Source organism: Malurus melanocephalus, unplaced genomic scaffold, assembly GCF_030028575.1.
Source record: "Malurus melanocephalus ecotype Western Australia unplaced genomic scaffold, MMel_1.1 scaffold_108, whole genome shotgun sequence".
Taxonomy (NCBI): Eukaryota; Metazoa; Chordata; class Aves; order Passeriformes; family Maluridae; genus Malurus; species Malurus melanocephalus.
In genome coordinates, this window is record NW_026623340.1 from 2,117,530 (window position 1) to 2,189,618 (window position 72,089).

Here is a 72,089-nt window from a genome sequence, read left to right on the forward strand (position 1 = left end):
TGATTTAACATATTGGCTGCTGAGCACAATGGGTTGAAGTTGGAAAAATATCTGTAAAAATCCCAACTGTGCAGCTCCAATATATGGAGGATTCTGTGTCAAAATATTTGTTGAATTTGGTGTCGCATACAGAGGGTCTGAGTGTGAGATTTGTGCCCCCATCAAGTGTCAGTGGTGTGAGATGTGTGTGTAACTGGGTGTATGGAGGGGGTGTTTGTGCTGCAGGAACAGCAGTGGCCTARTAGGAGATTTTTCTTTCTTTGAGCTTCTAAAAAAGGGCTCTGGTTGTTATTAAGGGAGAGCTGCATCACAATTTTCAGTGTTCTCTAACCACAGTACCTGTTGCTGGTTCCTGTTTTAGTCAGGCAGAGTTTTCTCCCTCCTTTGCAGCTTTCGAGAGAGCATTGGATTCAAGAGAAAGGCTTGTGATAATAGCGTAGCACCACTATTTTTTAAAATTAATTTTTATTTTAGAGGTGAAACTCTTTGCCCCTAGCTGATAACAGATTTTCASACTCTGTGGTGGTGTCTCACCTGCACTTTGGCTGTATGTGTTCATGCTGACTACATAMCTGGAGTGCTTTAGGGAAAGGGACAATCAGGAATAGTCCACTTTTGGTTTTAAGTGCATGCTCTACTTATTTGAAAAATCTGGTTAAAAATCTTCTCTAATAGAATATTGCTTCTTAATGAATAGACCCCCTTGTCATGGGACAACTTAGTGCTGTTAACATTTTTCTGTCTTGTTTGCCTTTATTAGGTGCTATCTCCCATGGCTATCTSTAAAGCCAATTAGTGGAGAAAATAACAGCCATATTAATCTCCCAGAGCAGTGCAAGAAAAAGAGTCATAATATCATAGGGAAATTGTTCTAAGTGTGAAAAATTACCCACTTTGTCTATTTCATTTTTCTCAAACTCCAAAATTAATGACTTTCTAAAAAAAAAATAAATGTATTTATCTCTGTGCAAAGGGAGAGATTTGATGAATGCTAAAGAGAAACCAATAGAGCTTTAATAAAAATGTATATGTCCATAATCCTATAAAATCCTATGAATCCTATTCCAGTGTGTTAAACTGCTGATTTGTATCTGTGTCAAATATAATTACAGGCAAACAGGAGCTCTGCTGTAATATCTATTAATCAAGATTATAATTAGGATTTTAAGAAGCTGCTTGCTCGAGTTGGGAAATGCAGMAAGGAAGTGCCAGAGCTGTGGAGCCTTTGGGTTTGGCACCATTTTTTSAGTGTTGGGAGTGAGATTTGGGGGTTCTGCTGCCCAGAACCCCATGAGAGCTGGCTCTGCTGAGGTCAGGAGGGGGTTCAGCCTATATTGYATCCCATATTTGGGGATGTGAATGGGAAAAGCAGTCTCTGGTTGARCAGATCTGGCTGTTCATGCCAAGCCAGCAAGTTCTTGATTTTTAGGGGTTTTCATGGCATTTGGGTGAGTCCCCTTTGGTAGAGTTGGGACCTGACCAAGGGACATCATGGCTTAGTCCCTGTTCCCAGCACGGGCAGTGAGGAGCTGTGCACCAGCTGTCAGGAATATTTTTGGGCACTTAGGAACCTTCTGATCTCTCTTAGTGTTAATCCAACAAAATGGGGTTTGGAAAAAGGATGGGATGGATGGGCTTTGCTGTTGGCACAAGAGAAGGAACTGATAAAGGTGGGCTCAGAAAGCCAAACCCACTGGAAAATCAGCTGATGTTGGGATTTTTTGGCTCTCAAAACAGTAATCTTAAATGAGATTTTTTTTTGTTTAAAAAAGGCTGCCTGATTTTCCTGAGTTTGGCAAATTTGGATAATCTCCTTTGTCTGCTTTCTCTCCCATATTTTTTTTCTCACTTTTTTTGTTCTCCATGCGTATCTGCCTCAACTTCTACCAAGCCTAGTCATAACAAGCTGAACATGGTGTGAATGTTCCCAGCCTCATTTTAACTAAATTAACTACATTTACAACCTCGGTGTCAGAGYTCTGAACAATGAAAGCTTGCCACCRAACACATGAAACAAAAATGAAATTAGCCAGTGGTAGGAAAGTACAAACAGCTGAGGCATTCAATTGTTAGCCATTTGAAGGATTAACTTCTAAATCATGTAGAGCTCCCTTGGTAGTTTAACTAGTTGGGCACTCAAGGGTATATAAAAAACACACTTTAAAGTAGAAATGTATTTCTTTACCTATAAAAAGGAGATTTACTGGCAAGTTGTGATATTATTAATACTGGAWTTTTTTGCCATCTTCTGTAGTATTTAATCTTGCTTTCTTGTACTTCCTGCATGCACTTTTGTGTGGGGTTCCCAATGAGAGACAGTGTTGATGAACTTGGTGTTGGGAGACAGATGACACTATTACCTAGAAATACACTTAACCAACTTAAGCTGGTAAAATCTGCCTCCTGTATGCAGCTCCTGCACATGAATAACTTCCTTCTGTGGCTATTTTACCATTAAATGCATAAAGTATCCCTCTGGTCTTAAATATTTTTATCCAGTTGTTACTATACCAATAATTATGGAGAAATCTCTGTATATTCTCACTCTATGAAAGCTGAGATAAACCAGGAAATTTTTTTTTTTGTTTGTTTTTTTCTTTTTTTGGTAAAATATATATTTAGTTAGTGCATTGCAAAGAGTTGCTAAGGGCTTAATCAAGACAAGAAAGGGAACTCTACTAATTATGGTCATATGTTTATTTGAATTCACTCTTTCCCCTGTCACCTGAGAGCACTGTCAGGGACCTATGGAGCTTCATAAGGGAAACATTCTCCAACTCTTTTCTTAATGTGTCTTTCAAACAAGACCCTGAAGTCTTCAGACAACTATTTATTCAATCAAAATCCTTCAGATTGCACAATTAAGATTGATGAATTTTATAGCAGTTCTTTTTGCTTTTAAATGAATAGTACTAAACAGAGGTGACTTCCTCTCCTAGCACAGACTTGATAATGAAGCCACTGAATTTATTTATAATATAAATATATTATAAGAGAGCACTTTTCAGTGGAAGTGCAAAATAAGGTGCTCATTGGGAGGGGAAAAAGAAATAACAGCAGGAACACAAACACAGAGCTGAAATAAAGGGGAAAATGTAGAATCACAAAGAAAACCTAAACAAATAAAGTGCAAACAGAGAGTGACAAGCGCACTCAGCCCCTGGATTGGTTATGGATGAGTCGACAAGTATATGATGAAATTAATGACCCTCTGTCAACTTTTTAGATCTCACTTTTAAAGAGAATGGACCAAAAATCAATAGCCCCCAAACCACTAGTACTCCAGTGAACCAGTTTATCATTTATCTTACTGCTGGCACTCATATAGAAAGTGCAGCCAAGCACAGCACAGGACTTTCATTGGTAGTCATCATTACATGCAATGTTTGAGCACTCCAGTTAAAGGTCAAAGGTGTGCAGAACAGCTCCTCTGAGAAGTACCTATTTGAAATTACCAATATCTCTCTATGGCTTATCCATGCTCTACAATATTATTCTGTTTTTTTTCCCCACCCCCATGTGTATTTTCCTGTTCTGAGCCTCACCTGCTGAGGCAATAGGGCTGCAGCCCAGCCCAGTGGTGTCTCCACACCCAGGGTCAGGGCTGAGCTGATGTTTCCATTATTCATTATTCATTCTGATTCTCAAAACATTGCATCTCTCTCTTCTAGTGGCATCAAGCTGAAATCACTGTGTGAGCTAACACCTCTAAAGAATCACATTTAATATCTGTGTTTGAGATGTTTACTCTAAGTCCAAAGCAGACTCAGCTTTTTCAATTCTGTGTCTTGTAAATGGTTTTCTGGTAGCTAATCATAAATTTGGAGGGCTAGCAAGATCAATTAAAAATATTAAAAATTATGGGAGGTGGAAAATGTTAAGGTTATAATTTTTTCATTGCTGATAAGCCAGTGGTATGACTGCAGTGAGATCAGGATGGGCTGTACAGGTTACTCCATATACATAGCAGCTGTTGCCTTGGAATGTTCGCAGTCTAAGGTAAAAAATTGGGATAAAATAGGGCAATTCATATTATCMTCTTCCATGGATGGGAAATGAGGCACCAAGCAGGCAGAAGTCTGTTTTTGAAAGCAGCTGAATTAGGAACTACCTGCTCCTGTGGGAAAATTACTGAAGTAGAGACACAAATCCAGGTTTTCTGATCCACCTTGCAGTGTGCTGACCAAGGATCCCTCTGTCTGCTGATGTTTGATGTTCAAACCCCATAAGAAGGGATTTGAGCTGTGCCTGTGCCAGGCTGGGGATGCACCTCAGTGTTTTGCTCCTTATAAATCAGGCTAATCTGAAACAGAGGCCAGACAAAGTTAAGAGAATGAGAATAGACAACTTTAATCCAGGCCTAACAGTCCCACTGGTACATTAGGGCAGACAAAGCCTCCTCCTGAGGCTACACCCAAAATGGACACCAGGTCATGAGATCTTCACCTTTTATAAGTTCTGGGTCTTAATTCTCCAATGATCTTTTTAGGTGATGATGTCAACCACCTCAAACTTGTTTCCCCCAGCTTGCTGTCATTTCCATATTTTGGTGCTCTGAGGAAGCGAGGTGTCCTTGGATTCAGGCTCAGAGAGGGATTGTTTTGTCTGAAGATGGGAGAACGGTAGTTTTAATGTTTGTACTAGAGAACTATGAGAATATAGATGCATGAAAATATAGAAACTAAAAATCCTAAGGCATCAGTGCATCAGCTCTTTGCAGGGACCTTCCTGTGCTCACCCAGTGTGTGCAGCCAGGGAGGTGCTGGTCACACTGGGATGGAGGTGAGTGTGCAAGCAGGGCACTGACCCTGGGTGTGAATCTCTTTGTGTCTCTTCCTTGTGCCCGTGCCAAAGGCAGGGTCAAAAACTGCTTTCACGGAGCTGAGGCACTCTGAAAATGTTGGCAAAGCCACAGGAGGATAAAACATTTCCTGCCACAGCACTGTGGGGAGGATGGCAGCTGCCCTGCAGGCTGTGAGGTTTGATGATCCCACAGCAGAGAGATTTTTCCTTGGATTTCTGCAGGTGTGGGCACTGTCCTGGTCTGCAGGAGGGGAAGCTCTGTGGCCACACTTCACAGGTGTCAGTGGGACAGCACAGTGCTGGCCATGGGGAGGCAGATCTCCCGAAATACACCCTCTCCTCCATGGGTGTAAGTTTGTGCTGCATGTGCCAAGGAGGCAGATTGAGGTTTTGAAAAACTTGTGAGAAAAGTTGTGACTTATTAGAAGGCTTTCCCTTAGCAAAGAAGTCTGTTAGAGACAAGGAAGGTGTAGAGATTCCTGAACGTGTGTGTCCTTAACACTACTGTGGTGGTTACATGCAACCGGGGAATAGTGTTAAAATAAAAACCAAAATAAACCCTGCAAACAAAATATTCTAATATATTAAAAATGTTTAAGGAGAAGAGTAGCTCTAGACATAATGTAAGGCATAGGTGAGATGAAATTTAAGGCCAAGAGCACCTGTATGACTTAGAAAGGATCTGATGTGTATTCAGCATCGCTGTCTGGATGCTTTTGCAGGTGTGAGATGCCCTGGTGGCTCAGTGCCTCTCCACCTCTGACCAGTGGGGTCCTTTGTCCTTTAAACAGTGGTGCTTTGGTGCAGAGGAAATCCTCCATTTCTGGCCTCCTGTCACTTTGTTCTGCCATTCAAAAAGCCTCGTGCAGTTTTGCACAAATCTCAGCAATTCCCTCTAAGTCTCCCCATTTGCCTCTTCATTTGAGTGTGAGCACAGTCAGGTGATGGGAGGCACAACAACTGACTGTGACTGAATTTTGTGTGAGGTGTGCACACAGCAAAGCTCAGGCTCCTTGGAAGGTCTGCTGGACATTTGCAATGTCACAGGATCCTCCTGAGTGAGGAAATGCATTTGATGCTGGGCAGGATTTTGAGTGAAGGGGCTGGAGCTGGAAGTACAACATTGGTACRTTCACTTGAAGGTGGAATCTCAAAAGAGCAAAGGTTTAATTTAATTTTATGCCCAGAATTAATTATTTTGGTGGATAAATGTTGGAACACTCCACAGAGGGAAGGGAGTTTGCATGTGCAGGTCACTGGGTAAATTGTTGAGTTCAACCTCAACATCAGTGGAAAAACTGCTGTAGTTGTGAAAGTGGGAGCTGGATCTGCTGTGACTCTGTCCCAGAGCTGCAGAGTCAGTAGATAAAACTAAAATTATCACCAATGCCTACGAACAAACGAGCAATCTTTTCAATATCCATTTGACCTTTTTTTTCTTTTCCCCCAGAGTATCAAACCCATATTTTATCCGTTAGAGTGAATAGGGACAATTACTGGAGTCACACCTATCATATCCTGTTTGCTTGTACAGTGAGTGCCCGATAGCAGAACAGGGAGCTCACACTGTGTGTTCCTCTCAAACAGAAAAGGCAAGTTGCTTCAAGCAGAACAATCCCTGTACTAATTGCAGCCATTTCAAGTCTGCTGCCCCAGRCTGGTTTCCCTGAAGGAACACGCCAATATGTTAAGACTTGTAATACCTTAAGACATTTAATATTTTCTTTKTAGTTGTTCTTTTTTGTTTTACAACTAGACCAGAGACTTTTCAGGGGAAGAAACKAGGAAAGTCTTGTTTACTTTGAAATAATTCTGYGTTGGAGGTGACAATAGCTTAGCCYCAGGGGATACTTGATAAGGTGTGGGGGGCAGAAAGGAATGATCTCGGATACAAGTTGATTCCTGGTTTCCTGCAGAAGTGCTTGAACTAGTTTGCTACTGCATCTCTCCTTGCAGAGGGACAAGCACCAGTGCACTTGCATTTCAAACCTTTGATCCAGGCTGTTGATTTTAAATCCCTGGAAAAAGGTGTGTGTTCCATGCCCGCCTCTGTGWGCAGTACCAGCACCTCACTATTGTGTTTGCTAATCTGTGGTTTTGTGCTCTGTGTTCCTAATTAATTCTAAAGTGAATGCTGAAATCTAGGTCAGGACAATGAAAGGTGATTTAATGAGCAGATCTTGGAGCTGCTCTCTGGAGCACCTTTKGGAGCACAAATATCCCTGGTGTGGKTGGTGGGTCTGGTGTGKGTCCCTGCTGSCATCATCCCCCTTCCATAGCAAAGGAGATCCCTGAGCTGCTCTGAGATTGCCCAGGATCTGTAATTAATCAGTGTCTGGATGCCTAAAGGGTGTGGCATGGCAAAAGAAAAGAAAAGGCTTCCCATATGTTAACTCAGAAGGGCCGTGGATACTCCTGTGCATATTAACAAGAAATATTTCTCTTTAAATTTGAGTATTGGATGTGYTGTGCACATTGTAACTTAAAAGCTTCAGCTGACCTGCATTTTTGAGAGTTGTATTCATTCTGGAACTGTACCACAATTCATCATATTAAACTTCATTTATTGGAAGCCTTGCCCTGGAATATGGGCTCRGTCTCAGAGGAAGTGCTTCATTTCTGTATTCTTTACCAATAACAGCACACGGCACTGTCTTTTTATTACTCTGTGGCTAGCACCATTCATATAGTGCATTTCTACATCAGGGCTGGAGAGACCCCYATCCTGCTGAAAAATTTAGATGGCTACAGCAGTAATCAGAAATACCAATAAAGTGTCCCTGGTTCTAGGTGGTGATGTGGGATGGAGGGAGAAAAAGATATAAAAATGAATCATGATGTGAGACAGCATTGCTCTGGCAACTGCTTCAAAACCTGAGTGCAGTGAGACCRTATAAAGGCTTGAGAATATTCCTATGATCCTAAAGAGACCTGCAAAGACATTGCAAACTCATCAGGCAGCCGGTGCTGCAAGGGGGAGAAATGGTGTTTTGAGTCATTCATCCCCAAACAACAGACGTGCCTCAGCCTGGAAACAGGTAATATGGCTTCCAAGTGAGGTGAGCTGCTYTGGATAAACCTGGCTTAAAAACAGCCAGACATTTAATGCAGGAAGCTGCTGAAGGTGTAAAGAATGGCTAAGTAAGTGAGTGGGACACCATTAATCTTGGTTTGTTTCAGCACTACATCTTTAGCTGTTGAAGGGAAAAAAAAACCCTTGCTCCTAGCTCATAACCCAAGTGTTAAAACTGATGTCCTCCCCATTAGGGCCTGTAAGCTCATTAGCACATGGCAATTTATCCTCTTTTATTTCTTCTCAATTATCCTATCATCCATTGTATCTGGATCTGATTACCCTTTCCCAGAGTCAAACATTATCTTGTAAATCATTTGCTTTAAGTCTAAGCCTGCCATTGCATTGCCCAGGATTTGCTTAGGCAGGTAATAAATCAATTAGCATTAAACTTGTGGCATCATCAATTTTCTTTCCTTGTGACTGAAAAAAGGAGTACCTGAACTTTACAAAGCTGTATCAAATTTCCTTATGCCATCCACATTGAGGTTTCCCCCTTCTCCCCTTCCCTTCCTTTCCCCCATACCCCAAATCAATATCAATATACTTYGTACTGAACTGGAGACAAAAGACGTGAGGGAAACTGCTGTGAGCCCAGATGGAAAGTCTGTGGAATGAGATTTGGTGACTTGAGATCTTTTGCATCAAGTCCTGGGGGAGACCACTGCAGCCAAAGGATAGCTGGGTTCTGCTGTTTGAGCCTGCAACCTCAGGAATGTGAAAATAATGGGATATTCCTGCCCTTTTCCCATGCTAGGAGGGATGTGCCAGAGCTCTGCCAGCCCCAGGACTGCCTGTGCTGGTCACCTCCAGTGTTCCCTGGGCTGGCAGAGGGATGGGCTGTGCTCTCAGGATTCTCCTTGGCTGAGGGAATTGGTGTGTCCAAGGTGTCTCTGCCCAAAGCGGTGTTTTGGCACGAGTGCTCTTCAGAGCTGGGGTGGACACCAGGAGCACAATTGGCTTCATTTGCTCCTGCAGGTTCCTCCTSTGGACTTGCTCCCATGGTTTTTTGGCGGATCCCCAGGATCTGCTCTGACAGCTACAGCAGCATTTATTAGCTGTAGTCCGGGCAAATGATGCAAAGGGAAATGTTTCTTACACCCTCTGCATACAACTTATTGCTGAATCAGCTCTCTTGTGCTTGGGTTTGGATGTGTGCAGCCCCTACAGTGCTGTGCCCGTGTTTATCACATCAGGTATTCAAAATGGGAGAAGAAAAAATGTTAGCAATGTTGATTTGCCATGTCCCAGCCACAATATGTGTATGAGACCTKTGCAGAGACCTATGCAGTGGAACACTTGAGATTAGGCTGGTCCAGTTTCCTTGCTTCTCATGAGACACGTGTTAAAACTCTAAAGAATTGACTTAAAATACATTAAAACAAAAATCAACTTGTTTAGACATGGACTTGCATATTTGGGCTTTGAGAGTTTATTTGATTGATTGCTGCTCTGCTTTGTTTTGGTTGCTTCACAATCATTTCCATCATCTCTTGTTTTAAAAGTGTAGTAGGAAATGAGCTACATACTGGGGATATAAGTTATTCATTCTGRAGTGAGCTTGTTAGAGGTGCCTGGCAGTCAGTATTGAGGATTGGGATTTGTTTTTTGTAGATGTTAGAGGCTTCCCTATGAATTCCAGTTGTTGAGTTCAATAGCCAACCCAGATGAAGGTTTCCAGAGGAGATTCCTGAGATGTTGGTGCTCTGTCCCTCATCTTTGTCCTTCCTTTACCAACACCTGGAGAAGTTGCCTACATCTCCCTTCTTTCTGCTGCGTGCTTGGTTTTGCTTTCTGCAAATAATGGAAACTTTTCTTTGCATTTAATCACATATAAATGGACCAGTGCAATTCCTGCAACTTTTTCAAATGTTTTATGCTTGGGAGCTTTTTCTGAGCCACAGGTTACAAATTCTTTTGTGTTGATCATCTGGCCTGCCACAAGTAGAGGTGTTATAGCATCTGAGCTGCAGAATGATATTGTGTGGTGCATTCCTGGGGAAAAAAAAATCCATAGTGGAAGGCTTGTCTAAGATGAGTGATACTGTATTTTACAGATAATTTTCTAACTGGGGAAGCTGAGACAATTGGTAATGAAATTGCAAGGTCATGCAGAAACTCTTTGGTAGAGATAAGAACCAAGAAGCCCTAATTCTTGACCATGTGGTGTAACAGCCAAGACTATTTGTTTATATCTCATTCTCTTTATTTATATGCTCCCTATATAAAGCAGCCAAGAATAAAAGAGACAGCAGTTCTCATCCTGAAAGTTAGAATATGAAATGTAAACTTTTTTGAAAGTTTTTGTCAAAATCTCTGGGGAATGCCAGATATCCCATTTCCTGGGACTCTTAAAGGTCATTTGTTGAACAGTTTCTTCTAAGCATATATGACAAATTATTCCCTTGGCACAATAAACAGGACTTCAGCCCTTTAATTATAATATAGCACTCAATATCTTTAGACATTTCAACATTTCCTGTGTATCCTACACATTTCATTACAAGGAAAGGTTGAACAGAATTAAAAGGGTGACAGTACCCAAAGATTGATAGTTTACCTGTCCAAAAGGGAAGGTTGTGGTGCAAGAGAGCACAAAGGAAAGAAGGATCCAAACCAAGTTTTGATTGCAGAGGAGACCCGGATAAGAGAGTTTTTATTATCCTCAGCTTTTAGCCTTATTTACCATCAGGCTATCTTGCCACAAGCATGCTTTTTAGTTCTGACAGCTCTGAATTATGACCATTGTGGGATCCTATCTCATTAACTGAAATGGGAGAATAAAACATCAAACAATCATAAAAATAATTTGGCACTGTGAAACCACTTAGGAGCAGCTGTCAAACAGGTTGGAAGATAAAGTTCTAAATAAAAAGAATAGAAAGCGCTGCAATGTCCTGCCATATGCTTCCTCTGCATTATAGACTCCTTAATAATATGAAGTGCCTGTGTTTATGCAGAATAGGCCAGACACTCCATATATGATATTGATTATGCCTTAACCCCAATTTAGTAAAGACATACTCCTCCTTTTCCTAATCAGATATTGCAGRAGCAGTTTTCTGAAAACGTCCCTAATGCCAAGACATATTTTATCTCCGAAGGCTGTGGCAGGAGATAGGGCTTTGTCTTGCCTGTTGTCATGGCTTAGAGCCCAGTTTTAGGACAGCAAGGCCCCTGTGGGGCTCTTCTCCAGCAGTTTTCATCCAGCAATTCAAAAACATACATCTTTATCAAGCTGTTGTTGTCAGACAACATTAGATAATTAATAGGCCATTTGTCAGCCTGCACAAAACATGTTAAAATCCCAAACGCAATCAGGATAAATATAGTTGCCCGCTCTCTGAAGGCTTTTTGTTCTGACACGCAGGCATTGCAGGCAGATATTTACTATTAAACAAGACTCATTATTAATCACATCTAATGTTAATTAATTAACTGCCTCTGTGCATTGAGGGGGCTCTGTGACTTTCAATTGTTTTAAGGAGCTAATTGGTAACTTAGCAGTTTGCATGGAAGCTGTTTCTTGTTCTGTGCACATCAACTTTTTCAGCTTAATAGAATAACCATGYTCATTAAAAAGCAAGAAGAAAAGGGGATATTTTAACAGCACAAATTAAGATTGTGCTAAGCCCACATCTGAGGTTTGTAGGGAAGGTGCAGAGATTTTTAGACCCAGCGCTGCTGTTGGTGTTGCTGAGTTAGGGCAGGTGTGCAGGTACAGGGCTCTCTGGGGGCTGGAGGTCAATTAGGTGGGACATGGATGACATTTTACCAGCCTTCCATCACCCAGCAGAGCTGCTGGCTGATGCTGTCCACCTGGATGCACCACAACAGCCTTCTTGAGCTGCCTCAGAGCTGCTGAGGAGAGATTTGGAGAGTAATTGGAGAGATTTCTTTGAAAACCCTGATGCCTTTACAGTTTGGTCCTAATTCTCCTTAGCCTTATACCTGGCTCATCACTGAGCAGTGAAGAATGAGTGTCATTCCTGCTGCTGAAGTGCCCCTGAGTGTCATTCCTGCTGTGCCCTCTCAGCCTTTTCTCAGGTATGTTTGCCTGAGGAAAGGAGCTGTTGAGAAGCAGAACCTTTCCACTTAAAGGTGTCCTTATTCTCTCATTCTAAATCCTGTTTATTCCTTGTGAAAGGAGAAGAGAGGCAGGATTTTCCRCAGAGGTCAGATTCATGTGGCAGCCAACAAGGTGACAGAACCCTCGAGCAGTGGCTTGGGCAGCAGAATTCCCAAACTAAACCAGAGGGCTGTGGCCTTACAGGGTGTGGGGTTTGGCCCCAGATCTCCACCGAGGTGTCTGTGCCACTTGATAGCACTGAAAATAAGTGACTTTTTTTTTTTCTATGTGTTCTCAACCTGCCCATTCCATCCTGTGGTGGTGACTCTGTCTCATATAAGAAGAGTTAAATTGTGTGACTATAAARCCATTGTGCAGAAAGAGAAGGGGTGGGGGAGAGCATTCCTTAATTACCTGTTCCTAGAAATTCTGCTCCTGCAAAACTTCCATGGAAATCAGCAGGGGGCTGGCATTTAGAGTGCTCACCACATTAATCCCAAATATAACTTGTGAAAACTGCCTTTCCTTCACGTTCCCATTATATAACTTGGGGGCATAAGTGTCTGGGCTACAAAAACTATAAATCTTTTAAAATAGTTGCTGATTTCATCACCCACTAAAYACAGATGACATTTTTGTGAAATATTTTGTATTCAGACTGTCTGTCCAGCCATGCTTTGCACTCCCTCCTCTTTGCTGTGTCAATATTTGCATTACCAACCCTATTTTGGAGGGTTTCTAACTTGATTTTACATTTATTTTGGCGAAGAATGTGGAACACAGCTTGTTACTCTGAGAGAGAATTTGTTTTAAGAGAGGATGATGATGGATTTTGACTTGGAGAGGTGCTGGACTCCTTGAGGGAAGTGGGCTGGGAGGGGTTGGTGGAGCCTGGCTGGGAGTGCTGTCCCAGTGCCCAGTGGCTCTGAGATAAAGGTGGTCCATGGAGCATCACCTCCCTGCCAAACCTAGAGGTTAGGTCAGGGGGAATGGCTCATGGAGGGGAACTGTTTTTTTTTCTTAGCACATTTGAGGTTGAAAACTGCATTGTGCCTCATTCTATTGAGCTCTCATTTAGAACTTCCCTAATTAATTAGAGAAATGGACTTTTGGGGGCCTTGGATGCAAATATAGTCATTAAGTACTTTTAGATTGTGTCTATAACTTTGTGTTGTAGCCATTTATTTGCATTCACATAAAAAGAAAAAACAACCTTAGCTTAGAAATATGTTCCCATAGATGTGTATGTTCATAAGCACATAGGTAGGTAGATATATTAAATTTCGTTGCATCTACAATGTGTGTAGCAAGCATTTCCTTGCACAGATATGCCCAAACAGCTCTCACACATGGGAACTGCAGGGCTTGGATTGTTTTATTCCTGCTGAAGTGTTGACATCAAGTTGTATGAAAGGAGGAAATTCAGCCCAGAGTGAAAAATGTCCTTTAGCTAACGAAGCYTGGTGCTGGGATTACACTTAAATCAGTGTTAGCATTGCTGAGGAAGGCTCATTGACTAAAGCTGTGCTGAGTGATGCTGCAGTGTATTCTCTCATCATAAACCCAACAATATCTTCAATAAAACAGTCACAGGCACTTATCCTGAGAGCAAGAAGCTGCTGCTGTTGGAAAGYTTGGTTTTTGCAGCTGCAGATCCAAGCACAGGATTTTTGGGTACCTCACCCACTGTTCCTTCTGGGTGCATTATCAGGCCTGAGCTCCAGGGAGATGCTCAGAATGTCCCTGTCACCTCCCTGGGATGGCAATCCCATTGGGATGGGTTTGGTGCATGAGAAAACAAAATAGCCTCTCCCAGCATCCTGCTCATCACAGCCTGCATTCATTGCCTGCTGCCATGGGCTTGCTCTGCCCTTCCTGGGGTAGCTCTTTTGTCTTGCCATGCATCTTTTGTGCCCACAGCATACCTGGCCAGCAATGGAACCCATAGCTGCATCTTGGTGGCACATGCTCAAAAATCTAAAATATTGTGTATTTCCAACAGGGGCTTCAGGAGATGCAGAATTAAGTTAAGTAGGTTTAGGCTTGTGTTTCAAGCAAAGTGCTTGCTTGAGGAATAATATTTGTATTGGCTCTGTGCTGGCAAATACACAATCAAGAGACAAAGCAGAAATTTTGCTTTCAGGCTGTGACAATGTTTTGGGGTGGGAGATATGTTTAATTCCCTGGCTAGAGGAGGAAGCTTTGCTCACCCAAACTCTGAGCTGTGAAATGCTATTTCAGGCAGAGAAACCCCCTTAAATTAATGGAAATATTTTTCAACAGTGACATTCAACTCTCCCCAGGAGGAGATGAAAAGCGTGGCAGTGTCTRTGGAGAATGCTGCATTCTGGCATCACTTTGCATTTTCCCAACTTGWTCTGGACTGAAGGCTTGCAGCTTTTCTCAGTCTGGGTTACAACTATCAAAACCACAATAAGAGGTCCTTAACACAAAAGGCAATTTATTGAATTCTGTAACAATTGCCAAGTGGTCTCTAAGGCTGACCAACAAGATTACACCCTAGACTTCCTCATGGACTTTTGGCAAGCTTGGCTGGGGTTGGATAAGAAGAAATTTAAGATTACCTCCATTCTAAAAATGCAAAGCCATTTCAAAGCAAGAAATAATTCTAAAGAGAATTTGTATATGCTTGATTGATTATCTTATTTTAATCCATATTAAAGCTTTAAGTCTTTAGGTGTGGCTCTTTAGTTCTAACATCTCATAAATTATGGCTATAATGAAGCAGTCATTTATCCAGGGCTGATGATAAATGGCTTGCCCTAGGAGGAACTAAAGAATAGGCAAGTAGATCATTTTCATATTTGGTGAAAACAATATTAAGTACCCAGACCTCAGTGATTGCCCTAATAAATGAATAATCTGAGGTGAGGGGCTTGGCAGTCAGCGTAAAAAATAACCTGAGCTTTGGCTGTCATTTGTCAGGCTTTGCTATGACAGCATGCATTATGGGTAAATGAGCAATCAGCAGGAACTATGTTATGGCTGGGATGTTTTTGAGAAATTTATCATATGCATTGCTTGGTACCTTTAAGACCTTAAGGCTTAATGGCTATAGTGCATGACTGCAAGCGAACACAGTTCTTATTTACCATCCCATGCTTCATTTGCACTGGATCCCCTTTTCTCCATGTATTAGGGGAATGAGCCTCTGTTAGTTTTGTTTCCCAGACTCTCACTTGCACAGGATATTCMAGCCTRCTCCATGTTKCTTCTGAGGCACGATGAYATTTAAGGGATTTTGAGGATACTCMGCTCAGCATAGTGGAGATGTCAATTTATATTTAATGAGCTAAGTCAGTAACACACGGATCGGATGTGTAGGAACAAAACCCAGGGGAAATGCAAGGAAACACAATAAAGCACTCCTCCAAACACCTGAAGTGYAGTGGGAAATTAGGTGCTGTTACCTCTTAATTAGCCATGAAAAATTCAGGTACGGAGTGGGGACCACAGTGTTAGCAGGTGTCTTGGCACAATATAAACCTATTTTTCCAGACTGCTTCCCATGGGAATGCAGCACCAGAGCTGTGCTCCATGATGTAGTGCCTGATGGCTGAGGGGCTGGTGGCAATATTCACAAAATGTGCCCCAATTGTTCCTTTCTGCTGCTGAGATTTAGAACTTTCATCTGACAACGCTTCCCCAGCTCGCTTCAGATGTAACTTATGGGAACTGGAGACACAAAAGCAGTGAAATTCTTGTTTTATATCTCCTGTGTAGTTATTTAATGGAAACAGAAGAAGACATTTAATGATGGAGCAGAGCTGGGGGAGCCAGGTGAGCTGAGGCTGCACATGTGGAAKGGGAGTCCCACACWGTGGCCACTTCTGGAAATGTTGACACAAGTGATATCATCAAGTGGGCACAGGTGTTGAAATGCAGGGCCTGGATTTCTGAGAGACTCCTTAGCTGTGACCAAAATGGATAGGAATTTCTTTCTGCCTAAACAAACACAGATTAGCAGGAGAAGTATTTGGGTGAAGGAATGAGCAATGAAATGTGCTCTTTTGAGAGGCTTGTGAAACAAAGCTTGTCCTGGCATCACACCTGCCCCTTCATGGGATTCATGTTGTATCAGACAGCTTTTCTCTTAGTATTCTTCAAGTTTTTGAAGGAAGAATGATACGGGACATGACAATTTTTTAAAATACCTGGAAAGGAAAACTAAACAAGCCAAGCCATGTTGTTTTCCACTAGCAGAAAATACTWTCACATGAAGCTTTTAGGGGAGTTTTTAACTACAACTTTTATGCTCCAAAGGCCTCACCTTGTGAGGTGTTGAGGACACTACAAGACTGTTTTTGCTCACTTTTGAAGCCGAACACTCTCTTTGAGAAATGTGATCTCAGATGAATGTGTTTCAATGGTACATTGGGGCAGGTTTTGCAGTATACCCTAGGACAAAGCCCACATTCTCTTCTGCCCAGCTCAAAGTTTGCCTTTCTGCTGATGTGCCATCTTGCCAGCAAAAAAATTTGGGGGTTTATGGCTTTTGTAATTTTTTTTCCTTTTTTTTTTTTTTTTTACTATCATAGAAGAAAGGCATGTTAGAAAATGCTCTGATCTAGCTTCTCTTAAAATTTAAATGCTAGTCTGCCAGAGCTTTCAATATCTCTTTACCTGCTGCCACTTATACCTTTCACTTCTCATTAAGGAAACGAACYCAGAAGATTAAAGCACTCCCAATTTAGCTTTCTAAATGGGAAGTGAAAGTTGAAAGCAGACCAGCTGAGAATAAGCGCCACTGAGATCTGCAGCTGGGCTGATGCTATTAGAAAAAAGAGGCCACTTCTTGCTTCTGATCTGTCATTTGAGGAAGCTTGTTTATGTATGGGTCTGACACCAGATGAATATGTAGTGCCCTTTCTCATTGAGATGAAAGTTCTGCTTTAGACCGATCAGATATCACATCACTAAATACCCAGAGTTTTATGAAAAGTAGGGCAACAATCCCGTCTAAGAACAAGTTCATCTTTGTGGAGTCCAGTTTTATCCCAGGGATCTGTGTGGGATTGGAGCCTGAGATCGGAACAAGAGATTTTAAACCCTCTTGAATGGATTCTGGGAGAGCGAATTTGTCCAATTTGTAGGCTCAGAGGGTGGAGGGAAAGGAGGGCAGAGAAAGGTRGAAAGTTCCTGATTTTCCTTAAATTCCTTTTTAATACCTGACTGCTGTGCTCATTGCAGATGTTTCCCTGCACCTCAGTGTCCATTCAGAGGTGACAAAGAAAAGGGGAACCCTCCAAGAGCTGTGGGACAGATTCTTGGGGAACAAGGCTTGGAAGCAGAATTAAACACACTTCTCAGGAAGAAACTCACTCTGTGCTGTCCATGGGGCACAGATGAGCACAGCARAGGGTACCAGGAGCTCAGCTGCTCCATCACATCTCTTTATAGAGCAGACACACGGAGAAATTTGCATTTGCAAAACCAGTTTATTTAATTTCTATCTGCAGACTGTGATATTTGAAGAAAATACAATATGAGGTAGTGTTTGTAGCGAGACTGTCAGCTACATCTGTGTGTACAATTTTTTTATATTGGTATCTCACTGCCCATAAAACAGAGAWAWWTWTWWYASASASRRKWTWYWMMRMSMYWKYSMSMRMRARAARMSYKKRRWWKWGAGTRTCTAMAGTGATTATTGGGAAGATTAGAAATATCTGTTAGTAGAAATATTARTATATTAGGGTTTTGTGATTTAAGCTTTCTGTCTGGATGTCAGATTCACCTTGCTGAATCTGAGCTGGTGTTAGCAAATGGAAGGCTTCACTTTTTCTTGAATTAATTTAGTAGTACAGTTTTAAACTGAAAATGGAGAAGCAGGGTTTGCTGCCTGGTGTTCTCCACAGAGGATGTGGATGCAAAATCTTTAACTTGAACTATGTTGTGAGTTAAGTGATCTGTTTATCCCAGAGTATGTTACAAGTATCAGTTTGCTCTAAATATACTGATTTTTAACAACATCTGGCATAGAAAAGGAAGGCCTGAATACAGCATGTATCTTTTACTCTTTAATTATTTATAGTGATTGTAAATAATAATAATAATAATGAAGTAGACTGACCACAGAACCTCTCCTAGTAAAATCTAGGAGCATTGSTATGGCAGAATTTCTCAGTTTGAAGAGACTCCATCTTTGACAGTTCTCCTAAGGTAGGTTATTTTGGAGAAAACATATGTTTCCATTTTCTCTCCCTCGGCTTCCCTTTTAGTCCCCAGGCTCCASCAGGGTCACAGCAACATTAAGGCTTTTGTCACTGTGATTAATAGCTCTTTAGATCATCTTTAATTCACTCACTAATGACTGAGGGTCTTTCTGCTCTCCAAGTAATCGCGTGATGTATGAGCCGATAGTACACCTTGTGGCAGAGGTGAAAATCATTCAGGCAATGCAAATATTGTCACGGGGACAAATGTTTTCCCTGTTAATAAAAATTAATGAATTCTACCCAGGAGCTAGTTAAAGAAGCTCTGGTGAGGGAGAACCAAACACAAACAAGTTCTTGCTGCTTGGGAACATGAATTCAATCTTTTTAGATATGTGAGGATAATYATTAACAGAATTTCTGCATCTGCGTAATAGATGAGAGAGTGGCAGGTTGATTTAATTACACAAATGCATTGCATTGCAGGTAGATCTGTCTTTCAGCTGTGGCCACTGGCCTTCACTGGAGCCGTGTTATTTTGGTGTTTTGCCCTGGTTATACCATGGGTTCCAATGCTTTGGAGTAAATTTATTTAAAGTGAGCTCTGGTCCCAGGCTGAATGTTTCCTCCCAACCAAGAGCCACCTTGGTCAGGATGTCAAACYTGTAAAACGATGCAGAGATGTTTACGTTGTTTTTTTTTTTTGAAGTCCCTGCTACACATCATAAAAGGTTGATGAAACAGGCTGTAAATTAATAATCTGGAAGAGGAGGAAATGCTCCCAGTGTCTTATTTTATTTATTGCACTATATGAGCAACAATAAAAATGCTGTGTCCCTCAGCCAGGTCACCTTTTGGGCTGGATATTCTGGATATTCCCATCCCTCAGTCAGGCCCTGAGCTGTTGGAAAGGTGTTTTTTATTTACTGGTGTAGCACAAGCCACAGTTAATGCTGTTGTCTTTTTGTTTCATTTTGGTAGTCACCAATTCTTTCTTCTGATGACAAAAAGCTATTGTCTCAGTGGAATAAATATTTCTGAATTACTTCCCAGTCCCGGCCTTATCATTTACATCTTAGAACAAGAAAACAGTAAACTTTTAAAAGACATAATTTTACCTCTTCACAGCGCTTATCTACAAAGGAACATATTACTGAGTGGGGGAAAGAGCTCTAGTTGTTACTATTATTTCTGGTAGACACCCAAGGAGAGTAGCTAATTTGTTCTTCATTAATGCCAAGGACAAATAAAAAAGCAAGGACTGAATTATGCATTTATTTCCATTGTGCCTCTAACATGGGCTTCCACTCCCCATCATCCTCCAAAAGAATTCCCAAACCTTTGCTGYGCATTTCATGTGATACCATAGGGTGCAATAATATGGTTTTAAAAGAAGATGAATTTTAGTGGTGAATCTTAATTGAAGGCAGAAAATTACATGCAGCCCCCCTGCTGAAGGAAGGATGGACAGTTGGCTGCAATCAGAGGGTTTTTTTTTGATATAGCTTGACAACAACCTTTTAGTATTAGTTCACAGAGGCCCAGGCAAAAACCTTAGAGTTAAATTTATTTGGAATTTGAACATTTTTTTTTAAACCTGGACATGACAACAGATCTTTGAATTACACCAGTTTTCTCTTTTGTGATGAGCAGAGGCTGTCTCAGGCTTGTGGGTGACTGCAGATGGAATTCCCAGCCTGTGCAAAATGAAAGGTATATGGAGCTGACCTTTCAATTATCAGCACATGAGTGTATGTACCCAGGCTCCCCTTTTGACAACTAAATGCCACAGRGCCCAGGCTCAGCCCCTGGGGCTTTAAGGGCATTTTCAAGTGATTCACTGAGGCTTGGATGTGTCCCTTACAAAGGTTTTGCACTTGCATAAAACCCAAAGCACTTGGACTTGAAATTAATAGATTTTAATGTGAAAACTTCTTTTTTATTTATGGTAGAAGATATAAATATTCAGTGAAAAAGATTTTTAATTTTTCTGTCAGAAGAAGTGTTTGACCCTTGTCTCAAAATGCTGTGATAAATTATATTGTCTTATATATAATACTAATGAAATATTAAAAGAACCACTATACTGTACAAGACATGTATCTGCTAAAATGTTTAAAGCAGGGCTCAGAAATGCATTGCCATGCTAGAGACAGAATCAATTTTATTCCAGCAGAATAACTCTGTGGAAAATGAAGGAGGATTCCCCAGCATGTTTCTGGAGATGTAGCCGTGAATTATTTGGTGAAATCCAAATCTGGATTTCCCAGCTCGCATCTAAGTTCAGGAAACCAGACTCTATTGATTAAAGTTTGCTTAATAAAGGAATTGGGAAGGGTTTTGTGCTGCTCCCCAGTGATAAATTGCCCCAATCTTTTCTTTTATTATCACCCTGCTAGTCCTCTGCTGCTCAGCCCTGAGTTAGGCACCTAAATAAGATCCAGATTTGCCAAAGTGCTCAGGAATCAGGAGTTTCCACTGGGAGACTTTTTCCCCCTGAACTTCCAGAAGAATTAGGTAATGGAGACGGCCCGTTCAGTGTCACAGAGGGAACTGGTCTTTTTGGCAGCCTTGACCTAAAAGGTTTCAATTTTCTGGGTGGTGTTGCTTCTGCAGTTTCAGGCGTGTGTGRCTGAATAATGTGACTGTCTCTGCATCACCCTGTGCCTCTGGCCAGGACTGGGGTGAGAGRGGACAGGAACTCTCCACAAAGCCCCTCTAAAAAATATCTAAACATCTCCATCACCTCGGGTGGCCAAATATGAAGCACTTCCCTCAACACTGAATCCAAGCAGGTACAACAGCTATTGCTGGAAAAACATGATTAGAGTTTTACTGCAGCATAATCTGCCTTTAGAATAAAAATGACATTGTTTCAGTGGAAAGTTCTGACTCTGTCAAAAGTTGGGCATTCATACAAAGCCTTGTCAAAGGCTGGATGTGAATACATGATATATGCACACAGCAATTATTAATGTGGGAAGGGCATTTTGGGACAGCATTTTGTCCAGCCATGGAGTGTGATCCCCTTGAGATGAGCYAAGTCACCCAAAAGAGCCTCAGTGCACATCTGGCAAGTTTGAATTTTTGAGTTGCGTGCTGTTTTTTATATTCTTGGGCTTGGGTTCCTTGTGTTTAGTTTTTTTTTACTCTGCCTCTCTTCTGTGAGGGGAATAAAAGTTTCCACAAAGCAGAGAAAATGAGAATGAAGCCAGGCTCAGTGCAAAGTGACTTCAATTGTTTCCTAATTGGTTTGAGGTGGCAAGAGCTAAGGAGGGAAACCAGGGGGTCTTTCCCAATCCTCCTCTCTCTCTGTTTTTCCAGACAAAAAAAGCTGAAGCCCAAAACTCATCCATGCCTGGAATTTTGTGGGTTAAAAGCCACTCTACCAAAAATGGAGCCATTGTCTCCACATCCAACTCAATAGGTGGCAAATGGGCATAAGAGAAAGAGGTCTGAGAACCTCATGAAACCAATTTTAAAAAAGAAATTGTTTAAATTTCAATAGAATCCAGGCCCTGTGCATTGTATAGGATGTGGAGGATTTATATGGGATGATTGTCTAATCTTCCATGTAAGTGGAACTTCTTTGGCCTTATTTTGAACYTGGAGTAATAAAGAAGGAAGTGAAAGCAAAGGTAAACTTAAAGTATTGTTTTACTCTAAATGCTTTCAGTAAAGGGCCTTGTTATCTAATGATTGGTACTGGATGGCTGGTATAAATCGTGCTGTTTGTTCCCTGCTCTCGTGGAGAAGGAAAGCAGAGGCAAAAGGAAATCAATTGGAACTAGCAGGTAACAAATGACCAGTCTTAGGCAAGCATAGCAGATGGGGAAAATAGAGCTGTGGGCATACATTATTAGGAAATGCAGCAGTGACTTTCCCTGTTATTTAAGAAATGTGGCAAATAATGAATATTTTTGATGGAGGGAGCAGCTTGGGTAATTAAGAATGTGCAAGTGTTTGAATATTGAGTCATATTTTCAATGTTTTTCTTAGATGGGGCTCTTGCCCTTGATACTGAATTACCAAAAGGAGAACCAGAAAGTGTGGTGGCAGCTTTTGTGGAGAGAGGAAATYCCATTTCATGCCAGCTCCCCCAGGAGAGTGCTGGTGGAGTCAGCCTGGCAGTGCTCTGTCCAGAGGCAACTCTGGAGTTGCCCAGRACTTTGGGAAATATTTTGGCATCACTGCACCAGACTGAGCCCTGCAGAGTGGCTATAATGTTGTCAGATCTGAATTTAGATGAGCCTAAGTTCCAGTAGTTTTCAGTTTGGGGGTTTCTCTCTTTGCCGGTAGATCTTTATTATTGTTTAAAAAGATTCATTTTTTTGGAGCACAAAAAATCCCATAAAGCTCAAGAGGAAGCTGTGCTACAGTGTCTGAGTTTTTCTGGAGGGTACAAGAAGGGAAAAGAGCAATTGGGGGACAATTTTTTTTGCTAGGAATGGTGGGCACCCTGGTATGGAAACYAGGGCTGRATYAAAYRRAGTRTGGGCAGCASTGAGTTTTTAKCMCMAYAYMCAAACCCMYRRTTTTACACYCCTGCTKSMARSYARAWTTTWRRAAMCYKGRRSYKGGKKSWRGGGARRAARTKYCMTGTGTGTGAGTGARCACYGGGGCACACAGAGRTGGAAATMTTMATTYTTGATGGTTTAAARACCATCCAGACCATGCTGTGAGGRACTCTGTGTTTSCCCTGTGTWAGGGTGATGGTCAAAGYCMYCTCTAGATGGYYTGGTTCAGGATTTGTCCTCCTACCATGCTCTCTAGGCTTATTTGAGAGCCTGGTCTGAGTTATTAGTCCCTTACATGTGGCTCTGTATATGTAGGAAACTGGGATAACTTTCTTTTAAAAAGTTTTTTCAAAGCATCTTAACAATATYCTCTGTGTGCTGCCACAGTGTATGATTTCTGCAAGCAAATCCAAAAGTGCTTCAGGGAGGGGATATCCTAACACCTTGAAAAGTATCAGTAAAAATTGCTGAAAGCATTAAAAATAAATGAATCATAGGGGTGAGAGCTAGCATGACAGGTAAATAGGCAGGACATAAAATGCCTCTGGAATCTGTGGGATATTTGCAGGTACAAGGGGGCTTCTAAGTCAAGGATCATTTACAATGTCTGGTTCCTCTCTCCAGGAAGGATTTCTAATAGATTCAAGGAGACTCCACGCTTTTAGTGGTTCTTGGGAGAAGAAAGGCAGCTCTGTGAGGAGAGAGGTTTGGTTTGTTTATGGAGAAAACTCCCCAGTCACGTTTCACATTGTGTCCCGCTCAGAAGAACAACGAAAGGCTTTCACCCCGTGCAGGAGAAGGMATTTCTGTGCAGCACCCACAGTTATTGTACAGAGCCTACCTGGAGATGGGCTGCAGCCTCCTAGAAAGCCCTGCTCCATCAGGAAAACATTTCTSTTTCACAATTAGATGTTGGGTTGGGTTTTAAATTTTTTTTTTTACTGCCCAGGATCTGTTCCAGGCTGTGGCTGCAGCACTGTCTGAATGGTGGAGCTTTGCCAAAAGTGAGCAGTGTGGAATACTCTGTTTTACCATAACAAGTGCAGAGGTGAACGAGCACTGTCAAGAAAGCACCATGAATACTCTTTTCCGTTATTAACTGAATTTATTATTTTGCTGGTAAGATTTACCAGCAGAAGGTGAACATTAATTTCACATCTGCATGAGCTCGTGCTGGAAAAGTTTGGGGGCTCATYGGGTTGGGGGGTAGAAGCAAGCTCTGACTGCTCGTTGCTAAACAAAACAGCTAAAATCACAAATATTTCCAGTCAGTCGTGACTTTAAAAATATCCAGGAGCGCATTTGGATTTGGGAACCTGTAAAAGAATATCATAACCTGCCAGGGCTATTATGTGGAACAGAAACAGGTTGAATAAATCATTACCTGTATTTATTCACCCAGTTTGTGCAAGTCTAACACCACRGGCTTGGGAGTCTTGGTGGTGTGAAATAAAATTCTTGGCCTCGTGGCTGCACATCAGCCCTGGTAGAAGCTGAGATGTTGGATAAATCAATGTGTTCTTATTTATCCTTCACCAGCTCTGAGAATCTTCTTTGTTCACAATAGTAAAAGAAACTGTAGTAGGTGTTTGAGGGCTTGGATTTCTCAGCCAAATCCAAAGTTTTAAGGATATCACTACCGTGGCATGCTCTGTGTACAACAATATTTCACTCACTTCCCTCATCCAGGGGGAAAAGCCCATTGTTCATCCCAGGAGTATTCAGTGGAGATAGATCCTCCCAGAATGGTTCAAGGAGGTAAAATTATCCAGTTAATTTATTCAAACGTCCAGACTCTGAGAGTTGAAGGGGTTTGATTTCAAGCTGCTGAAGAACTCCTTAAAGTAATCAAAACCAGCTTTAAGACAGATTCTGCATGAGTCCTCCACCTAAAATCTCCAATCTAAAATTGCCCTGTACTGCTTTGAATCCCACACTGGCACTGTGGTGTTACTCAGAGATGYCAGTGTAAATTGGCCTACTTGCTGCTGAAAGGTAAAGTGAGCAGATATAATAATTTAATCTTTAAGAAAATCTAGTTTTGGGTTATTAGTGCTTTTAAACAACTTTGGGTTGTGGGAGGTTTGACATGGCTGTGTCTCAGCTTCCCCTCTGGGACAGGGGACTCTTCCCTCTTTATTTGTGGACAGCATTGCCTGGGRGATGTTCAACCATCAGAGATGGGTTTTTATTTCTATGGAAAAACAGGTTTGCAGTCTGGTTATCCTAAATTATGAACTGAATATTTAAAATGTGGAGATGACTTCACTGAGCTGCCTTTTTTTCTTTTCTTTTTTTTTTAATTACAAAAGCAAATAGAAATATTCAAATCAGATCACACTAATTAGCAGAGCTAATTATGTTTTCCCAAGCATCTCTCTTCTTACCTATTCTGCAATGAAAAAAAATCACTTGCTCATGATGTAAAACAGGGGAAAGGAAGATTGCCATGACAATTAGCAGTAATTAATGAGAAGCTTTGAATTACTTGGTGTTAACCTCAGCATCTATTAGCAGAAAAGGCTTGGATTTGCCCTCTGAGGGGTGTGGGCAGGCACAAACTCCTTCCCTGCCAGAAGGGAAGCAAAGACACGTGGGAATAGAGCAAGGAGTTAAAATGGCTTTAGCCATTCTTTAGTGAATGTTAAAAATAAAATATTCACGTGCACCTGCTGCAGATTCACAGCTGTCAATGTTTACTTGCAACAAGTAAAAAAATACTGGTAAATGTTTGAATCAAAGGGAATTTTTACTTCTTTAGAATTTACTTGACTAAATGCATGATCATTGCAGCTCGCTGTAGGATGTTACTTATTTTCTACAGAAGCTTGTTATGTTTCAGAGTTTGGGTTTGTTTTTCCACACTGGAATGAAAATAAATCTCTGGAAACCTTTCATGAAAGGGAGCCATATCATAAAGTAGCCCTTTTTTATATTAGTAAGATCAAGCTTCTTCCAAGAAAGGCCTTTGTCATGAAAGGTTCCTCTCTGCCCTGAGACACACAGGTATATATTTATATGATGGAGTGCATTCAGAACTAAAAGAAAAAAGGCTAAAAATATCTTCAATTATGATTCATTTTCAAAGACTTTCCCATTTATAGGTTAAACAGAAATACTGAAAACATTACGTCAAGCTCCTGCAGCTGCATTTTACAGCTTTTGCCCACACTTTTTGTCCCCWACATCCATGGGACACGTGAAATTAYTATGACAGAGCCTGGTAACTGTGTAACAGGGAGCACAGATGACATCTTGCCCCATGTAATCAATCAATCAGTTTGCCTTTAAGAGCAGAGAGATCAGAATTTAATTTGTGTTCTTTGGACTGGTCTGTAAAATGCTTCAAAGTGGTTTGCATAATTGCAGATCCTGTGTGGCCAGCAGACAATGCTCACATCTAGGGATGTTTTCCTTTGGAAATATTCAGATTTGAAGTTGTGAGCCCCATGGCCAGCTCCTTCCTTACAAGTGACATGTGGAAGAGCTGAGAAGCAGATCCATCTTCTGCACTGCTGCTTCCCTGTAATTGCTTCCTGAAAGCAACTTGTCCTGGACGTGATTTCTGCAGCAAAGTGAGAAGAAGCCACATTAACCCACAGAAAGGGGAGATGCTGCTTTCAATTCTCCCCTTGCCCCTGCTTTCTCTCCTGATTTATGGATTAATTGTATATTTGCTCCTGACACAACTTGGTGTTGTCTCTGTCACAGTGGCTGGGATATTTCTCTTCCTGAGGCTYCTGGGTCTTAGACTTGCACCATCCCTAATTGAACAGCTGATGATTGATAATTGAATACAAGAATAGGCTAAAAAGCTTGGCTTGTGTAGCTGAGGAAAATRAAGGCTGATAGAGGTTATGTCTGATACTGAAGGTGACAAACACTCCCAGCAAACCATTTAAGCTAAAGGACAGTGCTGGAACAAGTACAAATGGGCAATAAAGTGTSCATGAATATTCTGAGGCCAGAAATSAGCTTTATAGTAAGAAGAGGGCAGAAGGAAGGACACCTTCTCCATGGGAGTGATGGAGTGAGGACTCTACACTGACAGAGCTGTGTGAAAGATGCCTCCAAACACCATGTTGGTGTCCTGGTGGACCAGGTCACCATGAGGTCACCACTTTTGGTGGATGTGTAATAGCAGGAATGGATTTTCTGGTCTTCTGTCCATGTTTGTACCTCTTTTTGTGTTGGATCATAGGAATCTGCCTGTTTTGTTGAGTTTCATATGCTTGAAAGGGAACACAGTAAACGATAAAAACAAGGCAAAAGACAGTAAAGACTCATTTTAGCATCTTCCTTCTTCTTCCTGTCTCTGCCAGACTTTTTGCATCCCAGGTTGAACGTGGCAGAGTGAGGTGTAGGAAGCTGACCTCCTGTGAGATTGAGATATGCTGAGAGATGGTGGGGTGGAATAAATGTGGAGACCCTTTGTCCCAAGGAATTTCATTGCTGAGCATGGCATTGTTTTGCTCCTGTGATATATGACCTATTTYGCTGTATTCTCTGCTGAGCTGGGGAAATAATCTTGCAGAGGTGCTTTGTGTGAGGGTCTGGCATTTTGTCTCAAGCTGMGACGCCGGAGTTTTGTGCTTGATGGTGCTCAGTCCTCAGCGTAATAAGTTTGCTTTCAAGAACTGGCGTTTTCAAAAACATTTGTTAGCTTCATTTTTCTTCCACTGACCTGAGCAGCAAACCCCTGAGAGTGGAGTTAGTCAAGGTGGCACACTTGTGAGAAGCCTTTTCCATGCGTTTTTCCATGAGTTTCCCTCTTTTCCAAAGGCTCAGGATCAACCCTTGCATTGCCTCTATGTTGTGCTGCTTTCTGCCATTCACTCCTTTTAAAGCAGTTTGTTACTGGAGCTGGAAAGAGCTTTGCAGAATTTAATCTAATCAGAGAACTTCCTCATCCCATTATTTGGGCAATTTTGGGGTGGGGGAGTGGTTGTTTTCATTTGGGTTTTATGATTTATACTTCGTTTTTACGGCGTGTTTGTTCAGGAGGAGGATTTTTCATTGCTTGCCTTTGTAGTGATTGTTTTGTACTTTCTTGGGACAAACCCGGCTCTTTTGAAGGTCCCTGTGCTTACGTGCAAAATATTGGCAGATCTCTGAGGCTGAGGAATGCAGTGGAAACCGTGGTGCATCCTGTGCTTTGATTTCTGCAGGTCTCCTTGTGTTGGTCGTGGTTATGAAGCTGAGTTTCTTACTTCTAGCTCTTATCTATGCTAACTTCTACAAYAATTTTTATTCATATTAAGCTTCTYAATACCCACTGTGARCTGATTCAGTTCTGGTCTGGACTGGGTTAAATTAGCCCTGGATCAGGGCTGTAAATATTACTGATGGTTCCTAAAAATCTGGGAGAATTACAAAAGATCTGCTGGTTTAGTTGTGTGCTTTGAGGCAGCTGYGTGGATTTCTGGACCCCTGCCATGTGCAGGATAAGTGCTCAGCACCTTAGGGAGCCAGGCCAGTGGGAGAAAAGGAAATAAAACATTTACCCAWAAATATATTAAATATATCCTGGGTATGTTCTCTTCAGGGAGTAGATGGACAAAGCCGTCTTTCTGGTTTGTATGTTCTGTTTGTCCCCTTGAGCTCATGTAAAATGGCTTTACCCACATGAATAAAAAACTAGATTTAAGTGAAAAACCTCTTGTCAACAGGCATGAAGATTTTATGGTTTGATCTTTGCTTTCCTTGCTACTAGTTATAATCTGCACCACCCTCCTTGATAGGTTTGTCAGTGGATTTCACACAGCAACTCAACCAGTCTGGAATTGTGTTTTATGTGTAGCTTTTTAAGATTAGAAAAAAAAGGGGATGGCAATTCTTGGAGTTGCATGGATTTAATCTGAGGTTTGCATCTTCAGACAAAATTTGAAAGCAACCATACTACTAAAATCAAAGAAAATCTATCATTTCTTTTTGTTGTTTTGGAGGAGTGAGGTAGTGTTTACTCTTGTGTTTGGTTTTTTTCTGTTTGTTGCTGTTCTGGGTAGACCAGGTTAATTTGTTTATACTCCCTTTTCTATATATTTTTACACTTACTTCTCTTCCAAGTATTTATTTGGGAGTTTGCATCTTGTTTGTTTTCCAGTGGTATGGACAACCTCCTCTCGGTTTCTTTGCATTATGTTCAGGGGAAGTGGAAGGGGAAAAGGTTAAAAATAATCTTGTGCCTCTGAAAAGAATATGGACTTTGAGCACTGTGATGTCTGTGCTGTATCATCAGGTTGCTCTTTTGCASTGGGAGAAAAAGTATCTTTAAAAAGCCCAATATCAGCAGGAACCCTTCCAGGGGTTAATACTTTTGAGTTTTGTCATCCTTCATCCCTGCTTTCCCATGGTTTTCTTCCCTAGCAATATGTCAGTGTGCAAATTTTGGCAAAAGCACAATTATGCACTCAAAACTCATGAGTTAAACTCCCCCCAGAAAGATGCTTTTTAAGGAAATCCACWGTGTTCAACAGTGAATGTTTTGGTGTACAGCAAAACCCTCTCACCCAAAGGAATTTTTTCTCCCCCACTCCCATCAGRCTCTGACCTTTTTAACTTCATTTTATTCATCTCATGGGGTCTATGGGTCTCTGACACTGGTGATGAGAACAGGACACTGGGATTTCTGCATTTTCAATGGGGACACCTTGGTCTTCTGTTCTGCAATGAGAACCTTCAAAGATCCATCTCTTCCTGCTGCCACAGCGCAGCAGATTTTGGCTTCCTCAGGCAAAYCTCCAGGTTGGGTACAAGTTATTTAGGGTGGTTACATCACTTGCAGTGACCTTTTGGAGCATTTTTCCCCCAGGAAATAAGTTGTGACATATCTGTAAGCATCTATTCTCTCTGTTGCCATCCCACATCCCTCTGATCGTTGTGTAAATGCCGCTCCTCAGGATGAGCCAGCATCACAGGCCTCCTAATATGTTGCATTTGTATTTTTTTGTAAATACTCTCTTTGTGGATATTAAATAGCAAGCAGATGTCCATCAGAATATGTGCTTTATAGGCACTCCTTTGTTTGACAGAACTTTGAAGAGCGGATAYGTGTTGCCTAGTAGCTTTTATTTTTGAGCAATTTATCTTAACAAATCAGAACTTGAACAAAACAGCCCTAAAAAAAATTTAAAATAGACTTTCACCAAAATTACAATTTATCTTACAAATCATTGTGTTTAGCCAATCATTTGCTGTCAGTGTCATTTTAGGGTTATATGGTTGGACAATCACTCCTTAAACACACGTGTGTGCATGTGCTGGGTGAACAGCAAGTGTATCACTGCTCCCTAAAATGGCCATCCTGAGTAAAACTTGGTTATTTCACATCATATGGGCTTTTGGCCACTAATTTCAGTAACTGTGGACCAAATCATTCTAGTCTGGCTGAAATCCAATGCTTTGATTTTGCCCAGACTGCTGTTGTTGTCTAAACYGAAACCACTTTTGCTCGGCCATTTGAGTTGGCTGAAAAACTTCTTGTATGTTTTAATGACCTTTAAACTAAATTTGCCAAATTGCTTCCTCATCTTCCATAGGGTTTTTTTTTTAACTTTGACTGTTACTAAACAATACCAGAGAGAATCTGCTCTAAAGCAGGGCAGAATCACAGAGTGGAGCTCTTATCAATATATTTCCTCAGTGGGAGATATATGTGGCATTTCTGGAATCAATAGGAGATTTCACATTGATTTCCAGGGGAATACCTTATTTTAAAAGGGGAATCAGACAAATCCCCTCCTCTCTGTATACTTGATCTACGACCCARGGTGTGCAGTTTTCTCTGGTGCTTCCCAACTTTGTAATTTGTAYTTCACCCTCATGCCACTTTGTGAATTTATTGGCAGCCAGAAGCACTCCATCAGGATTGAGTTTTGCCCAAATTTTGGTAGTTATAAGACTTTTTTAAAGCAGTATTTAGTTATTTTTAGTCAAGGGCCATGTGAGTGGGTCAGTACCAGCCTGCCACCAGAACAAAGTCAGATTTTTAAGAGACTCGAATCCATCAAAACTCTGCWGGCACTTCCATGGGTGGGGGGATATTTGGTTAAATAGATGTTTATCTGGGAAAGTCATCATCTGGCTAGCAGCATACTGAATGTTTCTAAGCAGCTAACTTATGTATACTAAACAAATTTGGTTTGGCTGCAGCTAGGGCTGCCCTGTGGAAATTCTCAACATACATTTGTTTGATTGAGCTGTCATTTTCAGTTGATCTGCTGATGATCTGTGTCACTTTGTTTAAATGTCCTGGTGTATTTTTTTTTCTTTTTAATACAGTGCAAAACCAGTCTGCTTTCTGTGATGGATTAAATTGAGGTGAAATTTGAGAGTTACTCCTGTTTTTGATTTCTGTGCCCTGAGACAGGTGGGCTGGAATGACAAAGAACTTCACACACAAACACATTAAAACTAAAATGGAGTGGATGCCCTTATGATTTAAAACATCCRCAGATGTGTCAACTACCAAATGCTCCCGTTCAAAGTAGTGGCTGGGATTTGCACTTTAAACAACAAATGGTATTTATTTGGTCTATCCCTTTCAGCTGAAATACCTGGACAAAATGCACATTGAGCCCTTTTTCTCCTGCAAAATTCCCTGTGAGTGTGTAAGCGCTGGGGTTTTGGCCTCTGGTGAGAGAATATAAGGTTAATCTCGAGATGAAGTCCCTGGTGGGCAGYAGGGGATGGAAAAGGTCTCTCCAGCATGGTGGGAGTCTGTCAGTCTGGGAGCTGGGCAGCATCTCTGGTGGTCTCAGTGCTCAGATGTCCTTYCTGCAGGAGCATTCTATGAAACCAAAGCTGCTTTTGGACCACAGCAATTGGTTCAGGTGGATTCTGGATTTTAGGAAGCATTGCTGAAGCTTTGGGCTATCAGTTGTGTTCCCTCAGCCTTGATACAAGTGAGATTGTGCTGCTTCTGCTGATTTTGGGGAGGAGAGGTTTCTACAGGGAAAGTGGGATGGCAGGCTGTGAGGTGGGGCACATCCAGCCATGAGCACAGCTCCTTGGAGAGGAATCCCATAGCCAGTCTTTTCCTGGTGCTTGACCCCTAATTCCCCCTCCTCCAGCTGACCATTCCATTGTCCAGAACCTCACCAAAATGCAGCTTCTCCCTGTACCCACTGTGGGCTCTTTGTGTAAGGCTCACACATTTCAATCTTTGCTTTACAGCTCTTGGAAGGCTCACTTGGCTCTTCCCATGTGATCCATACATGAACTGCAGTTCTGTGGGGATGGACCAAGGGATGCCAAGTCCAGACAAACTGATTATTTTCTGAATGTGTCCCTGATTTGATTTGTGACCATGGGTTGGTTGTGTTYGCCTTCATGACTGCAGTTGGTGAGATGGAGACAGGGATGTGCACTGAGTGCTCTTTCAACACCTTCTCATGACAATGCTTGGATTTTTTTTTTTTTTTCACTCTGACATGCTCAGGGTTGTGCATGACTCTACCAAACTTGCTGAACTGAGGTTCMCAGGAATGTGGAGAAGATCAGTTAAATCCCACTTTTATGCTTGCTTTGAAAAGTGCTTGAGGAAGAGTTGCTTTGACTTGACTTGAGTTTCCAATGAGCTTACCAGGGAAAACTTCAAAATGCAATTTATTCCTTCCACTTCCTTACCCTGGAAGTGTCTTTTGTGAGCAGCAAATTGTATCACTGCAATTCTCTCTTTGCTGGTGGAGACACTGGTGCTGCGGTGAAGGGTGTCTCACACAAAATCTCYTTCATGATCACTCATGGCTTTGTGAAGTATAACGGCCTAGCCCAAAAATTTCTGAGCATTTTTTGCTCTGATTTGGACAGAAGGAATTCAAGTCACTTTCGGAACAATTTCAGGAAAAGCCACATTATTATCCTGACATGAAACACCCCCCAGCTTCTCAAGCCATTTTTGCTCAAGGACTCCACCACTTCCATGATTTAGGATGTGTCTCTGTGTTTATATATMTATATTATATTACATATACATGTTGTATATATACATCCTTGTCATTATAAACAGCACTTAAATCCACGTCTGTAAACATAAATAGATATATAGTTAAGTACTCTTCATAACAGAGGATTAGTCCACAGTGACATAATAGGTAGAATTAAAGTGTATAACAACCTCCTGTTAGTTTGGGCTTGAAGGGTCCTGTGAGATCCTCTGGGATGGAGAGCACAGCCTGGGCCAAGGTCTCTAATGGCGTGGCATCCAATTACACCAAGGCTGAATTTACTCCATTAAGAACTATGTATTTATTTAAGCTGTCATATATCAGCYTGCACATGAAAACAATAGAGCTTGTGCAGATTGCCAGTTTGGAAGGAAAAAAAAAAAGAAAAAAAAAAGATTATTTTTCAAATTTTCTTCCAAGTTATTGGGATGAACCAGAAGCTTTCAGAGTRCTGATTTATTGCTCTGTGTTAGCGGCTCCCCAGGACCCCTCTGATTCTCCAAGATCAACAGCTTCAGAGAAAGCAATACAAGGTGTATGGAACAAAGAGGGGAATAAATTACATTAGCAGTTAACTTTCTTTACAGTTAATATATATTAATAAATATCTACAAAACGTTTGAGGCTTTGACCAGGAAGCCATGTAAAATAAACTGTAGTCCCAGTCTTTTTGTTTTTCCTTTTTTTTTAAAGTCAAAATAGATCTAACTGATGTTAACTGTTTCACAGCGGGGGTCTCGTTCTGGTTTCACACTGGTGTCACTGTTGATTTTGGAGGGGGGATGTGATCAGAATGAGGACTGTCACTCCTCCCGCCTTCCAACAGGCTACTGGTGCTACGGGAGCACTTGGCATTTCCATACTGTCCTGCTTTGCATCTTCAAAGCACCGGGGAGAGATGAGCTATTCACCATGGAGCTCATCTGAGGCAAATGAGATAATATGATCCTGTGGAAGAAATGGGAAACCCAAGAGGGAATGGGGGAATTTGTTACTGGATATGTTTGCAAAAGCAACCGAGTGTGCGGTGTCAGAGCTTCCCGCTYGCAGAATAAGCAAAGGCTCTGTGGTTTGGTGGAGCAGGGAGGTGAGAGCTCAGGAGGTGTTTCCTGTTAGTCCTGCATGTGCTGAAATATCTTCTCCATCTTTTTCTAACTAGCTGGGCTTGGAAAACTCTGGTCTTTGCTGGCCAAAATCTCCCCAGTGGTTTCTGTGTCTGATATCTGTGCAGTTTTGKCTTGCATGGAGCTCTCCAAACACGTGAGATGTGGGCAGGTTCTTGGTCCTCAAGAGCTGCAGGGAAAGTTTTCCCTGTGAGTTCAGCAGTGCACATGGATGTGATCCATTTTGCTCATTTTCCTCCAAAGAAGAGGGAAAAGGGGTGAACAGAGTGAGGTGTTGCTCTGTGTCCAAGTGAAGGGAGTWGCAAAAGGTTTTGGCTGAGATTGAAAATATGTGTTAAAGAGAGAACAGGCACCTCCCAGCTTCGGCTGTGGACCACCAGCACGGCACAGAGGCAAGGGTGGAAAGCTCTTAGATAGTGTTGAAAACCTCCAAGCACTCAGCCATGGAGAATTCACCCTTCAGAGGTGTGCTAGGTAAAAATGCAGCCAGACAAACACCCTTGTAAGAGTTTGCAAATTACATAAGGAGCAATTTTATAGGAATGAGGTGAAAACATCCTGGATTTGCCAGATTTCTGCAAACGCTTTTCCTTTTAAAACAAGTCTCCTGATTGCTCAGCAAAACTCAAAGCTCCAATATTTGGGGTTTGCATTTTTTTTTCTTTAATGTCTCTGGATGTTTTCTTTTTCCAGGATTTTTTTTTTGTAATAACATGGAAAAGAAAATGAAACAGCTTTGAGAAAAGGAAGGGAAGGGAAAGAAATGGGGTAGGAGTGGAGGGGAAATGAAGGATTTTCAGGAGWAAGCTAGCTTCTGTTTTGCAAGCACCTTTCTGCAGCAGAGGATGGAGACAGGGCATGGGGAGGGAGCTGTGGATGCTGGAATTGAGGCAGAGCAGCATCTTCAGCTGAGCTGAAGCACATGAAGTGATGATGGAGGAGCTGGGCCCTTGTTTCATCTCTGTGGAGATGTCTTGGCTGCGAATAGTGTGGTGTTTCCCCTTGTCCTCTTATWCCAAGGCCAAGAAAAACAATTGCTACAGATTCTTGTAGCTCCTCACACTCACGTATGCTTCCTAGAAAAATAAACTATCTTAGGAAGGTAACGAGAATTTAGCTGTACTTAATGGGTGTAGTTTCCTTTTGCCTTCATCTTTCTTTAAAGTCATCCTACTGTGGAGTTTGGGGTTTGTTGTAGGGTAGCAAGTGGCTCTTTCCCAGTTGTGTTTGGATTCCTGAAGTAAACTTCTGTCAGTTCAATGGGCAAACCTGATCTGCATCACCACTGGAATGATCATTTTGGTAAATTCACTGACAAAAGTCCTCCTAGAATTAAGGTAAATCCTCTTTGTTGGGATAGACCAACTTTCTGAAATGGGGCAGGGGAACACAAATGCATTTTATCAAGTGTGAATATTTTGTTGAGATTAAAAGTTAATTAGTGTTTATTTAGAATATGTGGCTGGCACAGGTAGAATTTTGTTCGCCAGAAAAAAGTGTGGAATTTCTTTGAGGAAGGAGCAAATTGGTGGAGATGATGTAGATAAATCCAGTTCAGAATGTTTTTATTTATTTATTGTGTGGAAAAAAAGGGAAATAAATATTCTTGCACTCTGACAATGTGTGGCATTTTGAGTGACATGCTAATGAGAAGAACTTGTTAATGCGTGCCAGCCAAGGACCTGGAGTCCATGGAGACGAATTTTCATCCAAGTTTTAAAGTAATCCCACCTGAAACAGCACTGTCATACATAAACAAATGTGTGCATCCATATGATGAAATGAAATTGTCTGAAAGGGATTTTTGTTTAAAAAAAAAAAGCAAATATAAATGTATCCTGATGGCCCAGAATACTGCAGAATACACCTGCACATCTGACATGAATACAATTGCTTTTGAGATTCATGATTTTCCAATCAGCTAAGTATATCCTGCATGGTACTGTGTGACCTTCTGCTGAGAAGTCACTTGCAGGAAAAATTGTGGCCTTGTATCTCCTCRGAAACAAATGCTGGAAGCCAGTCTTGCCAGACCTTGAGGTTTTGAAGTGGACAGTATTGTAGAATTAATTATCCGATACTTTTCCTGATTAGTGTATTTGTTATGAGTACTTCTGTTAGTGCTTCAAGGACTTAACTACAGTGTATCACAGTGTCACTCGAGTATAATTAATACTCTTYCACTGTAATTGCATAATTAAAAAGCTGTCTGGCTGCTGGTGAGAAACTCTGCTCTGCCGCAGCTCAGTTTTCCAGAGGCAGCTCCCCAAAAGTCCATCCATCCCTGGAATACTTGGGCATAGCTCAGGAGCAGTTACCTCCTTCTCTTATGACCTCTCTGCTCTTGCTCTTTTATCCCCAGCATTTTGGGAATGCTGTGTGTAAAGTCCAAGGGTTGGATTTGATGGTCCTTGTGGGTCCCTTCCAACTCAGGATATTCTGAGCTGCCTTGTCCCCTCTGTTCTGTCCTCCATCCTTCCCAGGTGCTGTGCAGGCTCTTTGGGATTCAGGCAGTTCAGGCTCCCCCCTCAGTGGCTTTTCCAGGGCCTTTTTGTCCTGGTGGTGACTCTGCACAACAGAAGGGATGGGGTGGCTGAGCCATTCATTTATTTTCTTTAAGCTATAGTGCTTACAGTGAGAATTGCTCATCTCCTCCAAGCAGATGGGTGGGTGAAATGCCTGCTGGCAGGAAGGAAGGGGTTAAGTTCTTTTTTATTAATAATGTGCTTTTGAAACAAAACTTCATGACCTGGCTTTTTTTTTCCCTTTCCTTTTTTTTTTTTTTTCCTTTCAAGTGATTACACTTTGCTGCATTATAAGGGAGCGAATGCATTTGTGTCTCAGGAGCGTACTCTACCAGATACTGACATGTTCAACATCTCCTGTGGCTTACCAAACACATCAGGGATGTGGACCTCCCTCTGTTTTCTCATTATGCCAAATAATGAAATGTGGAAATAATTCTAATCCTTTCTTCTGGTTGTGCTGTACCTCTGAAAATATGATAAACTCAATCCAATTAAAAGTCATTACCTCTACAAGGCTCAGTCTCTATCTATAACCTTTGTTTTATAATTCACTTTGTTATCTGTCTTCATTATAATTTGGTAGAATAGTCATCTTTTATTACTGCTTTCTGCTGGAAAGAGGCATGTGATTTCCARTGCTACTTTGTGACACATCTCAGTTTAAAACAGTAAAGGTCYGCTAATGAGTAAAAAGAAGTTCAGTTACACTGATTTATTACATTGAGATAAAGTTTCATTTGTGTTGATTATAATACTGTAGGTTTAAGTAATTGTTTTGATTAAAAACCGTTATTTTACAGCAAGAGTTTCTCACTGTGGCAGCGACTGTTAAAGTACATTACCTTTTCTGTCTTACCCYAGCTGATACAGATTTAGCTAAATTCTGCTCCTAATCAGCATTTTCTGTATATAAGTGGCTGATCTCACTAATGCACATTTAACCTTCTCGTCCTTCGTTTTGTCCTGAGCTGGTTGGCTTCTTGTGCCATGTCAGTGTGAGAATGTATGTCACGTTTACCATTATGGCAATCAAACAATGGACAAAAGCTGGYTCCCCTAATCCATTTTTCCTCCCTTAGCAGTGATTATTACTCAGGGCTAAAAATTTCAAGGCAAATTTTTTTATTTTTTTTCCTTTGGGTCTACTCCATATAGAGAGTCATGAAGGGCATCAGTGAGTATATGTTAGCTGCTGCAGTTGAAATATCTTACCAAGACACAAATTTAAGCTGTTAGTTAAGAGTTTTAGCATGCTTTAAACCACCTCCCAGCTGGTGTGGATCCCTCCAGACTCCTTGCTAGCTGCAGCTCTGGCTCTCACTACATCAAATCCTACAGCTGGCATTTCCCTCTTCTCTTACCCCCCACTCTGTGTAACCCAGGAAAGGTTTTGAAAGTCAAATATATATTTATTCCATTGAGGAAACTTTATCAACCAGCACCAAAGTTTATTGGCACTAGCTAGTGATATAATGGGTAGTTTAAACCCTGCTAACTGCGAATAATTTTTCAGCGGTGTTTATGATTGCAGTAGGCTCTAACAGACCAGAAGTACAGATAACATAAATATTTCTACCAGAGATGATTGTACTGGAACTATAAATAAAATTAGACTTAACTTGTAAATAAATTCAATGCATGCCAGCCAACATTTATAAACCTTTGTTGCTGCGTGTAGTACAGTAATTTATATGGAAAAGTGCACAGGAACTCAAGCAGCCAAATTTTACTTTTCAGTCATGCAGGTGCAACTTCCCCCCCGCATCATGGAGAGCAGCTCCTGTGCAAATGAAAGTAGAATTTGACCCAGAGTCTCTCAGTGCTGGACCCTAATTAGGAGGCAGCGTCTGGTCCCCATCAGATGCTTTTGSCTGTGCTCCTCAATTAGACATGACTGACACTAGACAGAGCACCAAACGCTACCAGTTATTGTAGGGGCTGCTGGTGAGAATTGCCAGAGACCCCAGGCAGGTCCCTACACAGTTACTGTATCATAACTCTGCTGCTCCAGTACCAACACTTGGCAAYGCTGGAATTATCCTCCCTTAAAGAYCTGATGCTCCAGAGCGTGTTTYGCTTCTTTTCTYRTTTGGCTGTGGGCAGATTTCTCTCGAGTGCTCRGTGCTTATCAGGAGCTCCCTCCTGCCTCTTGTTTCAGGGTTGTTTTTGGCAGACACTATAATTTGAGAGAGGCAAAAGCTGATTTCCACTCAAGGAAGGTTTTTAATGTGATTTATATGCATCTTGCCATGAGTGAAGCTGCCCAAAGTCCTTGGCATGGGGTGCTCTGAAAGTGACCCCGATGGAACTCCCCTTGCATTTCATAGAGCTACTGCTGCCTACAACGCAGCACCATCTCAGAGTTCTCACTTGGTGATTTATGTACTTTAGGCTGCCTAGAGCTGCCTTTTTCTCCTGCTTTTGTCCATGCTGCTTTTCCTACAACTCCCTCTTCTGCCAGCACGCAGAAGGATTTGCTCAGTGGCTCAAGGCTGAGGTGTGGGAGCTTTGCTGGGAGAATGCCCTCTGTGATCAGCAATGTCATGAGCATGAAGGGAAAGCTGAAATCTGGGCACCACATTTCCCTCTCATTTTGTTACATTAGTGTCAATCYGAAGAAATTTGAGTAATTTTGGTTAACTCCAGGATAGACGCTGATCTCTTTTTTATTCCTTGGTGGAAGTCTAAAGTAATTACTTTAGATTTAACAGTTGTGTAAGAGAAATCAGAATCCGGCCTTTGGGGCCACCACATGGGTGCTTTGGTCCCCCTTGCCCTCATTGCATGAGCGTGGTTTTTAGGGTTGGACCTTTTTGAGTGAGTTTTGGACAGCTTTGGTTTTGTCATGCTTGTGTTAGGGTCAAGTAAGACAAATATTCAAAATCCCCCTGTGTTTGAAAGCTAATGATTGTGAAAGTATTTTTCCTTGGTAATTGAAGTAATGATTCAGAGCAGCYTCAAGTGCTGTGTTTATCTCTAAAYGTGTTTGTAATCCCTTTTGTCATACAATGGAAATCACTTTTTGTAAAACAGTGTTTCTCTCCTGTGTTTTATGGTTTTCACCTAACTGGGAATTACCAGCTCTAGTCTGGTTAGAATCTAATCTCACTTGATTAGGTCTGTCCATGCTTTTCACAATGGGGTCCAGCCTGGGGGTACCAGGCTGTGTTACAATACAAATAATGATAAATAACCCTCAGTAGGTCCAGCAGTTCTGTGAAAAAGGAGTGGCACAAACCACTTTCAGGTACGTTGACCGATAAAGTGTTCAAGCAGAGTAATGCAGCCCTGGCTGGAGCCCTTCCTGTGCCTGGAGATAGYAACCCAATCTCTGAATGTTTCTGAAGCTGAGGATCCTTCTCCACTTCTCCCCAGATCCCCTCTGAGCTGTGCCTTCCTCGTGTGGGCTGTCAGGTGGCTCCCATTTTGCTCACCACTGGTTAAGAGCTCTTTTTGAAGCTAATGGGTTTTCTTCTCTTAATTTTCTGCTTCTCTTGACCTCCCGTGTTCTAGACTGATGTGGATATATTTTGTAATCAATCAGTCTCTGCCTCTAACAGGGTTTTTTTTTTCTTTAATACTTGTTCAAACAGAAATTCAGATAAAGGTGTCCATTTGTATGCAACAGGAAATGCCTGTCTCCTTTTCAGATATCCGTCAAACACTCCAGGCTGATTTCCTCTGCTCTGAATAGTAGGACTAGGTCAAACAAATATAAATGCTGGCAGTTCTCTTTCAAAGATCTGATTTTTGAGTTTGTGGCGCATTCAGGTCCACCCTCACCCTGTGCAGAAGAAGGGATTAATTCACCTGATCCTMCCATCTTCCCAAAATCCTTCATTAATGCACCCTTGCTGAAGGTTTGTTCATAGTCTGTAGAGGTGTGGTGGAATTCTCCCATCAGAGTTATGTCCTCATGGTGTCTAATCTTTGGGCCCAGGGGTCATCTCACCTTTGAGAAGCAAGCTGCAGGCTCGAAGCTGTGCGTCCCTCCTCATTGCAAAGAGCCACTTGGACATTTATCTCAGCTCTTGCTTTACCCTGCTCAGGAGGTGATGGCATTCTCAAGTAGACACTTTAGATGCCTTTGCTTTCAGCCTGCCCCTTTCCTCTGGAGTAATCCAGTTTGTGATTAAATCACTGGTGGCCATGTGTGTGAATCCAAGTGCAGAGAGCTGCATTTATGGGCTAGAGTGCTTCACAGTCAAAGGCCACTTTGGGAATGTCTCTCCTTAGGCACAAACAGCCTGAGGAAAGGAGGAACAGGAATTCTCTATGGATATCTTTGTTTGTTGGCTTTGGCTGTGGAGATCTGGGTGCAGACCTGATCCCTGCAAGATTTGTGTGAAGTTTGAGTTTAGGGATGCCCTGAAACACAGATAAATGTGACAGGTCAGCGTGTCTGCTACCCTGAGGTGCTGTGGTGTGGCGTTTCAGCTAAGCCAGGCTGGGTCCAACCTCTGCCTCGGTCATCTAATCGCTCTTGGAGAGGAAAACCGGGCTGAACYGAGACACATCCTCATGGAAGGAAGTTCTCTCCTCTCAGTTTTGGAATGACCCCAGCCCATGGAGCTACAGCAGCAGCTTTGGCACATCTCTGTCCTGTCCTCATCAGCCACATCCCCATGGCCACGTGGGCTCTTTCCTGCTGGTGGGCAAGGCTGTGACAAAAGTGCAAACACAGGTGTCCACCCTGGCCTTTTAGTAGCAATTAACCTTTACTCCTGAGTTTCCTTTGAAGCTTGCTCATGCTTTCTTTTGTGAAATTAGTGTTAAAGAATTTTATGGAGACTAATATCTAAGCTTCCMCATAACCTGATCTCATCTGTTCCCTTATCAGGGGCCTCATTTTTTATTTCATCCCATTTATGGTGGGGATAATTATTGGAATTTAAGGAGGCCATCTTGTATTTCAAAACTGGAGTGCTATCTGTGTGAACAATTTGCAGTTCACCGTGAAAATGATGTTTATCAGCACAGTCGCTGTGTCTAATTCTAACCTTACAAAGGTTTTCTACCAGTCAATATCCCATGGTTTTGCTGGAAGTACCTCTGATCTATGTGGGTGCAAATTTTAAGAACAGTCACACACCTTTTGAAAATTAAGACCAGAACCTTGGTTCATGTACATTGATTTTAATACAGGTACTTCTATCATTAATTTCACAAATGTCTTATTGGTCTTCCCATCTCTTGGTCAGCTATAATTCAGCTCTGTGTCTATTTTGAGGTTTAAAAATATTTTTTTTCTGGAATACATTGCTATTTCAGGCAAAGGGCTATTTCAGTAATCCATTTTACCCACACTTAGAGCTTTGGGGCATAGAGGCACATTATATTTTCCAGAGCTTTCAAGCTGAAAGCCCGCGTTTAACGAYGAAATTGGGTGTGGCTGCTGGAAATCAAAGGAGGCACAATAGACCCAGCAAACGGACTTGTCTCCCTGCCAGGCTTCCAGAGGCCGATTTATCAGCTGCAGGTTTGACCCTATATGGCTAAAAACGAGCGTAGCCAGARTGACTGAGATAAGTATAACTGAGGCCTTTGAGTCTGCAAGAGAGAAATTAAACTGGACTGTCCCTGGGGAGGATGAAACATCTGTAAAGCTGTGCTTGCTGAATGTTTAAGGCTCAGCTTGTGCTGGCTGGTGGGCAGGCACTGCTGGCAAGCGGAGCTGAGGAAGGTGGTCCTTTGGGACAGGCATGGAGCAGGTCATTGCTTGCTGTGACTTCAATTATTTGGCTGAGATACTCTTCTTTTGTGAAGGGAGTTGGCTGTGGGATGCAGAGCTTTGGTTTTATGGGATCTCTTGGCAGGACAGGGACAACAGCAGTGACTGTGTGAGATGGGGTTTTTAAGGAGTTTGAGTGTCAGGCCAACCCAGCTGTCATGGAAAATCAGTGGGATTTAGATGCCTCCTGAAGGTTTTTACCCCCTGCTCCCCCCTTCCAGTGAGCCATGTGCTTATCATCATCCAGATCACTTTCCTTGTGTGATTTCTCTTCCTGCACCCCATGTGTATACATGGGTTAGGGCTGCCTTTTTTTTTTTTTTTTTTTTTTTTTTTTTTTTTACCCTGTTTCAAAAACAGCTGAAGTCTTTTAGGCAGGACTGCAATCTAAACATTTGAGGGATGTCATCTGAATGGGAGCACGCCTGCCCTGGGTGGATGCAGCATTGCTGCCGGTCTGTGAAGTCAGGGAGAACATTCACGTTTTGGGGGATGCTCAGGAGGTGTGGATGGACCTGTCCCACTGTGCTGGAGCAGATCTGTGTTTGGAAGCAGCAGCAATGCCATGGTGTAACAGAGRTGGCTGCTGAAGGGGTTATCTCAGCAGGGCAAAGTGAGTGGTGGCATCCAGGTGGAGCTGTATCTCCATCCTTTCCATGCTGCTTTTCCTGTCCTTTGGAAKCCAAGAGAAGTGGTGCTTTGGGCAGGAAGGTGTGGTGTGGGCTCATAACTGATGGGCACAGAGCAAAGCTCTCTGCACCAGCACATCAGGAGCTCTTGAGCATCACTGCCAAAGTCAGCTATGGTGGTGGGCAGCATTTCTGAGCTGTAAACAATGGRAAATCCTTCTCTGTGTCCTTCTTAGCTAAGCAATGGAGTCAGTCAAGATTTTCKACTTCTCAGAATGCCAGGTATTAGGAAAGTGACAAACTAATCAATATTGGGTTCAGTTGTTTAAGAGCAGGGTGATTCTGCCAAACCGGAGGCCGAGGGGACGGGCAGCTGAACTTTCTTGTGACATGGATGAGGTCATAGCCAGTGCCACATGAAAGAAAGAAAAACAGTTCATGGCTGTGAATAAATTGCTCACAGATGAAGAATCCAGTTTGCCAGTCCTGTGATGGGAGCAATCTATTCCAATGATTTGTTATGTCCCAGTGTTTGTCTTAGGCAGCACCAGAAGCATGAAAGCACAGATACAAAACCGTGAGATAATATGTAACAAAGATGTGAGAGACAATGGGCTATGACCGCTTTCCAGTGGAAAAGGCATACGGTGCTAATCTACCATGGATAGTTTCTTAAATGAGCAAGAAATTGAAAGAACATTTTAAAGTTTCCTGTTTCTTCACTGAAACAGAGTCATTCTGAAAGCCAAGCCCAGTGTAACGCTTTCGTTTCTGGRCCAACCATATTATGCAAATATCCTCAAGCTCAGGTTTTAAATACCTGATTTCTCAGTTTCAGTCCTTGGAGAATAGTATTCTCACCTCCTATTTAGGTTTGAATTAAGTGGAATGAGTTATGGTGCATATAAAAACCCAATAGCATTAATAAAGYTRAATGAATATAAATAATGAAAAAGATTTTTTGGTTAGTTTTGCTGTTTTSCTCCTTTTGCATGTGTTGTTGGGTTGAGCACTGTATTGCTGGTGCAGCTACAACCCCTGCTGAAGTTACTCAGAGTTTTAGACTGAAAGGAATTTATAATCAGTCTTGCATTTTAGGCTGTCAAAAATAGTGAGTTTAGTGAGTTTTTCTTTTTTTTGTTTTTTTTTTTTTTAATGTGTTTTGGATTTGCCCCAGGCTTTTTTTTTTGCCACTGTAAGAGGAGAAGGTTCATGTTCTCTATAAGGTGCTGTTTGGATCCTGAACTTATTTTAGACCATTGCATTTCTTGGAGGTCAACGGTAAGACACTGATTTACATCAGCTGAAGCTTTTGCCAAGAGTTGTGTGGTAGGCTGGWTCCTTTCTCCAAAAACTAATTGGAGCCCATCAAACTTAATTTTGGCTACTTTAGGTTCAATCTGTCTCTCTGAAAGAGCAGTGAAGCTTTCCTGCTTTTCACTCCTCTTAGATTTCAGTTGTAACATGTARTGCTGGCTTTCAGTTGTGATTTCAAAGCGTGTGAGAGGCACAGTGTTGGATCCAGCCCCGCTGGACAATGGGGTGTGCCTGTCCCTACATCTGGGTGTAATTCCCTTGCCTGTGCTCYGTGATGCAAACCACTTTTGATGTCAGGAGCATTGAGTAAAACACTGTGTTACCCCAGGCCTAAGCTGGGGAAAAGGCTCAGCTCGGTCCAGGGTGAGGCTCTGCTGCAGGATTTAGTGAYTGATGAAGGTGCCACCCTTCTCCCAGACTGTCTCCTCCTCTCCGTGTGCAGGCTCAAAGGGTTTCATACACAAAATTCTGTCAGGGTGTCTCAAATCCTACTGTTTGGCTTTCTTTTCCAGATGATGAATGTTTGTACGAGAGCTTTCCAGACCTTCCCTTGGGGGAAGCGCCAGAAGMCGATGGAGAGGCTGCGAATGTCCGGTGTCCAACATCCATCARCGTCCAAGAGCCGCCTTCTCCAGCCACCTCCAGCGAAGCCTTCACCCCAAAGGAGAGCTCTCCTTACAAGGCTCCAATATACATTCCCGATGACATTCCCATTCCTTCAGAGTTTGAGCTGCGAGAATCCACCATTCCTGGAGCAGGATTAGGGATATGGACCAAAAGGAAGATTGAAGCCGGGGAAAAATTCGGCCCTTTTGTAGGAGAGCAACGGCCACACCTGAAAGATCCCAGTTACGGTTGGGAGGTAAGATACTGCGCATTCTTTCGGTCTGTTGAGTTCTTGTGTGTCCATAAACACAGAAATATTTGTAGAATTTGAGCCTTATTCTGCAGCAGCCAGAGCATATTTATGTGCACAAACTGCTTTGTGGCCTCTTGGGGTTTTCTGGATGGAGACGAGTGTAAATTGGAAAAGAAAGGAGTCAGAAATTAATATTCCTCTTCATGCATGAAATCTGTCTGGGATGATATTGGCAGGTGGTGCTTCTTCTGAGGAAAGAGGAAAAAGTTGTGTTCTTGGAACATTTCTGTATTTTTAACCAGTTTTTGGGTAGTCCTGCAGTATGTCTGTGGGTGAGGGGTTTGCAAAAGTCACTACATTATGGGTTTGAAAAGAAACTGGGTGCTGCTTTCAGGGTTGTGATTCGCCACTTTCCATCAACAATGATTAAAACAGCCCTAAAATCAAGGGTTGTGTGTCTAAAATCGAACAACCATGTGCTGTTCAGGGCCTTCAAAAGCTGCAGGGTTGATCCTTCTTCTGTTTAATTTAATGGGAATTTTGCCATTTGTTTGGTGCAGTAGGTTTGGATGCTGGTGCCATACCCAGCACATGTAGGAATGGTATGGTTCACGTCACTGTGCAGATGCTTGGGTAAAGTTGCTTTTTGGATCTTGCTTTCCTTACCTTTGGGGCCAACATTTTCCTCGCTGTGGTGTTCTTGTGGATCTTCTGAGCTTCTGGTCCAGGTCAGGGATTCAAACATCCAGCAGCGTTGTTGTTGTGTTATGATGTAACAAATGTTCCTGCGTGGTTTTATTCATCATTCTAACAATGCGCTGTAGGAACAGAGCACAATCTCRGCTTTCCATCTGCACATTTCCTTTGGTTTCTGATAAGGGGAGCAGGGCAGAGTTTGCACAGCTCTCCAGGGGCACGGCTGACCTCTGGAGAGATGGGAGTTCATTTTCCCAGGAAGAATGGAATTTTGTTGTGGAGCAGGGCCTTGCAGATATGGTGGAAAATGGAAGCTTGATTTGCTCCTAAATGTCCATTAAGACTCGGTGAGTTCATTCCAAACTTTCCATCCAGCTGTTTAAACTCTTGTGAGACCTGTGACAAAGTGACAGAATAGTGTCAGGAGAAATCACAGACTTGGCAGCGCTCTGTTGAGTTAACAGACTGTGATGCAATATAATTGCTGGGGAGAAATCTTTATTATTTGGAAAAGGCACCAGGAAACCATAAAATCTGACCTTTAACCACGCCACAATTAGGCTGAAATATTGATAACAGAAATTAAAGCAAAACTGTTGATACGTGGCTGTACTTGCAGGTTTAATATGTTCCAAATTTAGRGTATTTTAGACTGGACACTCAAATGGTGAAGGGCAGGATAATCTCAATAAGACTGAGGGAAACCCATCTAGATTTTCACACCCTTAGATAATGGCTATAGGCTATGCTATTAGGGACTGGTTTTCCTGCTTGAAATATTTGAGATTTTGGGCTCTGTGATATCCAGACAAGAAATGAATATCTTGATAGTGCTGGAAGCCCAGCTGGCAGCCCCAATCCCTTTCAAGCTGCAGGACTCGTGCCATTTGAATGGYGTTATTTATTTGGGACAGCTGGGGCAAGCCATTGAAAAGTGTTGGAGCAAAATCACACAAAATCAGCAGTCAAGTCCCTCAGCAATTTGGTCACTCATACAGAAGTATTCTGTGGTGCTCAGAGGAACATGAAAAGGAATATTTTTTTCCAACAAGTGTGTCAAATACATTTACTGTAGTTGAGGGGAGACAAAGAAATGCTGGTTAGCAGAGTTTGCACAGTGAGGGAAGGGGCACAGAGTGATGGTTTAGGGTGAAGGGAAGGATGAGAGGGATCCTGGTAATGCTGGAGACAATTTTACTGATGCTCATTCCACCCCAGATGCTCAACATCACACTCCTCCACTTCCTTGCGCTTGTGCTTTGGCTATTAAAGGGGGAAAGGAGCTGTTACTGGTGTGTGGGCTCAGGCAGGGCTAAAGGCAGTGTGGGATGGGGAGGAAAAGTATCATTTATTGGGGTTTAAGTACTGTCCTGGAAATTGAAGCTTTTCTGGTGCTTTTGTTTGCTGCTTAAATGGGTGCTTGTGAGAAACAAGGTGTATGTCCAGCCAGGTGCCAACAAGTCATTCAAAAAACGAGAATTTATTCTGCTCTTGCTGATAATCCAAGTGAAAATCCATTTAAATCTTAAATGGAGGATGGGTAGAACCAAAGTTCCTGTGTGGTGCTGGGTGTGGGTTTTGACTGAGTTTGCAGCATGAGAGGTTTCAAAATGTTTCCACTTGTTTGATGAATGAATTGTGTTGGTGTGGATTGGGACAAGATACCTGTGATTTCTAGAATAGTTCATGGTGCTATAGAGGCCAGCTGGTGGCTTCGGGAGGAGAGATGGCCCAATCTGCTCATGCTGCTCCTGGTCCCACAGGCCAAATAAATTGTTTATCTGTGTCCAGCCCTACTCATTTCTTCACCTCTTGTGTGCAGTGATCCAAGAAATGCATAATGGGGCTGCAMGATTGCCTTGAGTTCCTCTCTCCTGAGTAGACTCCCCTGTGGCTACMGAGAGGATGATAAAGTCATCTGAATGAAATGAAAAAATATCATCATATCTRATGAATGAAAAAATAAATCCTTCCATTGTATCTGAGTTTAGGGTGAAATGCTGAATGTGCAGTGGTGTTGGGCTTTCAAAGATGATGAAGGAAGAGTTGTTWTGAGGAAAACATAAAAATGCCAAAATAGTTTTGGAAGGAAAGATTAACATCTTCCTCAGCCTTTTTCTGATGCTACATGTATTATTTATTTTGTTATGAAACATTTGCTCATTTTTTGCAATTGTTTAGGATTACTAGGTAGTCTGAAGCCTTACATTAGRAAGTTTTAAAACAAAACCCTACATTCACATTGGAGAGAAGAGTTTACAGTTACACACAAATTTGGACTGTAACTGCATTATTGGAAAGGACGTTTTTATTTGCTTGCAGAAGGTTGTCATAGTTTTGGGTATTTCCAGCTGTGGGATACTTTTRACTTCCAGATTTTGTGACATCCATCTGAGTTGATACTGGGATTAGCCTGTAGTGATTGGGAGAGAAGTGGAAGCTGGAGGAACTGCTGCTGTTAAATTCTGCAGCCAGGCAGTTGATGATAAAGAAAATTTTTCTGCAGAAGGCTGAGGAATTTCATGGAGCCTGTTCCTTACTTTCTCCTATAGCAAGGCTCCCTATGGGACCAAYGCAGAGTTCTGTCAGAGCAAGCCCAAGAAAACAATGTCTATTGTGTCCATTTATACAGTTCAGCCATAAAACACACTCYGGGACAAAGAGAATTTGTTGTGATATAGTTGTGCTTGGGTCATGATTAGAGTGCTGTAGATCAGTTTAAATGAAAAGCCATAAATTTGAATTTTATCTCATTTTGCGGGGCTGGAGCTGAGCATTATCTAATCAGGTATTGGTTAGCTAAAGTACAAATCGAACAGGGGGTCACCGGACAAGGGGAAAGGTCGAGCTTTTTTGCAGTTTGTCACCGGGGTTTTAGKATTTGCCGGCAGCCCGAATATCCGAGGGGGTCGGGAGGCTGCTGCTCGCTGCTTGTTTGAAAAGGGAAAATTGACTGCTGCTTAATCAACAAAGAAAACAAGCTTTTAAGGGATGGCAGTAATTTTTTTTAAACAAAAGCAAGGGGAACACAAATTTAGTGATTTCATCGTGGTTCATGCCCTGCTATGAAAAACAACGGGGAGAGCATTTCAAAGAGAGTCTGTGAGTGGGTCACCAAAGCACACGCACCTTCCTCCGGCCAATATCCAAATCTAGGTCTCTTGCAGCTCCACCAAACTCAGTCTCATTCATAGGAACAAATTCTTCACAGCTCTTTTTATCCCAAACTTTTATTTCTTTACTAGGAGGGCAAAACCAGGAGCAATAAACTCTAATAAATCAAAGCTGTCACAGAAGTAAAAAAAATATTTTAGAGCTTTATAAAGCAGCATATAATCTGTTTATAGAGCAGAGTATATTTTCCTGTCATGCCAGTGAGGCTGAAAAACAACTCATATTTGGTAGAGTATGCTTGAGCTGATGCTATTACTTCTAAATGGAAATTAGGAGGCCATTTGGCTATTTATTTATGTCTCCTCTAACATTTTTCATGTGAGTCCTTGGAGAAAACTGCACAGCTTCCTAAAAATTGTTCTGGAGTGCAAGCTTCCCACTAGTTTGTAGGGACTGTAATAGTTGCAGTTTGAAGATTTAACTTTGCACTCTCTGGCTTTCTTTTGGCAGTTTTAAAAATGAATTTTATTTGAGATTTTGGGRTCTAGGTGTACCATATATAATTATGAAAATGAAATAATATGTTAAAAAATATAAAGATAAAGCTTTTTAGAGAGAAAATCTAATATATATGCTCCCAAATCTGGGCTGCAGCACCTAAACCARTAGCTTGGTTTTCTTAGCATCCAAAAACTTCTATTGCAATCAATGGGAGTTACCAACTGACTTCTCTCTATGTACAGATATCAGTCCCCATTTTTGGGTCTTCTTTTGGAAAAATCTATGTCAGAATGCTGRAAGCAGCACTTTTTTTGTCGCTGTTTTAAATTTAAAAAAGCAAAAAGTGTTGTCTTCTAAATAGCTTCACATGGAATTCGCACATCTTAAAACTCTTAGGCTGTCCTTAATAAACAATGACAGTGCTGAGGGAAATAACACCCTCATAGTCAGGAAAATCACTCTGGGAGAGAACAGTAGATAATGTCTTTTTCCAAAAAGGAAAAATAAAAGGAACAAAGACTGCATCACTTTTGAATATTATTCTTTCAGCTATGGAGTGTGTCCTAGTGTTAAATAAAAACCCCTTGAATTTCTGCTGTCGTCTGGCACTTTCACACTGCCACTGGTCTGTGACTTTTACAGACCAAATCTTGGCTTTTTTCTTGAATTGTTTTAACAGCATTAACGTGCAAAACAGCACCACACTCAGCCAGGTGGTTGGAAAGCAGGGAAGTACAACACAGATTCCTTGCCTGTGTTTTCTCCTTTGCATATGGATTTCAGCAGTACAGAGACTCCAGAGATTTTTACAAAATTATTATTGAAGCAAAAGCAGAAGCAAGGACGTGGGTTATTCGGTTATTTGGAATTAAAAAGGAATGATTTGTTTTGTAGTGGGAGGTGGGGCTGCTTTTTGATCAATACAAGACCAAACTCTCCTTGCAGAGATCAACAGACACGCACCCCTGGCAGCTGCAGGTGGGGGTGACATCCTTACCTTGTCTCCAGCTCGTAGGTGATGTTTTATCCCGTTTGGAGCTGGGCTTTGYGAGGCATAGAGCACCCTGGCTGGGATCCAATAAAGCACTTAGGCACGAGCTTATCATCAACAGGATTACCCAGGTGTTTGMGTTAAGCACGTGCTCAGTGCCGTGTCAAGCTCTGTGTAAGGGACACAGTGTTCGCTGCGCACAGGATGGAGTTCATGCCGCGTGTCTTGCCTGGGGTGAGCGAGCACCAGGGTGCTTGAGATGGCCCCTCCAAGAGCTGTGCACAAAAAGGACATTGCTGCAAGTGTTACCAGCATGAATTCTTGTGTTGTTTGGGTCTTGTGGTGAGGCCSTGCCCGAGCCAGGGCTGCTGCAGCAGTAGGGGTCCTGTAGGGAGGCAGGAGGATGCTGTTCACGAGCAGAGTGATGCCCTTAGAGTGGGTGTCAGCACCATGCTCCAGCCAGCTCCACGGGCTTATCATCAGCTTTCTCCCTGTCCAGAGAACACACAGTTTATAATTGCAAATGAGCAAACATCAGCTCCTTGAATGGCGAGRTGCGAGCAGGTGGACTTGTCATTCAGTTTGAATTAAATGTATTGACAGCAAAGCGGGGCTGTTGGTCCTCWGGGCTGTTCTGTGTGGTTGGAAGAGGGTGAGGACAGGGGGACCATTCAGCGTTAGTCTGTGYTGTCTTTCTCCACTATTCCTTCCACTCTTCCATTCCTTTAATTCTCTGATTAATATAATTAGGCAGAATCTTGCATGGGGTTGGTGGGATGCGACGCTTTGTTCTTTCTGACAAAGACCACAACCTTCCCCAGTTGAGGCAAAGTTGCTGCTCTCTGGAAGGGCAGCACAAACAAGCAAAGCTCCCTCCTCTGCTGGCCAGGGGAGCTCTCAGAAGGAGCTCTCAGAAAACCTTGAGCTCCATATCACACGAGGGAGCTGAGAGGCTGCTGAAAGGGAGGTGCCGCTCTCCCCTGTGCTGAGCCAGCTCTGGCACTGGGGCTCTGCTCATGGGACTGGTGAATCTCTGAGCCACCCCAAGGTCAGCGTGGCTGCAGCACCAGGAGAGGGTTTTAGGCAGTACAGTAGGCTGAGAGCTGTTGGTGTGGCACAGCTGTAAAATCTCACARAAGCTCTTGTCTCAGTGAAACCTGGGATGGTTGATGTGGAATTGACTCTTTCTCCACCCGCGGTGGATGTGCCACCGTGTCCTTGACCCCGAGGACAGGAAATCGCACATTTCATGGCGCGGTCCAAAGCCACAGAAACCTCTCTGTAGGTCTGTGTGTGCATTGCCCACAAAGCCACTGAGGTTTTAATTTAATCAGGAGGAGCATTAACTCCTGAGGGAAGCAGAGTGAAACCATAAGGGTCAAGTGGACTTAGAAGTGGGAAGGGGAGAAGGAAGTTTTGTTACCTTCTTCAGAGCAGAACTGAGAGGATGTTTCAGGAATTTGTGCTTCTCTTCAAAGCAAACAGATTTTTATTTATTTAAACCCCACCAAGACAGGTTTGAGTTCAGTAACATTCTGCTCAAGCAGGGAAGAGCATTAAATTAACAGAGACAAAAGCTGCCATCGGAGCAGATTTGAGTTTATCAAATTACAAAGAAAAATAAATGAGAGATGCTAGACATCTTTAAAAGACAAAACTGGTAAATTGAATCTAGCCTTTAAGAAAGACAACATCAGAAAAAAAATATTAAACTGAAGAGAATAATAATTGCATCTAATAGAACTGACAAACAATCATAATTCTTCCCATTAAATAAATATGTTCTAAAAAATTTATTATGAAATGCCACATTATGCAAGCCAGGATTCAAAGATGAGTTCTTTGCATTAAGTACAGTAGATGCCATTAAGGAAAACAGTCAATATGTCACTAAGCCACGGCCTGTAAAATTAAATTGATTTGGTAAATGTAAGTAAGATAGATCTGTTTGCTTTCATCATCAATTTTGAGTGGGTGAACAGGTGATGTCACCAACCTGGGAGCGATAAAGATGCAGGACCATCTGGAAAGCTTTGTGATGGATGGGCAACTGCTTTTGGATAGTGACAGTGCTGTGGTACTTTGTCACTTGGGATGCAGTACTTAATAACTTTTCAATACCATCATAATAAATTTCACTGCCTTATTAATATAGAAATGGTGAGTTATTACTGTGATGGCTATTGTAAATAACAAGAGATGCAGCTGTCAGAAGCTGATTGTTTGGGCATGTTTCTTTAAGCAACACAGTTGACTTGGGATAATCAACGTATGTCTATATCAGCAGAGTTTATTGCTCTTGTCAAAAGAAAAAGCRGCATTATTCAAAAATTATATGAAGCCCGTAATAAACAAGTTTAATATATTATCAGACTTTTCCTATAAGTTTCCTAACATGGAACAATAAATCACTTTTAATAATGCCTTTCTGTGTACAATAATATCCTTATGCTGTAATAATGTCCTTTCCTAACTATTCACCAAACAGAACTTCTGAAAAAACATAAAGGCATCTCACACTCATCAGAACACTTACAAAATTAAATCTCCCTATTTCATTAAAAGGCTTCTTCTGATATAAAGCTGATGGGCTCTAGCTGTGTCTTTCTTTTTTTTTTCTATTTTAATTGAACAGATGTAGTTAAAAGTAATCTACGACAAAGAAATACAGACAAAATTATAACCATGTGTCCCTAAACATGGGCAGGAAAGAGCATCTGTGGGTGTTTTATGAAAGCCCAGCACTGCTCCGTGACATTGCTGCTAATGTCATCGGGCTGAGGACTGGAGAGAAACAAAATGCATAGATAGCTGTTAGCAGAAGATGAATTACCAGATCAATCATTTAGCACCATTCAGAGTATTACACCATTGTTCCCTGGGAAGATAATTAAATCAATGATGTCTTTCTTATTTGTGTAAAGAGCCACAAACTTGTAAAGAATATCCAAACCTCCTCAAACATATTATTGCCGGATTTTTTTTTTTTCTTGTTTAAACCCTACTGACTTTGCCTTTCAGGCTCTAGCTTTGTCCCTCTTTTCAATTAAATGTCTCTCCACCATTTCTATGACTGCTGAAAAGAGAGCCAGCAGTCTATTAACAGGCAATAAAGTTCAGGAAGCCTAAGACTAGTTTCTTGGGTCAGAGGTGAAAATTGCATACTAAATGAAACAAAGGTGTGTCTTGATGGCTCAACAAGCAGTGGAGAGACGAGYGTACATGTGGGCAGGAGGAGATGGTCATCATTAAACAGAAGCAAATGAACTCAGGAGTTGGGGTAGGGGCAAGATGCTGATTAACCCAGAGGAGCACGTGCACTTCAGAGGATGCAGCTCTGAGGGCTGGCATTTAACGACAGAGTTGCAGTCTGGGTGTTTGGTCTAATAAAGACACGGCAAAAATTGAAAAATGAAATTAAAAAGCCCAAATTTTGTTTGCTAGGGTATGTTTGTCAGATGCATAAAAAAGTATTCTTATTTGGAAGCAGAAAAAGAAAATAGTAATTGGTAAATGGGGTATTTCTACCCCAGAGAGTATTAATATGGAGTTTTATTGTCATGATAGCCCTGGTGTTTCCTGGCTGAGTGGCACAGGCAGGAGTGAGGACAGAGGTTGTCATAATCCTGCCTGGTTCTATGTGATTGGGCCAACTTTGGCCCACACAATGCCCGTTAATTTAAGAAAAAAACCCACAAATGTTAAGTGGCCCTTCCTTTTAAAGCTCAGACCTCTCTCTTCGTGTGGAAAGATGTAAAGGAGCCCACAAAAAGCATAACATTTCATCAGGTGGAGCCTACAGCGTAAGGGGGCTCTGGTGTATAGTGGGTTTCTCAAAGTGTTGTTCTTAGCCTTAAGTTGATGAAGTGTATTGGCAGACACAGTGGAGCTGCTCAGGATTTCCAACAGGAACCTTCAGCACCCTCCTGTCTTCTTGAAATGGCCCCATGTGGCCAAATAGGCTTTCTAGAAGCATAGCTATTTGCTGTGCGGGTGTTTTGTTTAAAAATAAATCTGAATATTAATGTTTTCAAAGAGATTTGTGGTCAGGGTGTTGCAAAACCATGGTAGTGATTTTGATTTTGTGCAAAAARTGGTAAAACTCTCCTGGAGGGGAAAAGTTTGGGGATGGGAGAGCTTCAGCATTACTGCATTTRCAGAAATTATTTTGTAAATGTAAATTATAAACATTCATCTCGTGATAACYTCTAATTAAGGCAAAATTAGCATGTGAGTGTAGAAAAAGTGATTTTTCTTTTTTTCTTTCTAGTCTCACCTTGGCTTCTACCTATTTGGAATAYCTACATACGTAGGCAGCCAAATGAGCAGTTAATGAGGAGAAAACAATTTTTCTGCCTCCCTTTAATGCTAAACTGAGAAATGACCATAAAAACCCCTCTGTGCCTGCTGAGCAAAATGGTGCTGATGGCTGGGGTCAGTGCCTTCCTTTGTTGCATAGAGAACAGATTTCTACCATTTTACCCTCAGTTAAGACTATGAGAAAAGGCCCTTTTAATTAGTTTGTAGRTCAATGTCTCAAWTTTWWTTTTTTTTTCTGTCTGCTGACCCTGGCTGGTGCACTTCTCCTTACTTCCTTCATCCCTGTTCTCCTCCTCTCATACCTAGTGCTGCTGTTCTCCATATTGTCCCAAAATCTTGGGGTCAGCTGGAATCCTTGTGAAAATCTTTCTTCTTAGCTTCTTCTCATCTTTTTCAGCTTCTTCCATCTCTGCCCTTTATATCTGGCCCTCATCTTCCTCAGTTTATTTTTGGTCAGGTCAGTGCCATAATTTCCTCCAGCACTGATTGTGTATATGATTTGCTGACCATTTTGTGCCTGCATATATTTCAGTTTTCTGCTACATTATTTCCTTTCTCAGATCTCCTCATGTCCCTCAGTTTGTTCAGGCTTGAGACTCTTCCTGTGCTGTTGTTGAGGCTTTCCCTGTGCTGTTTCCCTGTTGCTATACATTCCCACAAACTCCTCCCTTTGCTCAAACTGTTACCACTTCCACCCTTGGCAAAGCAGCTCAGCCCCTGCCAGTAAGGACCCTCACTGTTCCCTTCCAAAAGTTGATTTTCTCCAGTCATCTCAACAATTTTGGTTGCAAAAAAAGGGCAACATCTCAACTTCTCTCATTACAGCCTTTTYCCCCTCAGACCAAAGCAACAGATATGAATAAAACATGTTTTAGGCAGATTTCACAACAGTTTAAATAATTATTTGAAGATTATTAACAGAAGTTTCTGTGTAAAGTAACCCTTGTGGTAGGTATTTAGCTTAGAGAGAGTGACTTGTTTGGCATTTGCATTCAAATACTTTAGTGCTGCTGGAGYATTTTTAAGACTGGACTATCTGATCCCACCACCCATGACAGCAATACACAAGCAGAAGGTGAAAATTCCRGTTTTCAGCCCCAGCATTCCTGAATGAAATTTATCCCGTTGCAACAGTATCATTTTGGGTGTGATTTTTTTTTTTTTAGCAGGTTCGAGTTTGAATGGGTTTAGAATAGGTGCTTGGGCAGCTTTTGTCCCCATGCTAATGCCCCCGCAGCAGTGGGAGTCARGAGGAGTGAAATGATGACCTGAAACAGCAGACAGCTCCAAAYAGGGCTGGATTAATATGGGATGGGGCCCTGGAGGTGCCTGTGCCCCATCCCAACYCACATCCCACCATCAACCCCAGCACCACCCAGCCCCTGGCCCTTCTGCAGCACAGAAATCCCCCAAAGTGGTTTCCAGCAGCTCTGACAGGATGATGAACTCTGTGCCAGGCTGAACACGAAACAGTAAAGGGATTAAACCCAATTTGCCCAYGTTCTGATAGATTTTGTATAATTTTTTATATGTAATTTATACATTTGGTGTGTTTGGAAAGGCTCAGTAGTACTCTTCCTCCTCCTGTGATATTGCTCGGCTCACTCTGTAATGCTGAAGAAGAAAAAAAAAAAAACAGCCTTAGTGTTGGGAATTATAAATAATTTGATGCAACAGGTTTAAGTTACCATTTTTGTGGTGAAAAGAAAAGCTTAGCATGATCCAGATTTTCCTTGGTTTCCTCCCATTCTGCTGAGAAGCAGAGGTATTCACATTTCTTTGTCTAACAGTTTTATAATGTCTTAAGAGATTAACAGTGAGCATGAATGAGGGGCTGAGGATTAGACGACAAAAAGCCCGAGCCGTCCACTACCTTGTTTGCACATTTTACATTTTTCAGCATTGCCCAGCCAGTATAGAAACTAAGGAAAGATAATAAGGACCAGAGTCCCAAAAGTGTTTAGTGATTCAAAAAAATTCAGATGCCATGTCAGAACTGACAGAATGATGGAGCATTATGTGGCAGGACCCACTTTTTTGTCTTAGGGTAAGCTCTCGCCCTGAGTGAATGCAGATGTTATCGCAGGATCCCAGACAGACAGTCAGTGAAATGTGACAAGCTGTCAGCAAAGTTACACTACGTTGAGTTTGCTAAAATATCCCAAAGTTTTATGCATGGCTTTAAAAAATTATTATTATTTTATATATGTGCTTATATTTGTTTAACTCTTAATCAATTGGGAAGTTAAAATAAAAAGGATTAAAAAAAAAAAAAAGTTACAGTAATCTCTCCAGTCAAGAATCCTTTGACTGGTTCAGACATGGCTGTAAAAGTTTTTTAAGAGTAGGGGGAGAATGWTTATCTGAAAATTTGGAAGGTTCCATTGGCATCAGTGAGGTTTGTGMAGGCAAAGCGCAGGGTAAGGCTGTTAACCACATGTCATATTGTGTCAGTCATTCCCCGAATGATTGGGCTATTTACCCCTGTGAAAYGCTTAGTCAAATCAGTAATAGCAGCCAGCAGAAGTAAACCTTACCCRTGCTCAGCTTGGTTTTCTCTTTAGCAGGGTATCAGCTTCAAAACAGGGGAGTTACAAGCAATTATAATTCCTTTACTACTTTTTTTTTTTGTTTTAAACCTCAAAATTAGATGCAAACAAGCTGGTAAAATTGCAAACTGAATAGTAAAAAGGATGTCAAGTGAACTGATTAAAACATGTTCAGAAAATAAAAATATATGTCAGGGCAGATCAATGCAAATGATCTGAATTCAGACGCTCTGAAGTCATAATGAGGCTCAGAAAATGACTTTTGTTTTGAATTTTGGGTCTGCAAGAGATATTTGATTTGTAAATATTGTAACAAGATACAAGCTTTTAAAATTTTGTGTAGAAAAAGAAGGGCTTMGTTTTCCATAATCCAAAATATTTAACTTTCAAGGAAGGTGCAGGGAAGTGATGTTATTTATATGCCAATGCACTTCCAGGACTGTGCTCACTGTTTTCTTCTTTTAATACTTCATTATGTACAAAATATAAACGTACCACTGAGAAAGTCAAATATTTTTACACATGTAATTGATTTTCACTTTAGGATTAGGACTGACTCAGATTCAAGCTTTTACATAATTAGAGGACAGGGAGCCTAAAATACTGATGTTTTCAATTTATTTCATGGCTTTATTTTAAAGGTGTATTTCCTTGTACAGGCGAGTAGGTTTTGATTTGAAAATGCTAAAGTAAATTGCATATCTCCATTGTAAGTAATTACATATATCACTCAGAGAAACCCCTTAATAGTCTGTATTCTTGTCTTATTACTGTTAGCTTAAGCCTAAATTTAATGAGAAGGCTGTTTATAGTGGCACAAACTAATATATTTTGCTAGAACGGGAGTTGCAGTACGTTTGTTCTCCTGGAAGCAGAGCAGAATAATGCATGTGATTTATAATCAATTTAGGTCTCCTTTGGAATAAGATGATCTTGYATTATTTGTTTCCATACACTGAAAATATTAATTTACTTCTAGAGGCAGGGGAGAAAGAGAAATGTAGCCAGCCACAATTTAGTGCAATTTGTGTTACAACAAAATGTATTACCAGCCAGCACAACAACCTTCTGGACTGGGAAAAATGGGATGCAAAGACACTTAGGAGATAACATCTCACATAGTATTTTAAAAAAAAAAAAAAAAACAAAAAAACAAAAAAAAAAAAAAAAAAAAAAAAAAAAAAAAAAAAAAAAAAAAACCAAACCAAAAAAACCCCAACCAACCCTCGAAGTAAACAATCCAAGTAAATTATGCATATGGAGGAAATGATTGAGAATATGTTTAGCTGGTAATCGCACTCATGCCGAAGTTTTAAATTTCATCTGTCTGCTCAGATCTATTGTGATCCATTAAGTGGCTTCCTTTTTTTCTGACAAATTGAATGCTGCAACTGCAAGGAGCTCTTTTGTTCTTTTAATTCAGTCAGCATGGAAATGATTTTCTCATTTCAGGCCCTTTTCTGTCCTCTCTTCATTGTGTCAATAAAATAGAGTTGTGCAGAGCTGCTCTAATCAGCTTAGAGTGCTAATTCATTGCACTGGGATGCTATCTGGGTCTGGCTACAGGTGGGCACTATAAGGGGTCAGTCTCCAGGGGAGTCTAATTGTGTCTCTCTTGGGTCTTGTTTGCRGAATAACTCAGATCTCAAACCCTGGCTTAAGAAAGGAAGGGAAAATGCACAAACACAGACGAACAGGGGCATAGACAGTCCCTGGGTGCAGCACTCGGTCTCAAAGTTGTTTCTGTTTTATCACTGGGGGAAAGAATAGTTCTAAGGCAAAAGATGAATAAGAAATTTTATAGATTTTAAAATTTTTGTAGGAATGTGGTCATTTTGAGATATAGGTGTGCCATGGGGCTGGTGAGGAGTTTTGTGGGAGCCTTGCCTCTAAATTTTTGACGAAAATCGAGAAAATATTGAAATAACAAATCCCCTGTGCCCGAGATAGGTTGGAGCAAGCCTTTTGCCGGGCATGTTGAGTTTGAGGGAGTCTGCCCATCCCTGAGGAGCCCAGGAAATCCTCAGGCAAGCAAGAGAGACCCTGTGTACCCCAGCCTGTTCCCCAGGGCAGCCCCTTCCTCCCAGTGCTGACAGCAGGAGATTTTGGGCTCTGCAGGGCATCAAAGCCACATCCTTGGCTACTCCCATGATTGCAGCCCTCCTTCTCTCCCAAGTCAACCTGGCTGAGTCTGGGCAGGGCTGTTCCCCACCAGTGGATTTCCTCCAGCAGCTGCTGCTCTATTGTGGTTTTGTGGCAGAGCCGCCACCACGAAAATTAATTAACATACCTGAAGACACCCCTGAGCAGGAAATCAGAGTGCTGCTCTGTGATTCAGGGGTGAATAGGATCTCTCTATTATCAAAAACTCCATCAGGGAAGAGGAAATTAAGTTCCTAATTAGACAGTGTCYAAAGGAAGAAGTGAGGCATTGAAGAGATGAAGAAAATTGAGAGGTAGCTGCTGCCCGTATCAGGCTAATGATAGAAAAGGAAATAGTAGAGCTTGAAAGGTCGCTGACCTTATTAGGCTGGGAGAAAAGTAGTAGATCTTCAAAAGCTTTCACCTATGATAGGTTGACAATGTGTGAAGTTCTCTAGATGGTCAGAGAGGAAAGACAGCCCAGAAAGAGCATGGGAACAAATTAGGTAGATTACAGTGAACTGCACAGATACAGCATGAAAAGCATATTTAGAAAATAGAGGAATTAAAAGGAGAAACACCAGAAATGTTTCATTTCTTGGTGAGGTCTATTTTCACTACGAGTACAGGATTTTCTTTCCCACTTAGTAGTTTTATTTTTTTTACCATCAATTAAACCCGGTAATGATCCCTCACTGGGTTTAACATTTCCCTAATGAAGTATTTGCTTTCTGCTAAACTGAAATATTTCACTGGTAGCCAACTCTGAACATTAACTTCAGCGAGACGGAGATAGTGTTGCTAATAATAACTTCAACATTAGTTTTTGAATATAAGAACACTTAGTGAAAGCACTGCAGATCCCTTAGTGGCARGAGACTTTTACCTTGGAATACCAAACCTGGCCAGCTGCAGGAATTTTAAAGGCKGTTACAGGCTATTTTCTCAGTAGGTAAAAACTCCCTGGCTCTTTAAATGAGATATTACAAGAAACAAGTCTACAGCAAGTCAAATGAAATGCCCTTAAAGCCTGCCTCCTCCCAGCCTCTTTTCCTGCAGCAGTTTTGTGCTGTCCGTAGGTGATTTCTCGGAGCCAGCAAGGCCTGATTAAAATCCTCCCTGCTGCTTCATGTACAAACATGGCTTTGAGTTTAGAGGTAAAGTTGCTTCTCTGTCTTTCTGGTAAATGCTCAAGTTTTCTTGTTCCGACGGTCRGTAGGAAAGGGGGAGAAGGAATGCAAAGAAGAGGAAATTAAAAATACAGCACTGCACATTTTTCATGCAACAGGACCGGCCYGTTTACAATGTAACGTAACAGCAGTTTTTCAATCAAAATAAATGAGGACAAATTCTCTGCTGGTAAAAGTAGATGTAGCACTGTGAYTTTCCTTTAACATAAGCAGAGTATGATCCACTCCAACGTAATAAACCCAATGTAAAGGCAGACCATGAAAAAACCTCATTTTTTTCTTTTGCTATGAGCAGGTTTAATGTTGTTTTTATTTTATTTTTTTTAATGCTATGTGAATAACAGGGCTGTTTTTAAGTAAATCCTGTAGCATTGTGAAATTAAAAACCCCTCGGCAGRCAAGTGCTACCATGTGGCATTTGACAACTTAGGCAAAGATGCTTCCTGAATTTAAAGCTAACACTCTTATCATAAGAAGAAAAACCAGACWGGGTGCATTTCCAATCCTCTTCTGGAGTTTGTGGTCCCTTCCTGAAGCAGAAYCACYTTGTAGGGCYCCATCCTGSAGGGCAGAAATGCTGCTGGACCCAYGGCCAGGAGAGCAGCACGTACCTCTGTGGAGCAGAATTCCAGGTTCTCATGATCCCAGAGATGGGGAAGGGCTGCCATCCCTGATTAGATGTGGTTTGTAATGGCATCGTCCTGTTTTCACTCACCACGGTAGAACATTTCCACTGGGCTAACAAGGCACAGGGTAATGAGAAACATGCCAAGTTTAAGGGAAAGAGGAGTCAAACCTTGGTACAGGAAACAAATGTGATCAATTACCCCAAGTGCAGAGCTCACAGATACCTTATCTTAAGGCTCCTTAAAATAAGAAGTTGATTGTTTCCAAATGCGTCTAAGAAGTTAGTGATAGAAACACATTAATGCGAGAGGCACGGGAAATTTTATTACCTCCAAAAATTGTCATTATTACTTGCTTCTAAAGATATGGGGGAATCAACACAACTGTCTAACACATGATCATGGCCATAAATCTACGAGTCCTGTGCATGTGCAGGCTTTATGCGTGGAAACAGGGTTTCAGTATTATATTATTGCAGTCATTAAACAATATTTCAAAAAGCTACCAGCATTTATCACAATATAAAAATCCTTGTTTGTAGAGTTTTTTTGGGGTTTTTTTTTTGGTTTCTTTTGCTTTTCGAGGTGGGTTGTGGGGTTTTTTGGCTTTTTGTTTTGTTGTGTTTTTTGGTTTTTTTTGGTCAGCATCAGACTTGTTTCTTTTCTTCAAATGTATCAAAGCAGTTTGCTGGTTGAGTATTCTCTTTGCAAGTTCTCCACCATCTGTAGACAGCTAATGAATTTTTTTTCAGCTAATGATCCCCCAGCTGGCTCTGGGGATCATTAGCTGAAAATTCTGACAAACTTCTGTTTTCTGAAGATGCATTAGGAGCAGGGAGAACTTAAATTTTGCTAGGCATCTCTCGACACAGGTGTTGCTGTGTGAAGGGGGTTATGGCATCATTCAACAGGGGCTTGTTTCCTCTAAAACATGTTTGCTTCTCTTCTGGCATTATCTTTAGGACACTATTCTGTTTGGCATTGTTGTCTCATGTTTGGCATAAAAAATAAGTTATTTTAACATTCATGCACATTTACTAATYCCAAAAGAATGAAGTGTTCATCACAAACATTTAGATGCAGCTAAACCCTTCAGAACTGCTACAGTGACACATGAGGAGGGCATTCCAGGGGATGACACTAAAATGTTTAAAAGAAAAAAAAATCAGGCATTTACCTGGAATTGTATTCAATATCAACCTGTTATGGTTTATTAAAGTTCTGCATTTTAGCCTGGAGACATTTGCAAAAGTAGCGGCTGCTTTAACATCCGTGTACAAAAGTGGAATTTAAGAGATTAACTTGCATTTGACCTACTTCAGCTCTCCTGGTAATGAGGGGTGCAGAGGCACAGAATTARTTTCTCTCAATTTGTGGCTCTCAGGGGTGCTGCTAAGTTTGAGAGTGCTTGAATTTTAAGAGTCTCCTGGTGTGTTGAGAAGGTTTTGTTACTGCACAGAGTTCTGTTAGCGGCAGGGACTGAAGTGCCAGTTTTATCTATTTGATTAAGAGCCTGACTGAGTTCTAGTGTATCTTTGAAAGAAAAAAAAACATATTTTCTCTCCCACTCAAAGGGCATTTTTTCCCACATACCCTGATTCTCTTTCACCTCCCAGTAACAGCTCAGAGCAGCCAAAGGACTGAGAAATGTCTGCTGGGCCTGACTTTGCCTGCAGCTCTCACACTGGACTGGTCTCACCTTTCTGATAATCTGGGCTTTAGTCAAGATCTGTTGAACCTTTGTTGTGCGTGATATTAATAGGCTGCTTCTAGCAGGATGCAGAACTCTGGGTGATATTGTTTGGATTGATGTGATTTTAAAAGCCAGCAAATGACTGTGCAATTATTACTCCAGGGCTGCKTCTTCACCACAGCATTAATGCACCCAAAGAGATTTTTGGCAAAGCAATTTATACTCTCATGAAATTGGTTGTAACTGCTGAATGTACAGCGTGTCCTTTTCTCCCTGAGTTTGAAAGGTCTGGTTTAGTTCCTTATCGATATACTTCATCCCTCCTCTTCTTTTTCAAATAAGTTCTGCCCAGTGGAAGCTTTCTTTGTGTGTAGGATCTGTTCCGACAGGATGTGATTTATTCCCAGCTCACCACAGTTTGTCAAGAAAATAAACAGAGGAAGAAATAAGGTGTGTAGGTATTAATCTGTATCAAATATATGTATGGTATAGGGTGATAAAGAGTTTCCTAAAGTTTTTAAAATAATTTTTGTATTGGTTTATCACACAGGTATATTGGTGTTGAGGGTTTMTCTTTCCTGGAAATCTTTAGCTATAAGCTACTTCTGCTTCTCAGGGATCTCCAGTAAAATCAGGGCACAGGGGAGTCTGGAGAGTGTTTATGTGACTATTTACCAATAAGAAATTTACCAATACTAAGCATCTTAACAGCAAAAATGCATATTAACTGCAGTGAAATAAAACATAAATATTTGTTTCTTGTGGCATACATAAGGGGACCAAGAGCTGTGCCAGAACCCMTATCAGCATGTGCAGTGCCCTTCTCCTGGAATGCGGCTGCATTGTGAAACGTGACCCTATCAATTTAATAGAGACTAATTGTCCTCAGCTTCTTYTGTGGAAGTTCACAAAGCCTTTGCCAGGTTTCGGTGTCAGATCCTCCTCCCCAAAACCTGTGAAACACAGCTTCCCTTTGGATCTGTGATCTGTCAACAAGCTGCTTCTAGTGGCTCCTTTTCAGCAAGCCTGGACTGACCAGTGCTCCTCCCTTAAGGAAATGGCTGATATTTTTATTTCCAGATTTAGCAATTCAGGATTGCTGAATTCAGATTTTATACATGCACTCTTCTGCACAGACATACCTCGATGCAGTTGGTTTTGATGTGTAAGTGCGTTCAGAAAGTCATGAAGGATTTTCTTGGTTTTTCCAAGAGGCAAAAAAAAAAACCAAAAAAAAAACCCCACAAAAAAACCCCAAAACCCCCCAAAAGACCACCCGAATATTTTGAAGTTTTTCTTTTAATACGTAAACCAGTATTTCTAGGATGAGTTTTTAAAACAAGTATCAAGACCATCTATTTCAACTCTAAAGAAGCATATCTTCCTATGATGGGCTGTTTTGTTTTTGTGGGCATTTTTAAGGGTTATGTATTAAGGTTTTGATAAAAAAGCAAACAAAAAAATAACCTTGAAAATTTTGATTTTAAATGTTTCTTACTCTTCTTTCATCTGGGGGAAAGCTTTAGTCATTGCCATACATGCCTTAGTGAAAAGCAACAGCACCAGAGCCTGACCCACTGTACAGAGTKAATGTCCTGCAATTTTTCCCTGCTYCTGAGAGTCAGAGGGAGTTTCCAGCTCCACTTTTCCTAGCAGCTGCCAACGTTGTCAGCACTGATCTGTCAGAAAGGATTTTTCCTGGCAAAACTTTGAAGCTCCTTTCTGACATCCCCAACAAACTAATTGTTGTCTCCTGCCTCCGAGAGCCCTCTGAAGTCCCAACGAGTTAGTGTCTTCTCAAGAGATGAGAAAGGGGACTCACAAAATCAATTTATCAGGCTATTAYGCATTGTCATCAGCCAAAACAAAAACCTGCTAAAGACAGGAGAAAAAGAAGGAGAAATGGGTCTCTGAGAAAAGGTTACAGAACATCCATCTTCTCTCCTCTTCCGATTGTTTCCTTTCTTTACCCATTTTCATACCCATTTCCCTCCACTAAAAGACACTTTATGACAAGCATTGTAATCTCTTTAGACCAGGGGGGAACCTCTTCTTTAGGACCAAATCTTTGCAAGGCGTGAGTGACAGCGGGAAGGGGTCCAATTGCCACCGAAGACACTCAGGCAATAAATCATCCGCCCTGGCATCAAGTGGCTGGGCTACTCCGCGCTTCCCGATGGCCACCAGCGCCTGGCGGTGACAAAACAGCCTTTGTCAGCACCCAGCAGCCACATTCCCTCCTTSTCCCCGCTGAGATTTTAACTTTACCTAAGGCATAAGAAACAGATTTTGGCGTTGGGAAGGAAAAAAGAGGGGAAAGTTTGCCATGGGTGGGAGAGGGGATGTGCGGAAACGCCGCCATCTCCGCGTCCTCCTGAAAGCTCAGACAATAACAGCCCCTGGAGGAGTTCCATCAGGGTTTTATTGGTAATCACTGCACTGTCTGTTGAAAGCCTCCAGCCCAGACAGTGATTTTGCCCGTGTGTTTTAAAGACTTTCCATTTCCAGGTGACCTCTGGCGCTGTGGTTACTCTTTAACCACGGCGAGGCAGCGCTCGGAGGTGTGCGCTGCTCCGGGCACAACAGCTCTTCACCAAACAGAACAATCTTAAGGAGGAAATACTGGGTGGAAAAATAAGTGCTTCTCACCCAGATACTGAGATTGGAGCGTGTTTTGGATTCTTTCAGGCCAAACCCAAGGATCTTTGCGTTGTCAAGTTATCACACCAAATACCATCACGAATTTTTTATCATTCCCAACTAAATTGCCACAAGGGAATCCAAAAAAAAAAAAAAAATTTCCGCTGGGTTTGTTCCACTGAGAGGCTTGGGCACTGCTGTTGCATAAAAGACATTTACAGATAAATTGTAATCAGCTCAGAGTTACATATTAACTGATGAATTATGGTGAAGAGAGGAATAAAAGACTGCAGTGGGATGARTCTTTAAATCTGAAGCCCCTCAGAAGGTCACCAAAGGATAAGAGTAGCAGAATATTTATCACTGCTACATTTTTATCCTTATTGATTTTCCCCTCCGTGTCATTAGAGTGTTTTCTTTAGAGAAATGAGCTGGACAACACTAACCATTTATTAATTATTGTTGATGCWGGGAAAAATGACCCATTCTCTCAAGAATGCCCCTCAACTTGGTGCACTWGCTAAATGTGATGCAAGAGAGGAACTTGACTCTGGAAATTTAAATAATGAATTGGTTAACGTGCCATTGACCCCCCCTAATCTGTTGTGGCAAGTGGAAATCTGCGTGCATTCGTTTCTCAATGTGCTGTTGTTCTGTGTGYCCCAGTTCTCAATTATAAGATCCATTTTGGGGTATGAGAACGCAATAGATATTAAAAAACATAAATGTCTGGGGCTCTGTATTGAGGCAGACATGACTTTCATTATCATAAGAAATATAGAGATTATATCATCCTTCCAAATATCGAGTAGCCTGGGGGTGAATAGTTTTTGTTGAGTGAGCGAGTAAAACATCATTAGTTTTTTCATGATCACCATGGGGAAAGCTGACAAGTAGATTTTTCTGTTGGCTGTTATATTTTCGTGACAATTTTGTAAGGCTGTGTTATACAGTTCTGCACATAATGAAACTCCTTTGTAGTTTAGTAACAAGGAAAAATATTATCCCTTTTCTTTTTAACTGTAAATTGATTAGGCTGCTCTGAACCTGGCAAAAGTAACCAGCGCATTCTGTTTTAACATTTTGAATTATTTAATGAAAAGCCTTTAAGGTCTTTGGATTCACAGTCAAATTGCTACAGAGAGTAAATGAGATGAAGGTTTTTCTAGGCTCCATGACAGGTCTATCCCATTTCATCATCTTAACTAAAAAATAATCCTATCTAACTTGAAATCCACAGCAGCTGTAAGTAGAAAATAAATCCAAACCGCAGCTCAGACTTGTAACCTAACAGCCATCATAAATAATCAGAATCTATTTGAAGGTGGAAGATGGGACATTAGAAGCTATTTACACTACTAGAGTGATGCCATTGATCAGTGGGAGCAACCCGTAGATAAGACTCATGTGATGTCATGGTTATTTATGATGGGAACTGACAGTAAAGCTACTATGGAACTTTCTTCCCGACAGCTTCATTCATTTCTGTTTGTGATGCATTTTGCTGTTAAAGAAGCAATCAATAGCAAAATTGTGGTGATAAAAGTTATTACTGGTTAAATATGTGAAAAATGTGCCTGCGTGTGTGTACGTATATAATGCCARCTATGAGAACATTAAAAAATTAGGTCAGCAGAATTTATTTAATATTTTTTTAGTACCAATGTACGGGAGAGCCATTTTTTGTTCTTTGATGGTGCGYGGGTACCGCAGTCCGATTTATTTTCTAATCTCATCAAACTTATTGCGACCGTGAGAAATGCAGGGTTGCAAAGATTTAATATAACACTACAGGTTCTCTGCAGTTTGCCTTATGGCTCACAGGGTGTTGGTGCAGCTCAAAGAGGAGAAAAAGCAAAGCCCTTTCACACCAGGGTCAGTCCTGGGRATCTGCTGGATGTGCCCAGCATTACCTGTTTGCATCCAGCAATCCAGAGGGTTTTAGCAGCAAGCAAAGGCTGTCAAAATACAGAAAAACCCTGGCACCAGGTCCAGTGTGCAGGCATGGAAATACCAATTTTATTGCCTGTTTAACAAAAAAAAAAAAGTTCTTTTCTTCTAAATGCCCTTGGTAGGAGATGGATAATAAAATAAAGGGGGGATCATGGCCAAGCCCAGAGAAAGGGATGTTGTTGTGCCTCCTCTCGTGCCAGGGGTTGTCCTGGTGCTCTGGGTGGGCACTTTTGAGAGGAGACAGAAATGGGAGGGTCAGGGGGGTCTTTGAGGAGGACAGGGATGACCCAACCAGCCCTGGAGAGGATCACACTGCCCATGGTGTTGGGCTCGCTCAGCTGCAGAGCACGTGTGGGAATTAAAGCTGTTTCTGTTGTTTCCATCCAGCTCCATATTCACTGATATTTTCTTTCCTAATTTGGAAGCTTTTGCAGTATGTTAAGATAATATGTTGATAAAATGTCTAATAGAAAAAGCTGGGTGAATAAATTTGGAAGAATAGTTTCTATGTGATATGAAGGATCACATTAGCCTGCTGCTTGCTGAGGTTCTCTAACCTGCTTTGTGTATTTTATTCTTCATTAGATAGCTTATACCCAAAAAAGTTGGTCACATTGTCTTCATTAAATTTAAGAGATGTAAAAATGATGGATGCATGTGTTAGTATGTAAAAGGCCTTTAAAACTCAGGAAACCCCAGACACTGCAGAAATCAGCACCAGAAAGTAAAAAAGTAAAATTGATAATACACAGGATCTGGATTTAAAAAATCACGTGAATTGCCAAAACTTAAAAATAAGCATAAAGGGAGAGAGAATGACTGAAACGTTTTTTTTTTTGGTGTTGTACGCATAGGCTGTAATCTGATTAATAAATATACCAATGTGTTTTCAGGTCAGCATTAGTCCAACATTATCTGTTCATTAGCAAACTCGGTGATTGGCAGGGTAGTAATGCCTGATATTTGATTCTAAAGTCAATTTTCTTTATTGAACAACTGCTAAAATATATATATATAGCTTCATAATTACTCTTATCGTGGCTAATTTATTAAGTTCTTCGCTAAGTTTATTTTTCTATCTATAGATTAAATCTATCTAAGATTTAATCTTCTGTGATATGAACCCCTAACCTCAGAGGAACAGGCTTATCTTTTAAACAATCCAGGCTCTATTTTGTGTAGTTCCTTTATGTATATGATTGTATGTACCCAGCAGGTCAAAGGCAGCGCTTCCCCAGACCATTGTTGGCCTGGAACAATAAATATTGGWCTTAATTTAAATGGGTCAGAGTTCATTCCCATCCACTGCCCATCTATATGGCAAAACCRTCTGGTCAGCCACTTAATTGAGACAGGAATAGTCAGAGTCAACAAACTGCTAATGAAATAAAATGTATGTTTGATGRAGCTCTTCTGAGCCGTGACAAACTGACCTGTGATGCTACACACGTGGCTCTCCACAATGTAGAGAGATCAGAGGGTTTTTGAGCTTTTTTTTGAATGTGGTTATCCAGTTAAACAGTGATGTAGCTCTTGGTGGGATTTCTTTCTTTATGTGATGGAGAAATATCRCCCTTATCAATATTTCACATGTTTTTGAGGTAATTCTGCCTCTATGACTTTGCACTGTTCTTCCCAAAGGGTCCCCAGGTTGCACTCAGGAAAAAGAGTGAGATTATAATTATTATTGCGAGATTTTCTGTCGAGTTTTTTGGAAGGATGGTTCCTGCACCTGGCCATGAGCAGGGGGGTTGCACTGGAATTCCAGAGGCTCCCTGATGGCTGCAGATTGTCACCTACAGGGGACAGCAAACTGCTCAGCTCAGGCAGGACAGCTGGGTGGATCACAGACATGGTGCAGGAAACAAGACAAGCCTTCATTTCGTGGAGCTTAAGGCTGGTGTTGTGTTAAAACCACCCCAGGGAAGAATGATTTGGGATGGCACAAAACGTTTTTTCAGTGGCACTTTGCCTAAAATGTTGTGCCTGGGCAAATTGCCTAGAATTTGGAATTCTCTCCTTGGACAATGAGGGTAGGGCTTTGCTGTCTTACAGCATCCTCCAGCTGATGTTTCCAAGGCACTTCACAGATATTCTATTTCCCAGCATCACAGTTTTGTGCTTTTTTTTGATCATTTGCTGTATTTAGATGTAGAACACTGAAAAAACCAGGATGTGGGGAGATTAAAACGACCAGTTTCAAACTTGCTACCTGAGGCTGTTAGGTTTATAAACTCTGTTTTTCTGTGTCTGAGCAGGCAGGCGAATTCTCAGCGCTGCTCAGCAGCCTCCATTGACTGCAGAAATTATGGGGTGGATAAGTTTGCCTCTTTTGTTTTCAGTGCTTCAGAATGTGCTCGACTCCAGCTGTGTTAGGTATTTTTGGGGTTATTTATGCCCAACAACAGTCATATGTTAATGACCCATCTGTGCTTTTAAGCCAACGTGTCTGTGAGGTGRACTGGAGGAAGGAGGAGGCTGCTTTTGGGATTTTCTAATGTTAAATACGTGCTGATTGTGTCAGAGAGAAACGAAGAGATGCACCTTCATCCAGAGGTTGTTGTAATTTGTGAGGGTGGCAGATGGAAAGGATTTTGTGCAAGGAAATGGACAAACCTGCAGCACCAGAGGGTCTCAGTCCCAAAGATTTTACTCTTGCATCCAAGCTGTGTTGATTATTATTTAATTTTCACTTGGATTTTCTCTAGTCACTAACAAGGCAGTCTTGTTACCAACTCAAACTAGAAAATTGCTCTGGTCATGTTATTCCAAGTAGATTGGAGTAGAGAGGAATTATCTACCCATTAAAAGAAAAAAGAAAAACAAACCCAAAAGCTTTTTTTGTGTTTGTATCAAAGCTGAGTATGGCTTATGCAAACTCATCCTTGCTCATCCGAACACTGAAATTCTCCCCTGACCTGGATAATCACCTCCTCTGGAAACAAATGAACTGCTCCTGTTTGATTATAAACACATTTTACAACAGTTTTAGGATAAAACGCCCTATCTCTCATCTCCTTTGCATGTTAGAGCACAAGTCCCTTGAGCTCAAGTTTTCAGAAGTTGCCACCAAGTTCTTCCACGTGATGTTTTTCAGCAGAGCTGAGTATCYGACTCCTGCAGGGACTGTAACCCAGAGCTGCTGGGGTCAGACCCCTGGCCAAGGCAGCTCGTGCTGACTCGAGAAATAAATCCCACTGAAGGAGGTTACATCTAAAAATGTGGCTCTTGTACCTCTGTTTTTTCATCTGTAATGAAAGCATGTTTGGGTGCTTGGAGTTTTTGCATGATTGACTGAATTAATAGCTAAAAAATTGATTGAAATATAAATTCTTAGAGAGAATAGGCCATGTAAGAAGGGAATCTATTCCTCCCTGCGAAGACAAATGTGTCAGAGACCTCTTCAGTTTAAATGAATGCMATTTTCATCATGTGGAATGCTCCAGATTTCCAGTGAAGTTGAGTTTGCCACGTCAGGGCTGAGCCTGGGAGCTGCTGGTGGCACAAGCACAGCTGAATGAAGGGCACACCTTCCCCAGCAGCACCAGAGCCTGGATCCACCCACATGTGAACTGCATTCATGAAAAAACTCTGCCTTTAAAAGGCAGGAAAGCACTGAAACTTAGCATAAAAAAAAAAAAATTCCTTTATTAGTATTTATTATTAGACCACCTTGTCTATTTTATTGTAGCATATAGGCTGTGGCCTCTGAGCTCACATCATCTTTGTGCTTGGAAACATCTCTGTAAATTAAAATCTCTAAATCATCCCAATCTGAGCAAGGGGTTCCACAAAACCCTTTCTATTTCTTTTTTTTTTATATTTAGTTTAGTTTGCCCTCACATTTTCTTGCTTTCTCAACTGTACACGTATCTTTGAACAAGAGGAACCACAACACGACACAGATAAGGTACAAAGTTTTCTGCAGCTTGGGGAATTTGACCCAGAAGCCTATTAACCTGTGGGTGTCTTTGCTGCTCCTACAGTCAGGAATTTGCCCCTGCACATTGGTGCTAAGATTTGCAGTGTCCCAGGGTGCCCCATTTGCACACTCAAATGCATTTATCCAGATGTTTCAAATACTTTTTTCTTTTTTAACAGTGTGCCGATGATTTATAACAATGTATTTTGACATACCGAGGAAGGGGAATATTTTCTTGTGTGAAAYAATTGGGAAAAATGAAAGTGAAAGGTAAATGCTGGATGAAATATTTGGGAGAGCCTGGCTGGGAGCTGATCCTTGCTGGGAAAGGTGCTCTGAAGGAGCTGGTGTGCAGAAATTCTTCCTGGGGGCTGCAGGAGCCTGAGCTCCAGTCAGCATCCTCCAGACACCCCCAGAGCACCTTCCCTTCTGCAGGAGCTCTGTCTGCCCAGAGACCTGACTGGGAGCCAGGAAAGTTGATCATTAATACAGAGGGGAGGTTGATGCAATGTCCCTGTGCTGCTTTATCTCTGGGAGAGCCTTGGCTGCAGGTGGTGGCCACTCAGCCAGTGTAGGTTGCCAAAACTGCATCTTTGAGCTCAGCAAAATGAGCACCTACAGGAACTTGAAGCAATTTTTAGTTCTGCTCGTTCTACTCTAGGGACAAGACACTAAATTTGATACTTCACAGAATTTCCCTTCTCCYCCTCTGCATTAGACTGCAAAAACCTTTTCATATTTGGAGAGTTTTTCACAAGGCTACACTTCAAACACTATTTTTGTACCTAATTTCYCCTTCCTCAGTCACCCTAAACTGCAGAAATTAATAGAATATAAAGAATGCAAAAATCTTCCTATGGAAGATGCAATCATAAGGGAAAATCTGGGTTATGYTGGAGTCCTACCAACCTTGATTGTGTCCTTTTTAGATGCATTTTAAACCATCTCTACAGTTTGTGTAAATTACATGCACAATATGGGC